Source organism: Tachyglossus aculeatus, unplaced genomic scaffold (genome assembly GCF_015852505.1).
Source record: "Tachyglossus aculeatus isolate mTacAcu1 unplaced genomic scaffold, mTacAcu1.pri scaffold_208_arrow_ctg1, whole genome shotgun sequence".
In the NCBI taxonomy this organism is placed as follows: Eukaryota; Metazoa; Chordata; class Mammalia; order Monotremata; family Tachyglossidae; genus Tachyglossus; species Tachyglossus aculeatus.
The window spans coordinates 47,752-108,699 of NW_024044924.1; the positions used below are offsets into that span (position 1 = coordinate 47,752).

At 46.6% G+C, this 60,948-nt stretch overlaps 3 protein-coding genes and 1 pseudogene across 3 annotated transcripts; 3 read left to right on the forward strand and 1 right to left on the reverse strand.

Annotated features, from left to right (window-relative positions):
- Nucleotides 1–12,690: 12,690 nt before the first annotated feature.
- LOC119923636 lies at nucleotides 12,691–20,696 on the reverse strand (annotated as a pseudogene).
- A 12,215-nt stretch (nucleotides 20,697–32,911) lies between these two features.
- LOC119923629 (olfactory receptor 7A10-like) lies at nucleotides 32,912–33,850 on the forward strand. The gene has a single exon (XM_038742967.1). The coding sequence runs from the start codon at nucleotides 32,912–32,914 to the stop codon at nucleotides 33,848–33,850; it is 939 nt and encodes a 312-aa protein (XP_038598895.1).
- A 6,717-nt stretch (nucleotides 33,851–40,567) lies between these two features.
- Nucleotides 40,568–41,506, forward strand: LOC119923642 (olfactory receptor-like protein OLF4). The gene has a single exon (XM_038742973.1). It carries the CDS (start codon nucleotides 40,568–40,570, stop codon nucleotides 41,504–41,506), a length of 939 nt encoding a protein of 312 aa, XP_038598901.1.
- An 11,037-nt stretch (nucleotides 41,507–52,543) lies between these two features.
- On the forward strand, nucleotides 52,544–53,491 carry LOC119923637 (olfactory receptor 7A10-like). Its single transcript, XM_038742971.1, has one exon. The coding sequence runs from the start codon at nucleotides 52,544–52,546 to the stop codon at nucleotides 53,489–53,491; it is 948 nt and encodes a 315-aa protein (XP_038598899.1).
- Nucleotides 53,492–60,948: the final 7,457 nt, after the last annotated feature.

Sequence of the window (60,948 nt, forward strand, 5' to 3'; positions counted from 1 at the left end):
CCTCCAGGAGGCCTTCCCAGACCAAACCCCCTTTTTCCTCTCCCCCTCCCCATCCCCCCCACCTCCATCCCCTCCCCACAGCACCTGTATATGTTTCTACAGATTTATTACTCTATTTAGTTTACTTGTACATATTTACTATTCTATTTATTTTGTTAATGATGTGCATCTTGCTTTATTTCTACATATTCTGATGACTTGACACCTGTCCACATGTTTTGTTTTGTTGTCTGTCTCCCCCTTCTAGACTGTGAGCCCGTTGTTGTTAGGGATCATCTCTATATGTTGCCAACTTGTACTTCCCAAGCGCTTAGTACAGTGCTCTGCACACTGTAAGCACTCAATAAATACGATTGAATGAATGAATGAAAAGATTGAATGAATGAATGAATGCTCTCAAAGTCAGGGAAGGGCTGCTTCCTTGGCTGCCCAGAGCACTCTGACACCTTTTCCCCCCTCTTCCCACAAACCATATGCAGTGAACAGGCTTAATAGTAGCATTGATCTCACCAGGCAAGGAAAGTTAAGTGGTCCAGGTTGCTCCCTCTGCCGCCTAGAGCACTCCAAAGCCCCTGTCTTCTTATCTCATCAAGGTACAGTGCAGGTGGAACACTTTCGTATCCAGATGAATATAAGGGGAATCTTACCTCATCTCTGGGCATGAGATTTGGAACCTAGAAATGTCGCGAGTGGGAACTCAATGTCCACCTCTATGGAGCATCTGTAAAGCCGACTGCACATTCATCTCATTGCAATGATAAAACTTCATTGGGTACCTGGGGTGGGGTTTGCTTTGGGAACCTTGCCCTGGGACCATCAGACCCATTTGTGCAGTCGGTCCCCTCTGCAGATGGTTCTAACCTGGAAGGTTGGTGTTGGTCTGGGGCTCTGTCCCTGCAGGGTCGGGCTCCTTGACCTTCTCTGCGTTTCCTCTGGGTGGAAGCCTGAGCATGAAGGAGGAAGAGGGATGCAGGATGCAGGGTCCCGAGCAAGAAAACTGTGTCCTCAATCCACGTGAGCAGTGTGGGTGGTAGCGGGGTTCATAGCGGGACTCTTTGCAAGAGTCTCCGGGCCCCTGGGACTCCTGGCTCACAGCTCTCCAAGCTCCTCATTAGAGGCAAATAAACTCTCAGCATCTGATCTCTGCCCTGGCCCCTCTGAGCTCTGCTGAGAGGCCCGCCCACCCACCCGCCATCTCAGCGCCCCCAAGGACGCCCCTCCCTGCTTCCACCCCCCCACTTAGGAGGCCTTCCATAAAGTGCCCCTCATCCCCCCTTCCCGGTCCGGTCCTGACGGACTCTCCCCCCGCCCCCAGGTAAAAAGCCCTCGTTAGCACCATGTTACATTAACGACAACCTCTTTCACACCTCCTCAGCCCTCCCATGCTAGTTGACTGTTCGCTCCCCTCCCCAGGTATCTCTGCTCCCTGACCCCCCTTAACTGGCCCACCCTACTCCAGCTCTTAATAGTTTGTATCTGCTCTCTGTGACATCATTATCTGCCAATTCTATTATTGCCATAGCATATTGATTGCTTAACTACACCCTGTGATGCCATCGCCTACTTTTATCATTGCTACTGTTTTATTGCTTCTGCATCTCAATTGTTAACCTCCCGTTGTACTGTCACTCGCCCTGCTGACCTCACCATGAACTTTCAGTTCCCTTGCTCCCAACTGGCATTCCCATTCCTCACCTTCCCCTTCCCCTCTCCCACCCAGTTGTTTCCCTCCCTCTCACCCACCAAGACCACTCCCCCTCACCCCCTACCAAGGATTCCTCTGTACCAGCGCAGGTCCTCCGCTCCTCCCTCCCGACCCCCTCCCTCCCCTTCTCCCCACCCCCACCCCATGCCAGTTCTCCTTTCCCAACGCCACCCGCCTTCCCACTCTCCCCGTCCAGGCCCCCGCCAACTCATCCCAATCCAAACCCTCCCCACCCCTCGCACCCTTCCCCCTCCCTCCCCACCCTCGACAGCTGCTGCCAAGTGTGGCCTCTGGAACCCCCGCTCCGTTTTAAGTAAGATCCCTTTCATCCTGGACCTTTTCCTTTCCAGTTCTCTACTCCTCCTCGCCCTAACTGAAACATGGCTGTCTCCGGACGACACGGTCTCTTCTGCTGCTCTCTGCAGTGCAAGCCTCTTCTTCTCCCACTCCCCCAGACTCACCGGAAAAGGAGGAGGAGTCGGTTTCCTTCTCGCCCCCCAATGTCGCTTTCGCACTATTCCTCCTCCCCCTTCCCTTTCCTTCCCTTCCTTTGAAGCCCACGTTATTCGCCTCTACAACCCCCTCCAGATTCTTGTAGCCATCATCTACCGCCCTCCCGGCCCCACTTCCAACTTCTTTAACGACTTTGACCCCTTCCTCACCTTCCTTCTCTCCTTCTCCATGCCCACTCTGATCCTCGGAGACTTCAATATCCACATGGATATCCCTAACGACTCCTCTGCCGCCCGCCTTCTATCTCTCCTTGACGCTGCCAACCTCTTCCTCCACCCCACCTCACCCACTCACCAACTTGGTCATACCCTCGACCTCATCATCTCCTACCGCTGCATTGTGTCCACCCTCACCAACTCTGAAATCCCTCTCTCTGATCATAATCTTCTCACCTGCCTCCTCACTCACACTCCTTTCCCCTGTAAATCCGTATTACTCCCTCACAGAGATCTCCGCTCTCTGGACCCCACCCATCTTTCGGAGCGCCTCACACCCCACCTCGCCGCCCTCTCCTCTCTACCCAGTCTTGATGACAGATTACTGCTCTCAACTCTACCCTTTCTACTCAGCTAGACTCACTCGCTCCCCTTTCCCTTCGCCGCTCTCGCACCACTAACCCACAGCCCTGGATCACTTCCACTGTCCGCCTCCTTCACTCTTATGCTCGAGCTGCCGAACGCTGGTGGCGAAAGTCTAAACACCATGCCAACCTCGTTCACTTCAAGTTTATCCTTTCCTGCCTTAACTCAGCCCTCTCTTCTGCCAGACAAAACTATTTCTCCTCCCTTATTGACACCCATGCCCATCACCCCCGCCAGCTCTTCCGTACATTCAACTCCCTTCTCAGGCCCCCGGTTCCTCCCCCTCCTCCTTCCCTCACCCCCGACGATCTGGCCTCCTACTTCATTAACAAAATTGAATCCATCAGGTCCGACCTCCCCAAAGTCACTTCCCCCCCTTCTCCAACCCCCCGGCTCTCAACACTCTTTGCTACTCTCCCATCCTTCCCAGCGGTATCCTCAGAGGAACTCTCCTCCCTCCTCTCAAGTGCTACTCCGGCCACTTGTGCTTCTGACCCCATTCCCTCGCATCTCATGAAATCTCTCGCTCCATCCCTTCTCCCCTCCTTAACTTCCATCTTCAACCACTCACTCTCCACTAGTTCCTTCCCCTCTGCCTTCAAACATGCCCGTGTCTCTCCCATCCTTAAAAAAACCCTCTCTTGACCCCACGTCACCTTCTTGTTATCGCCCCATATCCCTCCTACCAGTCCTTTCCAAACTCCTTGAACGAGTTGTCTACACGCGCTGCCTCTAATTCCTCAACAACAACACTCTCCTCGACCCCCTCCAGTCTGGCTTCCGTCCCCTACATTCCACGGAAACTGTCCTCTCAAAGGTCACCAATGACCTCCTGCTTGCCAAATCCAACGGCCCATACTCTGTCCTAATCCTCCTCGACCTCTCAGCTGTCTTCGACACTGTGGACCACCCCCTTCTCCTCAACACGCTATCTGACCTTGGCTTCACAGACTCCGTCCTCTCCTGGTTCTCCCTTTATCTCTCCGGTCGTTCATTCTCAGTCTCTTTTGCAGGCTCCTCCTCCCCGTCCCATCCTCTTACTGTGGGGGTTCCCCAAGGTTCAGTGCTTGGTCCCCTTCTGTTCTCGATCTACACGCACTCCCTTGGTGACCTCATTCGCTCCCACGGCTCCAACTATCATCTCTACGCTGATGACACCCAGATCTACATCTCTGCCCCTGCTCTCTCCCCCTCTCTCCAGGCTCGCATCTCCTCCTGCCTTCAGGACATCTCCATCTGGATGTCTGCCCGCCACCTAAAAGTCAACATGTCGAAGACTGAACTCCTTGTCTTCCCTCCCAAACCCTGCCCTCTACCTGACTTTCCCATCTCTGTTGACAGCACTACCATCCTTCCCATCTCACAAGCCCGCAACCTTGGTGTCATCCTCGACTCCGCTCTCTCATTCACCCCTCACATCCAAGCCGTCACCAAAACCTGCCGGTCTCAGCTCCGCAACATTGCCAAGATCCGCCCTTTCCTCTCCATCCAAACCGCTACCCTGCTAATTCAAGCTCTCATCCTATCCCGTCTGGACTACTGCATCAGCCTTCTCTCTGATCTCCCATCCTCGTGTTTCTCTCCACTTCAATCCATACTTCATGCTGCTGCCCAGATTATCTTTGTCCAGAAACGCTCTGGGAATATTACTCCCCTCCTCAAAAACCTCCAATGGCTACCAATCAATCTGCGCATCAGGCAGAAACTCCTCACCCTGGGCTTCAAGGCTCTCCATCACCTCGCCCCCTCCTACCTCACCTCCCTTCTCTCCTTCTACAGCCCAGCCCGCACCCTCCGCTCCTCCACCACTAATCTCCTCACTGTACCTCGCTCTCGCCTGTCCCGCCATCGACCCCCGGCCCACGTCATCCCCCGGGCCTGGAATGCCCTCCCTCTGCCCATCCGCCAAGCTAGCTCTCTTCCTCCCTTCAAGGCCCTACTGAGAGCTCACCTCCTCCAGGAGGCCTTCCCAGACTGAGCCCCTTCTTTCCTCTCCCCCTCGTCCCCCTCTCCATCCCCCCGTCTTACCTCCTTCCCTTCCCCACAGCACCTGTATATATGTATATATGGTTGCACATATTTATTACTCTATTTATTTATTTATTTATTTATTTATTTTACTTGTACATTTCTATCCTATTTATCTTATTTTGTTGGTATGTTTGGTTTTGTTCTCTGTCTCCCCCTTTTGGACTGTGAGCCCACTGTTGGGTAGGGACTGTCTCTATGTGATGCCAATTTGTACTTCCCAAGCGCCTAGTACAGTGCTCTGCACATAGTAAGCGCTCAATAAATACGATTGATTGATTGATTGATTGTCTCCCCCTTTTGGACTGTGAGCCCACTGTTGGGTAGGGACTGTCTCTATGTGTTGCCAATTTGTACTTCCCAAGCGCTTAGTACAGTGCTCTGCACATAATAAGTGCTCAATAAATACGATTGATTGATTGATTGCTGACGGAGATGCCCCAGATAACCGCTGACTGGTGGAGGGTGATGGAATTTCCTGGGAGGCTGAGTCCTCCTCCTCCTTTACAGGAGCAGAAGTCCCTCAAATCAATCAGTGGTATTTATTGAGTGCTTATTGTAAGCTGAGCTACAATAACTAACCACTTGGAAGAGTATGATGCATCAGAGTTGGTAAAAATGACCCCTGATTAGAAAAAGCTCACAGTCTAGAGGGAGAGACTAATATTAAAATTACTTCAGATTGGTGATATCGTAGAGTATGAGGATAGGTACATAAATTCTGTGGAGCTGGAGGTGGGGTTGAATATCAAGAGTTTGAAGGGTACAGATCTAAAGACATGGTCAATGCAGAAGGGAGAGCAAAGCGGGGAAATGAGGGCCCAGTCAAGGAAGGTCTCTTGGAGTAGGTGTGATTTTAGGAGGGCTTTGAAGGTGGGAAGAGAGGTGGACTGTTGGATATGAGAGGGAAGGGAGTTCCAGACCAGAGGGAGGATGGGTGCAAGGGCTTGGTGGTGGGATTGGTGAGATTGAGGTACAGTGAGTAAAATGGTGCTATAAGAGCAAGGTTTGTGGGCTGGGTTGGAGTAGGAGATCAGAGAAGTAAGGTAGGAGGAGGAGAGCTGACTGATTGACTACTCTTTGCTCTCCATAGGCCAGGTTCTCCTTGGATCCCCTGGAGCCTCTTTTTCTGCTATCTTTTAAGCACTTACTATGTTCCTGACACTGTACTGAGCACGGGGGTAGATACAAGATAATTGGGTTGGGCACAGTCCCTAGCCCACATAGGGCTCACAATCTTAACCCCCTTTTTACAGAGTAGGTAACTGAGGCCTACTCAGTAGCGTTTGTCCAGAAACGCTCTGGACATATTACTCCCCTCCTCAAAAACCTCCAATGGCTACCGATCAATCTGCGCATCAAGCAGAAACTCCTCACCCTGGGCTTCAAGGCTCTCCATCACCTCGCCCCCTCCTACCTCACCTCCCTTCTCTCCTTCTACTGCCCAGCCCGCCCCCTCCGCTCCTCCACCACTAATCTCCTCACTGTACCTCGCTCTCGCCTGTCCCGCCATCGACCCCCGGCCCACGTCATCCCCCGGGCCTGGAATGCCCTCCCTCTGCCCATCCGCCAAGCTAGCTCTCTTCCTCCCTTCAAGGCCCTGCTGAGAGCTCACCTCCTCCAGGAGGCCTTCCCAGACTGAGCCCCTTCTTTCCTCTCCCCCTCGTCCCCCTCTCCATCCCCCCGTCTTACCTCCTTCCCTTCCCCACAGCACCTGTATATATGGATATATGGTTGTACATATTTATTACTCTATTTATTTATTTATTTATTTATTTTACTTGTACATTTCTATCCTACTTATTTTATTTTGTTGGTATGTTTGGTTCTGTTCTCTGTCTCCCCCTTTTGGACTGTGAGCCCACTGTTGGGTAGGGACTGTCTCTATGTGATGCCAATTTGTACTTCCCAAGCGCTTAGTACAGTGCTCTGCACATAGTAAGCGCTCAATAAATACGATTGATTGATTGATTGATTGATTGAGGCACAGAAAAGTTAAGTGACTTGCCCAAGGTCGCACAGCAAACAAGTAGCAGAGCTCTGATTAGAACCCAGGTTCTCTGACACCCAGACCCAGGTTCTTTCCAATAGGCTATTCTGCTTCCCTAGTTGCAGCAGGTGCCATATTGTGAAAGGTTTTCTATGTTTTCAAGGGCTCCTCCTCAGTAGTGGAAAGTGTGTTGAGGGAAATGTTCAAATGTTGTGGCCCCTCTTTAGGATTCATTACTTGTTTGTGATGAAGTTTGTGCCCATCATCATACTTCAGAGCTGGGAGAGCATGTACTGGACCATATGACTTCTTTAGTAATGGAGATAGTGCCATCCACATGCCCAAGGAGAGTGTGAGCCCACTGTTGGGTAGGGACTGTCTCTATATGTTGCCAACTTTACTTCCCAAGCGCTTAGTGTAGTTCTCTGCACACAGTGAGTGCTCAATAAATACGATTGATTGATTGATTGATTGATTGTCAGTCTCAAGATACCCCTGACCAAATGTCATCTTAGGGTTGCTCATTCAGGAATGCATCCACTTCCAGAGCTAGGAATGTCTCGGCTCAGTCCCCACTGCCCAATTCCCACCAAAGAACAATCTCATTGTGGGAGGGAGAATGTGCCTTTAAAATAATGTAATCATTTCACCATCCACTCACTCTACCATGTCTCCCCCAGCAGATCCTCCATCCCCATGGGGAGGGGAAACCAAACCAGCATCTTGGAATTCCTCCTCCTGGGACTGTGCAACTTGGTGGACTAGTGGCAGCTCCTCTTCGTGCTGGTCCTCAGGATGTACCTGCTCTGGTCCGTGGGGAGCCTGCTCATCATCCTGGCCATCAGCTCTGACACGCACCTGCATACCCCCTTTTACCACTTCCTCACAACCTCTCCTTGGCCGACACCTGCTTCTTGTCCACCACGGTCCCTAAGATGCTGGTCAACATCCAGACCCAGGGTACAGTCATATCCTATGTTGTCTGCCTATCACAAAAATACATTTCTTCATTCTGTTCATAATCCAGACCATTTTCTCCTCACCGGGATGGCTTATGACTGCCACATGGCCATATGCCCATGTGCCCACAGCTCCTGGCTATATAGGTTAGGATGTTAGAGAAGCAGCATGGCTCAGTGGAAAGAGCACGGGCTTTGGAGTCTGAGGTCATGGGTTCAAATCCGGCTCCACCAATTGTCAGCTGCGTGACTTTGGGCAAGTCACTTAAACTTCTCTGTCTCTCAGTTACCTCATCTGTAAAATGGGGATTAAGACTGTGAGCCCCCTGTGGGACAACCTGATCACCTTATAACCTCCCCAGAGCTTAGAACAGTGCTTTGCACATTGTAAGTGCTTAATAAATGCCATTATTATTATTATGTTTTGGATAATTAGTGGCCTTTATGCCCTGGTACACCAGTGGATTCCTTATATTTGGGATGGACAGTGAAATCCTTCACTTCTTCTGTGAACTTACCAGATCCTAAAGCTTTCCTGTACTGAGACCGTTGTCAGTGATGTACTGATAATGGTGCTTAATGTAGGTCCCCTTGCAGGCCTCATTTTTTCTAACATTCACATTGTTTGTCCACCTGTGGCTCTCACGGGGCTGTGGTCTCTCTATTTTATGGTAGTGCCCTCAGGGTCTACCTCAGCCTCTTGTCTCCCCAAGCATTCCGGCAGAACTCCATAGCATCTGCGGTTACATTGTGGTCACCTCCATGCTAAACTCCTTCATCTACTGCCTGAGGAACAACGTCATGAAACAGGCCCTGAGAAATGTGCTTTGCAGGAAACGTCTTTTCTTGCAGATGTTGTGATCCCTTACTGCCAGAACCTTGAAGGAGATGGTAAGGGTTGGTAGACCAACCTGAGAATGAATCTTCCTGGTCCTTTCTGGGGATCTGAGCTAAGAGACTATCATTTTTGCCTCAAGTTAGTCACCCACACTTGGTTCGTTGTGGATTGGGCGAACATCCCACATGTTAAGGTGCCAACTTTCATAAAAAGCAGAAGCCCTCGCTGTGACCCATATCGCCAACCCCGGCCCTCCCCTCCCCTCTCTTCGACCTGTAGCATAATGGAGGGATGCCAGGGGCCAAACGGGCAGAGGTGGAGAGAGGTTGAGGGGTGCATGAACATATCTTAAATTATTCATTATAAATTACTTATTCATATTAATGTCCATCTTCCCACCCTAGACTGTAAACTCATTATAGGCGGGGAATGTGTCTGACAATTCTGTTGTATTTTACTCTCCCAAGTGCTTAGTACAGTGTTCTGCACATAGTAAGCACTCAATAAATTCCTTTGGCTGATTGATTGATTGGTGCCACGGTCCACGTAGCCTGTGGCTGCTGACTGGTTGTGTCAGGGCTCTATGGGGTGCTGCCAGCCCAGATTTGAACCTCAAGTAACCCTGTGAGCTCTCCTCAGACACATAGCACTAGTCCAGTCCCCTCCCGGCCCACTCTCCTCCCCTGCTTTGGGCCCCTCTAAGACAGGGCCCTCGATGAGGATACCAGGAGAAGGACATGGGTCTTTGGAGACTCCCACTTTTCCCAGTGGCCCTTCCACCCATAGAGTTAGCACAGGGTGGGGAGAGAGACAGAGGGGCCATGGGGAAGTGGTGTGGTGTCTGAAGTTCCTGTGGTATTTTCCAGGTTGACCTCTGGTCTGAGAGGCCATTAGTCCTGTGGGAATGCATTGTCCCAGGGATGTGGTCTCTTTCTCCTCTATCCAGGCTGTGTCCAGGGACCACAGGGACACTCATGCAAGGGGTGGTGAGACTGCTGGATGTCACCACCCAAGTCTAGAGCTCAGGGCTCTCCCACCACTGGCCATCCACAGATATGGGATGGTCTCCGCTCTACTCAACTTCTAGTCTCTGATCCACTGCTCCTGCTTGACGTGTCCACACCTTCCCACTCCCCAATCCACAGCCTGCAGCACCTTCAAAATTCTCCCTAAAGGCTACCTTCTACAGGAAATGTCCTAGGACTGATCTGACCCTGTTCTGGACACTCACATCATTCCAGCATCTTCATACCACCTGTACACATTTCTACTGCATTTAAACTCCTTTTTCTAGTCATTCTTTCCCCTAAGTGCCTACTGTGGGACTTCACTGTTACAATCTATATGTTCAACTGTCACCGTAAAATCTGTGAGGTTTAACCCAATAAAACTGTATGGTCTATCTTTTTGTATTGATTTTAACACTGTGACATTTAGCTATAGAATTCCTTTATTTTCATCAGTAAGATCGTACTTCCACTTCAAATCATTCTTCGGTCACAAACATGTGACCTTTTATTTACTTATTAGGCCATTGAGTCCATTGCTGTTATATCGTTTGTCATTTAATCATTAAAGGTGACAAGACGTGACACTACAGAATATAGCTAACGATGGATTGCCCTATCATTCATGGGACTGTTTTGCGGCAGCTGAAAGGAGCCAGGAGGGACTCATAAATGGTAAAAACTGCCAGAGAGCAGAGTACTTGGCTGTAGCTGTGTTGAGCTGAAGACAAACCTGAGGGTTTTCTGATCTATGATTTCTCATCCCTCCTATTCCCTCTCTGAATCATCCACAGGAAAATGTAAGATAAAGGTTATGTCCCCCCTCCCCGCCACCAAAGAAAGCCAAGGAGGCAGCTGAGAGTTTAAATTTCTGGAGGTATGATCCCCAGGTCATGGGAGTCCAACAACCACTTCAGCACTTATCACAACCCATAACACTTTATGTAGTCACCTTGTTCTTATTTATTCACATCCATTTCCCAGTAGTCATCTTATAGCCAGTTATATCTCTGTCCTCCAAATTGTAAATCGTTTTATGTCTGCCTGTCTCCCCTGTGAGATTGTAAACTTCTTGAGGGCAGGGTTTGTGTGTGCCTGTCTCTTCCATGAGATTGTAAACTCCTTGAGGGCAGGGATCATATCGGCTAATTCTATTGTAATCTTCCAAATGCTTAATAGTGTACTCAGTAATGATACTAATGATAATAATAATGATGGCATTTATTAAGTGCTTACTATGTGCAAAGCACTGTAGGCACTCACTAAATGAGAGTGACTGATTAGAGAGGACAGAGATGCTGTAGTCTTGCAGAGGATGAATCTATTTACACCACTTGGTGAGGCACAGTCAATGAGAGTGTATCTTTGACTTGGGAAACCAGGAAATTGGAGATTATGTCATCCAGTTCAGTGGTCACTGGAGTGTGACATTCTCTCCCAGGCCTCCTCTATGGTCTTGGATACCTTTCTCTGAGGGCCCCTTTGGATACTAGATAAACACCCAGAGGAAGGTGTCTCATTCTTCATGGTCAATTTTGGCCATAATGGTGAATTCTGTGGCAACCCCAGCTTGGGCCTCACATAGTTTTTCCTCACCACTCCCAGAAGAGGTATGGTAACTGCTCACTCCTGCCTCACTCTGGGATGGCCACCTCCATCCCAGTGTGAATATCATCAGTGCCACCTACTTGCAAGGGACCACTAAATCACATCCCAGAACTTAAAGAAGGGCTTGGGCTCCCAAGACCGAAGCCCAGGACCAAGGAAGGGTCGGGAGATCCTTAGCAAGGTGGGACTGTATACAGGATCATTACCTGGAAATCCATAAAGTAGCATGGCCTAGTGGATCGAGCACGTGCCTAGGAGTCTGAAGGACCTGGGTTCCAATCCCAGCTCTGTCAATTGTCTGCTGTGTTACAGTCCTCTAGACTGTAAACTCATTGTGGGCAGGGGCTGTGTCTGTTTATTGTTATATTGTACTCTCCCAAGCGCTGAGTACAGTGCTCTGCACAGAGTAAGTGCTCAAAAAATACTAGTGACTGACTCACTTTGAGGATTGAGACTGTAAGGCCCATGTGGAACATGGACCATGTCCAACCTGATTAGCTTGTTTCCACTCCAGTGCTTAGTACAGTCCCTGGCCCAAAGTAAGCGCTTAACAAATACCATAAAATAATTGCTAGAGGAGTTAAGGTGAATAAGCTCCTCTGCTTCCAGCCCCTGCTCTAGGGCTGGCTCTATGGCTCAGTGGAAAGAGCACGGGCCTGGGATTCAGAGGTCATGGGTTCTAATCCTGGCTCTGCCACTTGTCAGCTGTGTGACTTTGGGCAAGTCACTTAACTTCTCTGTGCCTCTGTTACCTCATCTGTAAAATGGGGATTAAGACTGTGAGCCCCACGTGGGACAACCTGATCACCTAGTATCGCCCCCAGCACTTAGAACAGTGCTTTGCATATAGTAAGCACTTAACAAATACCATCATTATTATTATTTATTATTTTGTGGTTCCTGCTTGCTCCCTGTCTCTCTGGATTAATGTAACAGCCCCCTGTCCCTGTTCCACCCTCTCCCTTACTCCCCTCCCCTACCCCATTCAAATAGGAAATGCTCTATTCAACTCAGTTACCTTTGCCCTACTGGGTCTTGCAAGGAAAATACATAATCAAAAGATAATATATCATATTTGAAATCATAGTGTAATAATAACAATAATAATAATTGTAGTGTTTGTCAAGTGCTTATTATGAGCCAAGCATAGGGCTATGGTAAAGACAAGATAATCAGATCGGACACAGACCCCATCCCACATGGGCTCACAGTTTAAGAGGGAGAGGGAGCCGGTATGTTATCTCCATTATACAGGTGAGGGAACTGAGGCACGGAAAAGTTAAGTGACTTGTCCAGGATCACAAAGTTGGTAAGTGATGGAGCTGGGATTAGAACCCAGATCTCCTGACTCCTAGTCATGTACTCTTTCCATTAGGCCATATTGCTTTCCATGTTTTCATAGTGACACTAGTTCTGACCACATTTACTTCACCCCAGGTCCCTAGAGTAATAGCACGGTCTCTATGAGAAGAGAGTTTTCTTTCTGAACATGTTTATCAGCACCCTTTTCATGTCCTGGTTCCTCAGGCTGTAGATGAAGGGGTTCAGCATGGGGGTGACCACTGTGTACATCACAGATGCTATCGAGCCCTTCCAGGATGCATGGATAGATGTGGAACTGAAATAGACTCCAAGGCCAGTGCCGTAGAATAGAGAAACTACGGACAGGTGAGAACCACAGGTGGAGAAAGCTTTCCTTTTTCCACTGGCAGACGGGATTCTCAATATGGTGGAGACAATGCGGGTGTAAGAGAACAGGAGGCCTGTAAATGGAAAGACACCAAATACCACTGTCAGTAGATACATAAATAACTCATTGATGAGGGTGTCAGTGCAGGATAGCTGTAAGACCTGGTAAAGGTCACAGAAGAAGTGAAGGATTTCATGATTGGAACAGAAGGATAAGCGAAGCACCAGTAGGGTGTGTGTCAGGGCATGGAGAGAACTGATGATCCAGGACCCAGTAATGACCAGGGCACAGAGCCGTGGGTTCATGATGGTGGTATAGTGGAGGGGGTGGCATATAGCCACGTAGCAGGTCATAAGCCATTCCGTTGAGGAAGAAATGGTCTAGACCTACAAAGAGGAGGAAAAAAAACATTTGGGCCAGGCAGCCAGCGTAGGATATGGATTTATCTTGGGTCTGGAGGTTGGCCAGCAGCTTGGGGACCGTGGTGGATAATAGACAGGTGTCGACCAGGGAGAGGTTGATGAGGAAGAAGTACATGGGGGTGTGCAGGTGCGGGTCAGAGCTGACAGCCAGGATGATGAGCAGGCTCCCCAAGATCCCGAGCAGGTACATCCAGAGAAACAGCATGAAGAGGAGCTGTCGCTGTTCTGCCTGGTCGGACAGTCCCAGGAGGAGGAATTCTGAGACACTGGTTTGGTTGCCCCTCTCCATGGGGTCAGAGGATCTACTGTGGAAGATATGGCAGGAAAATAGGATGATAATAGAGATTATATTGAATTTGTCCTGTATCTTGAATGGGTAACGTACATTGAGCCGGGACACACTGAAAATAGACATATCCTCAAATGAGCAGCCACAAAATGGGATGTAGGTAGGGCAAGGGTCCCTAGATTTCCTGGAAAACTCCCAATAAGGATTCCTGACTTTCATGTGGTCTAAGATGGACAGAAGAATGTTTCTTCTTAAAATCTCTGCTATTTATATGCATTTTTCCATCATTTATCTTTTGTGCCTATGTTCCTCTGAGACTCTAGGCCCTGTAGTATTTCAGTTTCCACTTCAAAAATTATCTTTAAAGATTTCCCCACCTCTAGTACTACTGACTACTGCATCAGCCTCCTCACTGACCCCCTGTGCCTCTTGTCTCTCCCTCTCCTTTTTTTTAATGGTATTTGTTAAGCACTTACTGTGTGCCAGGTACTGTACTATGTGTTGGGCTAGATACATGATAATTGGGTTGGACACAGTTCCTGCCCTACATATGGCTCACGGTCTCAATCCCAATTTTACAGATGAGGTAACTGAGCCCCAGAGAAGTTAAGCGATGTGCCCAAGTCACACAGCAAGCGATTGACAAAGCCGGGATTGGAACACAGGTCCTCTGACTCCGAGGCCCATGTTCTTTCAACTAGGCCATTCTACTTCTCACATCCACATTGTTTTTCTGGAAAACAATGCAGTCCATATCTCCTCACTCCTCAAAAAAACCTCCAGTGCTTAACCAACCACCTCCACATCGAATAGTAACTCCTTACTATTGGCTTTAAATCACTCAGTACAATCTCTCCCTCCTACCTCACCGTGCTGATCTGCTACAACCGAGCCCATACGCTTTGCTCCTCTAACGCCAACCTACTCTCTGTACCTCCATCTCATCTCACCTCCCGCCCCTTGCCCACATCTACTCTTGGGCATAAAACGTCCTCCCCCTTCATATCCCACAGTCCACCACCCTTTCTACTTTTAAAACCCTCGGGAAGTCACATTTCCTTCAAGAGCCCGCTCTGATCAAGGCCTTTTTCCCCCATCTGCATTCCCCTCACCATTGTCTATGCACTTGGCTGTGTATCCCTTAAGCACTCTGATACTCTCCCCAGCCCCACAGTACCTCTCCTTATATCTATTGTTCCCCCTACCTGTAATTCACGTCAATGTAAAAGCAGCATGAAGCAGCGAGAAGCAGCCTGGCCTAGTGGGTAGAACACGGGCCTGGGAGTTAGAAGGACCTGGGTTCTAATCCCAAATTCGCCACTTGTCTGCTGTGTGACCTTGGACAAGTCACTTCACTTCTCTGTGTCTCAGTTACTTCAGCTGTAAAATGGAGATTAAGATTGTGAGTCCCACGTGGAACATGGACTATCCAACCTGATTAGATCGTATCTAACCCAGCTCAACATGTCGAAGACTGAGCTCCTTGTCTTCCCTCCCAAACCTTGTCCTCTCCCTGACTTTCCCATCTCTGTTGACGGCACTACCATCCTTCCCGTCTCACAAGCCCGCAACCTTGGTGTCATCCTCGACTCCGCTCTCTCATTCACCCCTCACATCCAAGCCGTCACCAAAACCTGCCGGTCTCAGCTCCGCAACATTGCCAAGATCCGCCCTTTCCTCTCCATCCAAACCGCTACCCTGCTAATTCAAGCTCTCATCCTATCCCGTCTGGACTACTGCACTAGCCTTCTCTCTGATCTCCCATCCTCCTGTCTCTCTCCACTTCAGTCCATACTTCATGCTGCTGCCCGGATTATCTTTGTCCAGAAACGCTCTGCACAAATTACTCCCCTCCTCAAAAACCTCCAATGGCTACCGATCAATCTGTGCATCAAGCAGAAACTCCTCATCCTGGGCTTCAAGGCTCTCCATCACCTCGCCCCCTCCTACCTCACCTCATTTAGTACAATTCCTGGCACATAGTAAGCACTTAACAAATACCATTTTAAAAAAAGTCCATCTCCTACTGTAGACTGTAAGCTGCTTGTGGGCAGGGATCTTGTCTACTTGTCTGTTTTCCTTTCCCAAGCACTTAGTAAAGTGTTCTGCATACAGTAGGCACTAGTGGGCAGGGAATGTGTCTGTTATATTGTTATATTGTACTCTCCAAAGAGCTTAGTACAGTGCTCTGCACACAGTAAATACTCAATAAATACAAATGATTGATTGAAAATAAAAACCACTGATTGATCGGTAGCATTTAATGAATCTCCACTTGGTGCAGTGCATTGTACTGGGCACTTAGGAAGTACAGAATAAAGAAGTGACATGTTCTGTGCCCACAATCAATCAATCAATCATATTTATTGAGTGCTTACTATGTGCAGAACACTGTACTAAGCTCTTGGGAGAGTGCAATACAACAGAATTTGCAGAAACAGTCCCTGTGCTAAAGGCTCCCCCTTTAGACTGTAAGCTCATTGTGGGCAGGGAATGTGTCTGTTTATTGTTGTATTGTTTATTGTTGTACTCTCCTAAGTGCTTAATGTAGTGCTCTGCACACAGAAAATGCTCAATAAATATGATTGATTGAATGAATGAATGAATAAATAAATAATTTATAATATACAATTTAAAGATATGTACATAAGTGCCGTGGGGTTATGGGTTGAGCAAATATCAAATGTCCAAAGGTCACAGATCAAAGTGCATAGACACAGAAGGGGGAGCAAGCAGAGAAAAAGAGGGCTTAATTGGAAAAGGCCTGTTGTAGAAGATGTGACCTTAAAAAGCTTTGAAGGTAGAGAGAGTGGTGGTCTGGCATACATGGAGGAGAGGGAGTTCCAAGCTATGGGGAGGACATGGGAAAGGGGGTCGGCAGTGAGATAGATGAGACTGGGGCACAGTGAGTAAGCTGATGCTAGAGGAACTGAGTGTGTGGGCTGGGCTATAGTAGGAGATTAATGAGGTGAGGTAGCATGGGGAAAGCTGAATGAGTGCTTTGAAGCCAATGGTAAAGGATTTCTGTTTGATGTGGTGGTGGATGGGCAGCCATCGGAGGTTCTTGAGGAGACATGGACTGAAAGTTTTTGTTGGGAAATGATATGTGCAGCAGAGTGAAATATAGATTGGAGTGGGGTGAGACAGGAGGCCGGAAGGTCAGCGAGGAGGCAGATGCAGTAGTCTAGGTGGGATTGGTATTATTATTAAAAAAATCAAAGCATGTAACAAGGGTTCCTTACTCTTAGGGTTGCCTCTATAAAGCATCAGAAGCTGGCAAAAAAATAAGCTCATCTGCTAGACTGTAAGTTTGCTGGGGGCAGGGAATGTCTGTTATACTATTGTTTGTACTTTCCCAAGCACTTAGTACAGTGCCCTGCACACAGCAAGTGCTCAATAAATATGATTGATTGATTGATAAGTGCTTGGATCAGCATGGTAACAGTTTGGATGGAGAGGAAAGGGAGGATTTTAGCAATGTTGTGAACGTAGAACCGACAGGATTTGGTGACAAATTGAATATGTGGGTGGAATGAGAGTGCTGACTCAAGGCTAATGCCAAGATTACGGGCTTGTGAGATAAGGAGGATAATGGTGTTGTCTATAGTGATGGTGAAGATCGGGGAGGGTAGGGTTTGGGTGGGAAGATGAAGAGTTTAGTTTTGGACATGTTTCATTTGAGGTGTCAGCAGGACATATGTTTGAAGGCAGGAGGAACTGCAAGAATGCAGAGAAGGAGAGAAGTCGGGGTTGGAGATGTAGATTTAGGCATCACCAGCATAGAGGCGGTAATTGGGAGCTCATGCACTCTCCAAAGAGTGGGTGTAGAGGGAGAATAGAATTGGACGAAGAACTGAGCCTTGAAGGACCACTACTGTCAGAGGATGGGAGGAAACAGAGAAAGAGATTGAGAAGGAGCAGTCAGATAGACAGGAGGAAAACAAAGAGAGGACAGTGTCAGTGAATCCAAAGTTGGATAAAAGTTTCAAGGAGAAGGGAGTGATCTACAGTGTCAAAGGCAGTTGAGCGATCAAGGAGGATTAGGATGGAGTAGAGACCCTCAAATTTAGGCAGAAGAAGGTCATTGGTTACCTTAGAGAGGGCTGTTTCTCTGCAAAGAAGGGGGCAAAACCTAGATTGTAGGGGACCTAGGAGAGCTTTGGAGGATAGGAAGTGGAGACAGCGGGTGTAAACAACTCTTTCAAGAAGGTGGGAGAGAAATGGTAGGAGGGAGCATTCGGGTCAAGGGAGGGTTTACGCTCTAATGGGTGAGGCCAACATAAAAATACTTACAACTGGAGTGATTGAAATAAATAAATGGAGCAGGAGGCAAGGCCTGAGGCTTGTATCGGGCACCTTCTTCAGAGGCTAAATGCAGTTTAGGTACAAGGTTTGGAGTAGGGGTGAAGAAAGGGGTTCAGTGCAAGGCTGGCAGCCTGGGATCACTGGACTGGAGTGGGAGAGAAATGAGGCAGCAGGAGTCCCAGGAAAGGAGGTGCCTAGACGAGCCACATGGAGAGAGCAGCATTAGGGTCTAGGTCCAAACCTGGCTAGGATGGGATGAGAGACCCTAGTAGAAATGCAAGGCTGTTGCCCAGTAGTTGGAGGAAGGAAAAGGTTGTGTCTTAACAGGATAGTAATTTCGTGCCTCTACGATAATGGAGATCGAGATGATGTCTACAGTACCTGATGTTCAAACTTATGCATAGTAAGTAAAACATTTTTCCTTATAAACATACATACACATACATATAATAATAATAATAATAATGATGGCATTTGTTAAGCGCTTACTATGTGCAAAGCACTGTTCTAAGCGCTGGGGGGATACAAGGTGATCAAGTTGTCCCACGTGGGGCTCACAGTCTTAATCCCCATTTTACAGATGAGGTAACTGAGGCTCAGAGAAGTTAAGTGACTTGCACAAGGTCACACAGCAGATATGTGGCGGAGCTGGGATTCGAACCCATGACCTCTGACTCCAAAACCCGTGCTCTTTCCACTGAGCCATATAAGCACTGGGGTAGACATAAGTTAATCAGGTTGGACACGGTAACTTTCTCACATGGGCCTCACAGTGTAAGAAGGAGGGAGAACAGGTATTCTGTCTCCATATTGCAACTAAGGAAACAAAAGTCACATAGAAGTGAAGTGACTTGCCCAAGGTCACACAGCAGGCAAGTGGTGGAGCTGGGATTAGAACCCAGATCCTCTGGCTCCCAGGCCGTTGCTTTATCCACTACGCCACACTGCTTTCCAGTAATACCAGAGGGATTCATGTTCTGGATACCCATATCCTCGTTTGGAAGCCTGCTACCACGGGAAGGCCCAGAAAGCAAAATCGTAAAACCACTCAGCTGTTATCCAGTTGTCGGATAACTAATTCCTTTTCTGGCTGGGGGGATAGATGTCAAGTCACTGGATGGGTGGCAGGGAACACTGGGTAATCATGGAGGGCTTCAAGAGGGAAGCATGGCCTAAGTGGAGTATAAGGTTGAAGCCCCAGGCTCATCAAACCCTGATGTGCTTGGGCTGCAGAGAGTTCTGGTGTGTGCAGGAAGATGTAAAGCTTGCTTGGGCTCAGGTGAACAGTCAGATGTCAGTCTAGAAATCCCAGGATCCTGAGCCCATGATATCACACACACCAGTGTGGCTGCACAGCAGTGCGTGCCTGGGCCACACAGGTTACTCCATCCCAGGCTGCTGATGCCCAGGTTCCCCAGAGTAATCTCCTAAATCCCTCACCATTCTCTGGGGAATCCACCAGAGCACTCTGCTTTCCAGACAGATCTTATTTCACGGGTCATCTCTCCTTCTACGCTCCAGCCATGCTAACCTGCTCTCAAAGATCATAGAAAGGTCACTCCCTTGGCCTCCAAGAGGACTCTGACACCATTTCCCCCTCCTCCCGCAAACCATATGCCATGAAACAGACTTAACAGTAGCACTGATCTCACCAGGCAAGGAAAGGTAAGTGGTCCAGGCTGCTCCCTCAGCCACCTGGAGCACTCCAAACCCCCTGTCTTCCTGTCCTATCAAGGTACAAAGCGGGAGGAGCAATTCGGGATTCAGATAGAGATGGGGGGAATCTTACCTCATCTCTGGACGATGAGACATGGAACCTATTAATGTCAGGAATGGGAACTCAATGTCCACTTTTGTGAAACATCTGTAAAGCCGACTGCCGGTAGGTCACAATCACAATGACAGAACTTCACTGGGTACCTGGGGTGGGGTTCGCTGTGGGGACCTTGTCCTGGGACCATCAGACTCAGTTGGGCGGTCGGTCCCTTCTGCAGATGGTTCTAACCTGGAAGGTCAGTGCCGGTCCAGGGCTCTGTCCCCATGGGGTTGGGCTCCTCTGCCTCCCCTTGTCTCCTCTGAGTGGCGGCCTGAGTGCAAAGGGGGAAGAGGGACACAGGGCTGCCAGGACCCCAGACAGGAGCACTGTGTCCTCACCCACGGGGACGGTGTGGATGGGAGCGGGGCTTGCGGCAGGACTATTTGCAAGAGTCTCCGTGCCCCTGGGACTCCCTGCACATGACTCCCTGAGCTCCTTGTTAGAAGCAAATAAACACTCAGCATCTGATCTCTGCCCTGGCCCCTCTAGACTCTGCTGAGGGAGCTATCCCAGACCATTTCTGACTGGTGGAGGTTGATGAAATTTCACTGGAGACAGAATCCTCCTCCTCCCCTATAGGAGCCAAAGCCCCTCCAATCGACGGTGCTTACCGTATGCAGAATACCGTACTAACCGCTTGGGAAAGTATAATACATCAGAGTTGGTAAAGATGATCCCGGTTCACAAGAAGCTTACAGTCTAGAGGGGGAGACAGATATTAAAATAACTTCAGATTGGTGAAATGGTAGAGTATAAGGATATTCATTCATTCATTCATCAATCGTATTTATTGAGCGCTTACTGTGTGCCGAGCACTGTACTAAGTGCTTGGGAAGTATAAGTTGGTAACATATAGAGACGGTCCCTACCCAACAGTGGGCTCACAGTCTAGAAGGGGGAGACAGACAACAAAACAAAACATATTAACAAAATAAAATAAATAGAATAAATATGTAGAAGTAAAATAAATAGAGTAATAAATACGTACAAACATATATACATATATACAGGTGCTGCAGGGAGGGGAAGGAGGTAAGGTGGGGAGATGGGGAGGGGGAGTTCTCCCAGTAGCTTTGAAGTCAGATTATGAATTTATCATTTGCAAACATTCTTCATGTGTTAAGATGAGAGACTGCTGAATTATAAGGCAGAAGCCAGAGCCGGATCGTTTATTATTGTTATAATTTTTTTTTTCTTCAGGATATGCACATAATTGCTTGTGGAGCTGCGGGTGGGGTGAATATCAAGGGGTACAGATGTAAGGGTTTAGGTAATGCAGGAGAGAGAGCAAAGAGGGGAAATGAGGGCCCAGTCAAGGAAGGCCTCATGGAGGAGATGTGATTTTTAGGAGGGGTTTGAAGGTGGGGAAAGTGGTGGACTGTTGGATATGAGAGAGAAGGGAGTTCCAGACTAGAGGAAGGACAGGGCCATGGGGTCAGCGGCGGGATAGGTGAGATTGAAGTACAGTGAGTACGTTGGCACTAGAGGAGCCCAGTGTGTGGGCTGGATAGTAGGAGGAGATCAGAGAAGTAAGGTAGGAGGAGAACTGACTGATTGAGTGCTCTTGGCCCTCCGAAGGCCAGGGACCCCTTGGATCTCCTGGGCAGCCTTCACTGTCTCAATGAGATGCCGTCTCTCACGTCACCCCCACTAGACTCTGCCTGGACTGCCACACAACCAGCATCTCATTTCTCTAATGTGCTTGCAAGGAATTAGCAGGAGTCCTTCTGGTTCTACTCCTGAAGAGGATTGGTGACCAATCCTGTAATCCCATTGCAGTCCCAACATCACAGTGTTTCACAATGGACATGATCTTTGTACAGTGGCAGATTCAGGAAAACTGCTTACTAATTTGGCTAGTTTGGCATAATTATTGCTAAAATTATCAGTAGATAATAATACTCAGGAAATTGCTTAATAAATTTGGCTGCACTGAAAAGTACATTAGAATTCTGGCCATGTCATAGCTGGTGGTGCCATGTCTTATCCATTCTGCATTGCCAGTTGGGCAAAGCAGGTGTGCATAGTGGGCCAGGTCCTATTGATTTATTCTATGTTGCCTTGCTGGAGAATGCAACCACAGATCTGGGAAACTCTTCCACATCGATAAATTTTGAGGATCAACCAAAGTCTTAGAGACAGTCATTAAAAATTGCTATATATGGATGACTACTCCCTGGAGGCACACACCCAAGAACACGCACAAATGTCTGTAAATGTATCTGCTGAAACGGCCAGGTGATATGGGCTCACAATAAGTCTAAAAAAACCTAGCCTGCACCAGAGAAGCTATACATACAACCAAAGCATCTACATTGGTAATAAAGGCTAACCACTGTCACAGAATTCTGTTACCTAGGTAGAATATTGACTAACGATGCAGTGATAGACAAGGAAATAGAAAACGTGTCCTATCCTGCCTTGATTACCACCTTCAAAGCCTTATTGAAGGCATATCTCCTCCAAGAGGCCTTCCCTGACTAAGCTCTCATTTCCTTTTCACCCGGTCCCTTCTGCGTCACACTGACTTGTTCCCTTTATTCACCACCCCTGGCCTCCAGCTCCACAGCACTTATGCACATGTCTGTAATTTATTTATATTAACGTCCATCTCCCACACTAGAATGTCAGCTCATTGTGGGCAGGGAATGCATCTGTTATATTGTTGGGTTGTTTTCTCCCAAGTTCTTAGTACAGTGCTCTGCACACAGTAAGCACTCAATAAGTACCATTGATTGATAGATTGAAAACTGAAACAAGGAGGCCAGTTCATCCTTTGGGAGACTGTCAAACCTAATGCGGCTGCAGCGTACCGAACTAAAAGTGGACAGAGCTGAAGTGCGGTGCAACCCCCTCTATGGATTCGAGATCTGGACCACATGTAGGCCCCACATCTGGCTCCTTGAGTAGCTTCATCCACCACTTGTGCGCAGTACTCGACATCAACTGGCAAGACAGCATCACAAACAATGAAGTCCTGGAACAAAGTCAGGGTTGAAGCTATGCTCACCTCAATAGAGTGGTGGTAGGTGGGTCATAGGTGAAAGGACAACTGTAGGATAATCAAACAGGTGCTGTGTGGTGAGCTGAAATTCAGAAACCTAAAGCAAGGGGAACAGAGGAAATGTTTTGAAGTTCGGTAAAACCAAGACCTCAGATGATATTGCACCTCAAATGAAAACTGGAAGCCACTTTTTCACAGATAGATCAGCATGGCACTGTGAGCCCACTGTTGGGTAGGGACCGTCTCTATATGTTGCCAACTTGTACTTCCCAAGCGCTTAGTACAGTGCTCTGCACACAGTAAGCGCTCAATAAATATGATTGAATGAATGAATGAATGAATGAATGGCACACTGAAATCGAGTACAGGTCTCTTTTCAACGGGAAGCTTCCTAAGGCTCGGCCAGCTGTGGGCAGGGAATATGTCTGTTTATTGTTGTATCGCACTCTCCCAAGTGCTTAGTGCAGTGCTCTGCACATAGTAAGAGCACAATAAATACGATTGAATGAATGAATTTCCAAGAGGCACAAGGAAAAACAGGGCCACAAACAACCGGCGAGACAGCCTAATGAAAGTCAGTCTTTGCATGAGCAGTCTAGTCAGGCCTTTGGATCCCACAGTGGCCTTTTTTGTCACCCGTGCATACTGAGGTGAATTTTACCATTAGTAGCATCTTAATTGAGAATGAAGGACAAAAGATTGGTATTAATGTTTTGTGGAAAAGCTGGAATGGGGAGCTATTTTCGAGAAAAGCTGAAGATGGATCAGGGATAAGGAGAAATGGCAAACACATGGCAAAATGGCCAAGAAGTCTATCATTCATCATTCAGTCATATTTATTGAAGTCTTTCTGTGTGCAGAGCACTATACTAAGCGCTAGGGAGAATACAATATAACAATAAACAGAAACATTCCCTGCCCACTATCAGAATAAATAATAATAATAATGGTATTTGTTAAGCACTTACTATGTGCAAAGCACTGTTCTAAACACTGGGGAGGTTACAAGGTGATCAGGTTGTCCCATGGGGGGCTCACAGCTTTAATCCCCATTTTCCAGATGAGGTAACTGAGGCACAGAGAAGTTAAGTGACTTGCCTGAAGTCACACAGCTGACAGTTGGCCGAGCCAATCAATCTGCGCATCAGGCAGAAACTCCTCACCCTGGGCTTCAAGGCTCTCCATCACCTTGCCCCCTCCTACCTCACCTCCCTTCTCTCCTTCTACAGCCCACCCCGCACCCTCCGCTCCTCTGCTGCTAATCTCCTCACCGTACCTCGTTCTCGCCTGTCCCGCCATCGACCCCCGGCCCACGTCATCCCCCGGGCCTGGAATGCCCTCCCTCTGCCCATCCGCCAAGCTAGCTCTCTTCCTCCCTTCAAGGCCCTACTGAGAGCTCACCTCCTCCAGGAGGCCTTCCCAGACTGAGCCCCTTCCTTCCTCTCCCCCTCGTCCCCCTCTCCATCCCCCCCATCTTACCTCCTTCCCTTCCCCACAGCACCTGTATATATGTATATATGTTTGTACATATTTATTACTCTATTTATTTATTTATTTATTTTACTTGTACATATCTATTCTATTTTATTTTGTAGTATGTTTGGTTTTGTCTCCCCCTTTTAGACTGTGAGCCCACTGTTGGGTAGGGACTGTCTCTATATGTTGCCAATTTGTACTTCCCAAGCGCTTAGTACAGTGCTCTGCACACAGTAAGCGCTCAATAAATATGATTGATGATGATGATGACATCCGACTCCAAAGCCCGTGCTCTTTCCACTGAGCCACGCTGCTTTCAAATCTGGAAAAATACTAATGACTTTCACCTTTAGTTATTTCCAAATAATGAAAATCCTTTTAGTTCTCCAAATTGTATTGCTTCACTGTTTCTTTGGTGGCTGGAATACATGGATCGTTGTCAGAATCAAAAGTATTTATTGAACACTGACTGTATACTAGGCACTTGGGAAACATACAAATATGTAAAAGGCCCAATCCTTGCTCTAGAGGGGTTTGCAGTTTAAAGGGGAATCAATCAATCGTATTTATTGAGCGCTTACCGTGTGCAGAGCACTGTACTAAGCGCTTGGGAAGTACAAGTTGGCAACATGTAGAGACGGTCCCTACCCAACAGTGGGCTCACAGTCTAGAAGGGGGAGACAGAGAACAAAACAAAGTATATTAACAAAATAAAATAAATAGAATAGATATGTACAAGTAAAATAAATACTTGTTTACAGTAGACATACAGTAGACAGTAGACATAAATTGATGAATAAACCAGTGAGAAATAGATCTTCTAGGCTGTGAGCCCACTGTTGGGTAGGGACCGTCTCTATATGTTGCCAACTTGTACTTCCCAAGCGCTTAGTACAGTGCTCTGCACACAGTAAGCGCTCAATAAATACGATTGATTGAATGAATGAATGAATGAATATAAATTATAGTCCTGAAACTCTTTTGCCACTAGGTGGCAGCAAAGGCCCTCGTAATCCCACCTGTTACAAACTAACAAATTGATCAATCATGAATAATAATAATAATTTTGGTATTTGTTACGCGCTGACTATGTGCAAAGCACTGTTCTAAGCGCTGAAGGAGATACAAGGTAATCAGGTTGTCCCACGTGGGGCTCCCAGTCTTCATCCCCATTTTCCAGATGAGGGAACTGAGGTACAGAGAAGTTAAGTGACTTGCCCAAAGTCACACAGCTGATAAGTCGCGGAGCTGGGATTAGCACCCATGACCTCTAGCTTATATAGCATAGGTGCTGTATGGGTTGATGGAATGGCAGGGAGGTGGTGGGGGACTAATCAGGGAAGGCTCTGGAAGACGTGAAGGTCTTAGTTCGGTAAAACTGAAAAGAGAAGGCATTCCAGGCAGAGGGAGAAAGGCTAAAGAAATGGGCTGAAAGTGAATGATTATATTTGAGTATCTTATGATTGAGTTTGGGGATCTCTGATTCTCTTTAATTAATTCTAGAGCTGGGTTTTGCCAGAGCCACGTTTACCCACAATTATCATTATTATTAGTATTATTATACCTTGCCATCAATGAAGTGCAAATAATCAATCAATCATTGGCATTGATTTATCACCTGCTGAGTGGTAGGCTCTGTACTAAGCCCTTGGGAGAGTACTACATGACCTAGTGGATAGAGAACGGGCCTAGGAGTCAGAAGGACCTGGGTTCTAATCCCCGTTCTGCCACTTGTTTGCTGTGTGACCTTGGGCAAGTTACTTAACTTCTCTGTGCCTGAGTTTCCTCAGGTGTAAAATGAGGATTAAGTCTGTGAGTCCCGTGTGTCCAACCTGATTAGTTTGTAGTTTGCCTGGCACAGAGTAAGCACTTAACAAATACCATTTTAAAACAAAACAGTAAACAGAATCCGTAGCAAGACATACGGTTTCTGCCCTTGAGAAGCTTACCAATCAAAAGTAGTCAATCAATCGGTGTTATTTATTGAACACATACTATAAGCAGAGCTATGTATTAAGCACTTGAAAGAGTACAGTGCAACAGAATTGGTAGACATGTTCACTGCCCACAAGGAGTTTACAGTCTAGAGGGGGAGATGGACACTGGAATAAATTATGGTTATGGACATAAGTGCTATGGGGCTGACAGTGAAATGAATATCAAGTACTTGAAGGGTACAGACCCAGTTGCATAGGTGAAGCAGAAGGGAGAGGGAGTAGGGGAAATGAGGGCTTAGTTAGGGAAGGCCTCTTGGGAAGAGATGTGACTTTAATAGGGCTTTGAAGGTGGGGGGATTGATGGTCTGTCGGATATCAATGGGGAGGGAGTTTCAGGCCAGAGAGAGGGTGTGAGCAAGGTGTCGGTGATGAGATAAATGAAATCAAGGTAAAGTGAATAGTTTGGCATTAGAGGAATGAAGGGTGTGGATTGTGCTGTAGTAGGAAATCAGTGAGGTAAGGCAGAAGGGGGGAGAGCTGATTGGTTTAAAGCCAATGGTAAGGAGTTTCTCTCTGATGTGGAGGTGGATGAGCAACCACTGGCAGTTCTTGAGGAGTGAGGTGGCCTGGACTGAACTTTTTTTGGAACACTGACCAGAGCAGCAGGCTGGAGATGGACTGGAGATGGGAGAAACAGGAGGCAGGGAGGTCAATGAGGAGGCTGATGCAGTAGGATGCATGATAGGATAAATGCTGGATCAATGTGGTAGCAGTTTGGATGGAGAGGAAAGGGTGGATTTTAGCTATGTTATGAAGGTAGAACTGGCAGGATTTAATGACAAATTGACTGTGTGGGTTGAATAAACGAGATGAGTTGAGGATAATGCCAAGGTTTTGGGCTTGAGCGACAGGGAGGATAGTGGCATTGTCTACAATGATGGGAAAGAGGCGGAGGCAGAGTTTGGGTGGAAAGATGAGGCACTCTGTTTTGGACATGTTCAATTAACTCAATAGATTAGGTAGCCTCAGGGATTAAGGTAATATTTTAGGTCCCCACAATGAGTGCAACTCAACAGAAAAAGAGTGGCCAAGGCAAGGGGCTCTGTGGCAATAATAATAATGATGGTATTTGTTAAGCACTTACTTATGTGCCAAGCACTGTTCTAAGCCTTAGGGGAGATTCAAGGTAATCAGGTTGTCCCACGTGGAGCTCACAGTCCTCATCCCCATTTTACGGATGAGGGAACTGAGGCACAGATAAGTGAAGTGACTTGCCCAAAGTCACACAGCTGACAAGTGGCGGAGCTGGGATTAGAACCCATGACCTCTGACTCCCAAGCCCGGGCTCTTTCCATTGAGCCACACTGCTTCTCTAAGCAGCGGTACAAATGAAGCCATTAAGGGGGTGTGGAGGAGAACAATATTCTTCAGCAAAGCTTGAGGGTGGCAGCATGGTGTGGTGGATAGAGCACAGGCCTGGGAGTCAAAGGTCATGGGTTCTAATCCTGGCTCCTCCACTTGTTTGCTGTATGACCTTGGGCAAGTCACTTCACTTCACTGTGCCTCAGTTACCTCATCTGTAAAATGGGGATTTGGACTATGAGCCCCATGTAGGACAGGGACTGTGTCCAACCTGATTTGCTTGTATCTACCTCAGCATTTAGTACAGTGTCTGGCACATAAGTGATTAACAAATACCGTAATTACTATTGTAATAACCTTCCTGTCAGAGACTGGGCTCTTTTCAGGTTGAAAAGGGTACAGTGAACTAAATGAAGTGTGCATTCTCTCCAGTGCTTTCACTGCACATGCCATTTTCTTACAGGAGATTAAATAAAGGTTACCTTAGTTCAATAAAAAAAGAAAACTCAGTTTTCCACATGAACCACTTACTCCCACTCATTCCAGACATTGATGGTTTGGTATCTCCTGAACCTGTTTACTAGCTGGGGTCCCCAGAGTGGGATGTGGGTTTGGGAACCAACCCTCAGCTGGGCTTAAGAAGGGTTTGAAACATTATGGTCCTCAGGTGACTGGCGATTTTGCTCTGTCTACTAGGTCAGACGTCTATCTGACAGCACTTGTGTACATATTCATAATTTATTTATATATATTATTATCTGTCTCCCCCTCTAAACTGTAAGCTCCTTTTGGGAAGGGATCCTGTCTACCAACTCTGTTGTATTGCACTCTCCCAAGCGCTTAGTAGAGTGCTCTGCACACAGTAAATGCTCAGTAAGTGCCACTGATTGATTGATTCTAACCTAGATCCACCTGATCCAGGCTAGTAGCTGCAGTGACATGATCTGGGCACCAGAAGGAATGGGATAATCATCCTGCCGACTGGCCTTCCCTTCCACAGAGGGTCAGAGACCCAGGCTGTCCCTAGAATCATGCAGTAAGGAGTGCTTGTCTGAGAGATGCTAGTCCTGGAGACCCAATGTCGGATGGCCAGGCTATCCCAGGTGACCATGGCCTGTGGAGAAACTATCCCTTCTCTAAGGGGAGCAGCCAGGCCCTGTCCCCAGGAATAATAATTTAAAAATAGACTGTGAGCCCGCTGTTGGGTAGGGACCGTCTCTATATGTTGCCAACTTGTACTTCCCAAGTGCTTAGTGCAGTGCTCTGCACACAGTAAGCGCTCAATAAATACGATTGAATGAATGAATGAATGAAAAATAATGATAGCAGTTGTAATAGTATTTATTAAGTGCTTACTCTGTGCCAAGCATTGTAATAAGACCAGTGAGCTTTCACCCTCCCTAAACTTGATCAACAATCTCTGGAGCATCTTCTTCAGCAGAGCCCAGGGGGGCTGGGCTCTAACAAGGAGATCAGGGAGCCGCAGGCTGGGGGCTCCAGGGGCCCAGAGAATTCTGCAAATAGTCCCACCATGAGTCCTGCCCCCACCTGCACTTCCTCCACCCGTGGGTGAAGACATAGTGCTCCTGCCTGAAGCCCCAGCATCTCCGGCAGCCCCGTGTCCCTCTTCCCCCTTCACACTTAGGCTGCTGCCCAGACTAGACAAGGGACGACAGAGGAGCCCGACCCCGTGGGGACAGAGCCCTAGACCGGCACCGACCTTCCAACTGACTGCCAAGCTGGGTCTGATGGTCTCAGAATCTCTCTTATCCACCCTGGTGCCTGATAGTCCTCCCGGCAGTAACAGGTCTAGATGTGGCCACCCTGTAGAACAGCAGGGCCAGGTATCTGATTCACATCCCTGACACAGACAGGGACCAGGACTAGCCAGCGGGCGGTAAGGAAAATCCCTCTAAAGCCCCCTCCTCTCCTCGCTACATGCTCTGTCCCCCTTTCCCTAGCCACAAATATGGTGAGTGGATGGGCATTGTGGAGTGTGTATGTGTGTGTGTTGTGTATTTGGGGGTGGGGGAAAAATATCCCAGGTGGTAGGTGAAGGAGAGGGCAAGATACTTGTTTATGTATTTACAGACAGGTAACTCCCCCTACCTGCCTCCCAGGAATCACTTCCCATCCCAAGGTAGCTGCTCTGCTGGAAAAATTGGGAGACTTGGGGCTAATCATGCAAAGCAGGGGGAGTGTGTGTTTGTGTGTGTGTCTGTCACATAGAGGGATTGAGTCTAACATAAGCAATGTCCTACTGAGTGAGACTCAAGGCCCATCCACCCAGAAATCTGTGCCCACCAGAAGCACCAAAGATGCTCGGATGAACCGGCTGTTGACAATCCCCACCCCGCTGGTTCTGTCATCCAACTCTTCACCCTTAGCACTTATGTATTTATCTGTTTATTCCAATTATTCATTCATCCTTGCCTTTTGTATCTATGTTTTTATTTCTGCTCCCAAAGAGTGTACATACAATGGGAGCCTGTTCCACTGCGGGTTTCAGAAATGTAGGGGTTTTCACTCTTACCCCCCACACGAAAGGTCCCCAGTTCAATACTGAACGGAAGCATATCTTTAGAGGAAGCAGCGTGGCCTAGTGGAAAGAGCATGGCTCTGGGAGTCAGAGGACCTGGGTTTTAATCCCAGCTCTGCCGCTTGCCTGCTGTGTGGCCTTGGACAAGTCAATTAAGTACTCTGTGCCTCAGTTTCCTCATCTGTAAAAGGATTCAATACCTGCTCTCCAACCTACATTGATTGTGAGCCTTGTTTGGCCCAGGGACTGTGTCCAGTGTAATATATTGTATCTACCACAGATAAAATACTGGTACACAGGTACTAACAAATATCATTCTAATTACTATTATTGTTATCATTATTATTGTTATCATTTCCATTACTTTATAAGGTATTTGACCTCAGGTCTCCTACTTCTATTGTGGATTTTCAAGCCCTCGTACAGTGCCCTGTACACAGTAGATGTTCAATAAATACTGTGTGCTGTCGTGGTAAAAGAATTATATCAAACCTTTCAGCTCAGTTGCCAGTATGCATTTAGAGAAGCAGTGAGGCCTCGTGGAAAGAACATAGACCTTGGAGTCTTGGAGTCAGAAGATTCAGGTTCTAATCTCAGCTCTGCCACTTGCCTGCAGTGTGACCTTGGGCAAGTCACCTAACTTCTCTGTGCCTCAGTTTCCTCATCTGTGAAATGGGGATTAAATTCCTCTTCTCCCTTCCCCTTAGACTATGAACCCCATGTGGGACAGGATCTGTGTCCGTCCAGATTATCTTGTAGCCAACCCAGTACTTAATACATTGCTTGGCACATAGTAAGCATTTAACAAATGCCACAGGTATTATTATTACTGCTATTATGGTGATGTGTATGGCTTCTCTGGTGCAGGTTGATAATCATCTCAGTTTTCTTCAGATTTCTTATTGCTCATAGTGCCTGGTTGATTCTGTGGCGCCATTTGCAGTCTCCATGAGTGGGCTTCTAGAATGCAGTTGTCCTTTGTACAGTAATTCTTGAATGACTTTGGATGATGCTCAAACTCTGTTGAGGTGGAAGAGTTTCTGAGAGGTGCAAAAGTGTATTCCAAACTCTGCATCCAGTGGTTTTGTTGCAAAGATGTGTAATAAATGTGATTGATTGATTAAAACTCAATGGGTTTAATCTGGGAAAGCTCCCTGGAGGTGTTAATTATTTTGTATTTTACCTTGGGAGAATAGTAGGGATGGAGTTTTCAAAGCAGGAGGAGTTGTGGGACTGCTCCACTCCATTGAAAGAGGAATAGGGTCCTGCCAGAAGGGAGACAAAGCAGCTGGGGCAAAGAAAAATTACCAAAAAAAATAATGTGGTGGGACATGGTGAAGGAGGAACTGGAACCAAAAAAATAAAAATTAGATAAAATTATTTTTAAAAGCCCCAAAGCAGTTAAGTGGAGTGATTTGCCCAGGGTCACAGCAGACAAGTCGAGGAGCAGGGATTAGAACCCAGGTCCTTCTAATTCCAAAGTTCTGATTGGAATGGTCTTGGTCAGAGTCCACACAACTGGAGGCCACCCACTGGGGATATCAGCAGGAAAGGCTTCCCAGGAAGTCCTGGGTCTGGGCTTCCACTCTGAGGATGTGGACCCTCTTCAGAACTGTGACCCGACCCTTGGGGTCCCTTGCAGGAGCCTCAAGTGCTGATCTTCTGTTCCCCTACCTCAAAAAAGCCTGGTGATTTCCACATCCCTGCAGACACCCATTCAACCCCACAGTGACTCCCCTGACTCCATGGTGGCTTCTCTTTATGGCCCATTGAGTTCTTAGCATCATGAAACTCCCCAGAACTCTTTCATTCAAAGGTATTTTGTGAGGACCTACTGTATACCAAGCACTGCCCTAAGCACTAGAGAAAGGAACAAAGATGGTATTTCAGACACTGTACCTGACCCACTAGGGGTTCACAGTCTAAAAATAAAGGCGGGGTAGAGGTGGGGGAAGTGAAGTTGGCAAGGGACACATTCCTTCCTGACCATAGATCCATGACCCCTCAGCCTTCTTCTGCTGTAACCTTGCTTATCTTATTTCATTAGTAGTTGCTGCTTCTCCCATTCTGGCCAATTCTGTCTCTCCCAAGGAAGCTAGAGAATGCGAGCCAAAAAGGAGGTGTCCTCCAGGCCCTATTCGAATTTGATTCAATTCAGTTCAGTTCAATTCAGTTCAATTCAGTCATATTTATTGAGCGCTTACTGTATGCAGAACACTGGACTAAGAGCTTGGGAAAGTACAATACAACCATAAACAGTGACATTCCCTGCCCTCAACAAGCTTACAGTCTAGAGTTGCGGGGGACAGACATAAATGAAAATAAATAAAATTACAGATAGGTACATAAGCGTTGTGGGGCTGGGAGCGGGGAAGAACAAAGGGAGCAAGTCAGGGCAACTCAGAAGGGAGGGGGAGATGAAAACAAGTGGGGCTTAGTCTGGGAAGGCCTCTTGGAGGAGATGTGCCTTCAATAAGGGTATGAAGGAGGGAGGAGAGTAATGATCTGTAGGATTTGAGGAGGGAGGTTGTTCCAGGCCAGAGGCAGGACGTGGGCTAGGGTTCAGCAGCGAGACAGGCAAGATTAAGACACAGTGAGGGGGATAGCACTAGAGGAGCAAAGTATGCTCGCTGGGTTGTACAAGGAGAGAATCGAGGTGAGGTAAGAGGGGGCAAGGTGATGGTTCCACAACAACCACATCCTCTTTGGGGCTCCAGAGTTCAGCTTTACCTCCCTCTCCGTTTACACTACTCATTCGTTCTCCTCACCATTTCAATCGAGGGAAGATTTGGGCTAAATAATAATACAATTTGAACATCTCCCCAGCAGATCCACAGGCCCCATGGAGAGGGGAAACCATACCGGCATCTCAGAATTCCTCCTCCTGGGACTGTCTGACTGGGCGGAGCAGTGGCAGCTCCTCTTCTTGCTGTTTCTCTGGATATACCTGCTCGGGGTCCTGGGGAACCTGCTCATCGTCCTGGCCATAGTCTTCAACCCACACCTGCACACCCCCATGTACTTCTTCCTCAGCAACCTCTCCCTGGCCGACATCTGTCTACTATCCACCACGGTCCCCAAGATGCTGGTCAACATCCAGACCCACAGCAAATCAATTTCCTACACTTGTTGCCTGGCACAAATGTATTTCTTTACCGTCTTTGGAAGTCTGGATATGTTCCTCCTCAACAGGATGGCTTATGATCGCTATGTGGCCATATGCCACCCTCTCCATTACACCACCATCATGAGCCCATGGCTCTGTGCGCTGATGGTTGCTGGGTCCTGGAGTGTCAGTATTCTCCTGGCCCTGATATTCACCCTATTGGTGGTTCCATTATCCTTCTGTGCTGACAATGAAATCCATCACTTCTTCTGTGAACTTAACCAGGTCCTGAAGCTATCCTGCACTGACACCCTCATCAATGACACAGTGATGTTAATTTTGTTAGTAGTTCTGGGTGTGGTTCCCTTCACTGGACTCCTATTCTCTTACAGTCGCATCGTCTCCACCATACTGAGAATCCCCTCTGCCAGTGGAAGTGGCAAAGCTTTCTCCACCTGTGGCTCTCACCTGTCTGTGGTCTCCTTGTTCTACGGCACTGGTTTTGGGGTCTATTTTAGCCCCCCGTCTACCCACTCATCCCAGAAGGTCTCTATAGCATCCGTGATGTACACAGTGGTCACCCCTATGCTGAACCCCTTTATCTACAGCTTGAGGAACAAAGACATAAAATGGGCCCTGAAAAAAGTGTTCAACAGGAAAACTCTCTTCTCCTAGGGACCATTATCCTTTCTCCTGGTAGCTGTTACCCTGATATTTTAACTTTCTTGGAAAGGAAAGGAAAGTACAGGTAGACCCCGTGATACACCAGGTTCCTTGGAAATGTGATAGTGTCATGAATGGGGTTATTATGGGGTACGATTTCCCCAAGATTTACATGTTACAAATTAGGAACTGTTCCAGAACCTCTGAAAAGTAGTATGAAATTCCTTTTCATGTTATATTTAGTAGCGATAAACATCACTAAGCTATTGCTTAATCTTTTTTTAAAAAAAATTCAAAGGCTAACTTCACAATATTAAGTAATGAGAAGCTTGTAAAGCTTTGCGGAAGTTTGCAGAAGCAGAAGCTTACTTTGCTTGGGTATTAGACTCTGAAGCTTTTGCTTCATGTGATTGCATTTAGAACTGCTCATTATTATTATTATTATTATTAATGAAATGATAATAAGGTAATTGTTAACCCTTACTTAGTATGTGTCAAACACTGCATTAAGTTCTGAAGTAGATATATGTTAATCAAGTCAGGCACAATCCCTGGCTCACATAGGGCTCAAGTTTAAGTATGGTCATATAAAACCCAAGTGCGATTAAAACCACTGACCACTTTATATTCAGTGTTCTCCAATGAAGATGTGTAATTATAAACTCCAGCTAGGACCCAGTGGAGAGCTCTCGGAAGGCCGAATCAAATTCCCAAACCAGATAATGTCCAATGTGGAGCTTTGATCGGGACTACAAATTGGAAAGCCTAGCAACTGAAAAAGACCAAAGCCAAGGTTTATAAGATAATTAAAGCCCCTGAGGTTTAGGGTTTAAGCAGGAGTCTGGGAGTCAGAGGCCCTGGATTCTAATCCCAGCTATGTTACTTGTCTGCTGGGTAACCTTGGGCAAGTCACTTAACTTCTCTGTGCCTCAGTTCCCTCATCTGTAAAATGGAGATTATATACTTGTTCTCTCTCTTACTTAAACTGTTAGCCCCACATGGGACAGGGACTGTGTCTGATCTAATTATCTTTACCTGCCCCCTTGCTTAGTACACTGCTCTGCACACAATATAAGCGCTCAATAAATTCTATTGACTGATAGAAAATGGGGAGAGAAGTGGCCTGCTGGATGTGTAGGGGGAAGGAGTTCCAGGAAGAAGGGAGGATGTGAGCAATAGGTCAGTGGCAAGAGAGGGGAGAACAAGGCACAGTGAATAGGTAGGGCTTGAGAGGAGTGAAGTGTGCAAGTTGGGGTATAGTGGGTGAAGAATGAGGATAGTGGGAGGGGAGATTATTTAATATTTTGAAGCCAATGGTTTGGAGTTTCTGTTTGTGTGGAAAGGAATACACAACTGTTGGAGGATTTTGAGGCATAGGGAGACATGTTTTTATGCATGTTTTAGAAACGGGAAATGAGCACAGTATGGTCTGGAGAAGGGAGAGATAAATTGCAAGAAGGTCAGTGAGGAGGCAGATGCAACAGTCGAATTGGGATATGACAAGTGATTGGATCAGCAAGGTGACAGTTTGGATGGCGAAGAAGTGGCGTATTCTGAAGATGCCATGAAGAAAGAATGAACAGGATTTGGTGGCTTATCGAATATGTGGGTGGAAAGAGAGAGAGAGAGTTATTGAGGATAATGTCTACGTTGCAGGTGATGGGAAATTTGGGGGAAGAGAGGACACATTGAGTTTGTGGTGTCGGCGCAACATCCAAGTAATGATGTCCTGAAGGAGGAGGTAATACGAGACTGCAAAAAAGGAGTGAGATCAGGGCTTATGATGTATGCTCGGAACTCATCTGTTTAGAGATTTTTGTTGAAGCCGTGGGAGTGAATATGTTCTTCAAGGAAGTGGATGTAGGTGGAGAATAGAAGGGGACCCAGAACTGAGCCTTGAGGGGCCCCTACAGGGGGTGGGAAGAAGAGGAAGAGCTGGTGAAAGAAACTAAGAAGGAGAGGCCAGTGAGGAGGAGAACCAGACGAGGATTGTGTCAGAGAAACCAAGGGTCAATAGTGTTTCCAAGGAAAAGGGATGCTCCACAATATCAAGGGCAGCTGAGAGATCTAGCTGGATTTTGATGTAGTAGAGGCTGTTCAATTTGACGATAAACACATTGCTATTAAGCACTGAAAAAGGACCAGTGCCAGCCCTCCTGTGCATATTCTGTGTACGGTCGCCTGGTGTCTCAGGCCTTGGCTCTAGGAGCAGCTCACGAAGCTCTGGAAGTGGCAGGACTGAGGCTCAACTGTCCTTTTGGATAAGAGATTTAAAACCCCATTTTCCCCTGAACCTTAATAGATGGTTGGATTTCTAACCCACAGGGCCAATCAGCACAGTAATATATGTGAGAAGCAGCATGGCTCTTTCACGGCAAAAAAGATCTCATCCCTCATCCCTTACTAAGCCAGTCTGGATGTCATACTCTGAGATGGCTTATGAAATGGGCAAGGACACAGAGGTGCCTGCAGCTGTTGAGGTCTCAGTGAGGTTCTGTTTTGTGAACTCAGACTGCACCCGTTCTCCCTAGAACCATCTTGTAGTGGACAAAGGAAGACAGGGCTAAAACATACGGGGTGGCTCAGGGCAAACCATCAGCACTGCTGCAAAAATAAAATTCAAGTTCATGTCCTGCCTCTTAACCATTGCTGCCTGAGCAATGCTCACCTAAATGGCATGGATCCAGAAAGGATGAGCAACAGTACACTACTGTATTTTCAGAGACACAACATGCAAGTGTGTAAGAGTCTCAGTGTGACCCAATCTGAACTGAAAGGGCACCTCTACTAGAGTTGATAGTTGTGGGGTTTGTGTACTCTGGCCTATCATCATCCATCTGTTGATGCAGCCTGGGACTAGAAATTGAGAATCATGATGGCTTGTCAGATGGACTCAGGAGATCCTGGTCCATGAAGGAGCAGCAGGGCCCTGCCCCCAGGGAGATCTCATTGCCCTCTCCACCATGGTCAGAATTATCTGGGATGTTTCCCTCAAAGCAGCCCAGAGAGGTCGAGGGGGAAACCAGATAGTAAGTGTTTGTTTGCCTCTAACAAGGAGCTCTGGGAGCCATGAGCTGGAGGTCCCAGGGGCCCAGAGGCTCCTGCAAGTAGTCTTGCCATGAGCCACTCTCCCATCCGCACTGCCCCTGAGGGTGAGGACACAGTGCTCCTGCCTGGGGCCCTGCAGCCCCACGTCCTTCATCCCCCTCCATGCTCAGGGTGCCGTCCAGAGGAGACAAAGGACGACCAAGGGGCCCAACCACTTGGGGACAGAGCCCCGGAGCAGCACCGACCTCCCAAGTAGGTTTGATGGTCCTTGGACAGGGTCCCCAGACATTTCCCTGCCACAGGTTCAAGACTGTGTCACGGCATGATATGGGCTGACCAGGAGTCAACATCAGAAGAGTACCCAAAAACCGGCCATCTGATTACAATTTTCAGTGCCTATTGGCACCCTGACCTACTGGCAAAAAGTAAGGAAAATGTTGCTACTCCCTTCTGCTCCTCCGCTCAGAGCTCTCTACTCCTAACAGCCAGGAAAGTGCTAGCCCTTTTACTTGTCAGACATTGCCACTGGCAAAGTCAGGACATTTGCAGGGGTAGGGTGGTACTTGCAGGAACTTCACCTTTCCTTACTCTTGGCCCTCTGTCCCAACATTGAACCATTTGGGTGTATATCTACTGTGCTCGGATGAGTTCAAGCAATTTGGATGTCCTGGGCCAGTCAGTTTTCAGTGGGCCCTGGGAGCTTCTACAAGCAGAATGTCCTCCCTGGGCCCTGAAATTTGGGCTTATTGGATCACTAAAAACCTGTCCTGTCCGGGCAGGAGAGAGACAAGATGATCCACTTGATGCCTTGGACCTTTCGGCTCTGCTGGCTTCAGTGAAAGGGCAAGCCCCAAATAACTTTGGCCCCTTCAAATTGGCCACCCCAGGTCAGTACCCATTTTACCTGGCTTTAAAATGGGCTTTGAGCAGTGGTACCTCTCAATCGATTGGAAATCCAGGGGGTCAAAATTGTTGGGGATCAGAGAAGCAGTAAGCTCAGGGTGCTTGCACCTGCTCACACAGCTCAACCAGGCCAGAGTCAACTACAAACATGACTACCTCCCCAACTCGCTGACCCGTTAACCCCTCCGATCCACCCTGGGGAACAAGTCCCTTACCCATACAGTCACACTGTCATCCTTGAATCAGCAAGGAAGGAGGAGGTTGTGACACGGACCTTGATGATCCCGGCAGCTGGCTGGAAGAGAAGAGACAGGGGTGGAGGAAATGAATGACTTGGAGGTGGTCTGAGCAATTAGTATAACTGGGCCATATCTCTAGACTCTAAGATTTTTGTGGACAGGGACCATATCTACCAACTCTGTTATATTGTATTCCCCCAGAAGCTTAATATGGTGCTCTGAACACAGTAAATGCTCAATAAATATAATTGGTTGATTATAACTACATGAGGCTGGTTTGGGTGGATGGTGAAAGAATGTATGTAAGAAAGGAAAGGAATGTATTCTAGAGTCAGAATGTAACTGCCCTGACGGATAAAGATTTCTTGTCTTGATTCCCCCTTCACATTCCTCTTGGAGATAATAATGATAATAATGTTGGTGTTTGTTAAGCGCTTACTATGTGCAAAGCACTGTTCTAAGCACTGGGGTAGATACAAGGTAATCAGGTTGTCCCACAAGGGGCTCACAGTCTTCATCCCCATTTTATAGATGAGGAAACTGAGGCCCAGAGAAGTGAAGTGACTTGCCCAAAGTCACACAGCTGACAAGTGGGGGAGCCGGGATTTGAACCCACGACCTCTGCCTCCAAAGCCCATGCTCTTTCCACTGAGCCACGCTGCTTCCTGTTGCTAACCTATGGATAAATTAGGACTAGAAATTGGTGATGCCAGCCTCTCCACCACCATTCCTAAAGGAAAACAAAGGGATAGTGAGGAAGGGGGAGAGAAGTTATTTCAGTGTCTGTCTCCTCTCACTAGACTGTAAGCTCTTGGAGGGCAGGGATCATATCTGCTAGTGGTACTGTACTCTCCCAAGTGCTTAATACCATACTCTGCCCAGAGTAAGTGCTCAATAAATACATTTGGATGATTGAGAAGCAGCTGTGAGCTGTGAGCCCCCCCCCCCCCCCCCCCCCCCGTGGGACAACATGATCTCCTTGCACTTAGAACAGTGTTTTGCACATAGTAAGTTCTAAATAAATGCCATTATTATTATTATTATTATTATTATTATTATTATTATTATTGAGAGGAGAAGACCAGGTCTTGGTTGTTTCAGAAGGATCTGATCAGCGAGTGGATGCTTTTAAAACTAATGTGGGAGAGGGAGAGTGCTGAGGGTGAATGGGAAGAGAAGAGTGACTAGGATCTTGCTGGTAATGATGAATAATGAGGCACCTCAATAATTGCGGCACTCTAATCTTTTACCTTTCTTCTTGATGATGATGATGATGATGGCGGTGGCATCATTGCAGACCTGTGGTATCACCTCAGCAATTAGTATGTTGAGAAAGAGCTTGTTCAAGTTTTAAGCAGGGTGTCCTCTCTCAGCTTGTAGATGTAGGTGGATAGGCCGTCATGTCTTTTGCTTGGCCATTTTTCATGACTCTGATTACTAATAATAATTGTGGTATTATTGAGAAGCAGCATGGCCTAGTGGATAGAGTATACATCTGGGAGTTAGAAGGACCTGGATTCTAATTCTGACTCTGCCACATGTCTGCTGTGTGACCTTGGGCAAATCACTTAACTTCTAGGTGCCTCAGTTACCTCATCTGTAAAATAGGGATTGAGACAGGGAGCCCTATGTGGGACAGGGACTTTCTCCAACCCCATTATCTTGTATCTACCCCAGTGCTTAGTACAATGTATGGCACATAGTAAGTGCTTAACAAATACCAGTAATTATTATTGGTATTTGTTAAATGGTGAACCATGGGCCAAGGAAGTCACCTTATCTGCACAACGAGTCTTTAGACTGTGAGCCCCAAGTGGGACATGGACTGGTCATTTTGCATATACCCCAGTGCTTAGTACAGTACCTGGCACATAATAAGTGCTTAACAAATACCATAAAACAGGAGTTTACAATCTAGCAGAGGGGACAGGCATTAAAACAAATTTCAGGTAGGGGGAAATAACTGAGTTCAAGGATCAGTACATAAGTGCTACTCTGGGTTGGTAAGGGGAAAGTGAATATCCAAATAGGAGATGCAGGAGTGACATGGCAGTTATGAGGTGGTGTGGGATTCTAGGGTGGGAAGATAAAAGATTAAATCAGGGAAGGCTTTCTAAAGGGATTAGAATCCAGGTTTCATAAATCCTCATCCTGTGCTCTTTTCACTAGAACATGATGGTTGTTTTCCATCTCCTCCAAGTAGAGGATGCGATCTATTCTGGGTCTGGTTAGGACAAGGGCACATTTATGACCTTTCTGGCACTGGAACTGAGGAAACCTGGGTCAGAGGTCTATGGAAAGATTAGCCTGGAGCTTGCAAGAGAACTTTTGATGGAGTTCTCCAACCACTTCCTAATCTGAGCCAAGAAAATACAATTCTTGGGTTAGATAGTCAGGTTTGGGAACCAAGGACTTCCCTTCACAACTTAAGCCAGCTGTCCCTGCATGCTCCTAGACCCCCTATGGTGAAGAATTGGACTGGAACTGCTCCATGGTCACATTCCCCTGTCTTGTCTCTCCCAGCAGGTCTTCCAGCCCCATGGAGAAGGGAAACGAAACCAGTGTCTCAGAATTCCTCCTCCTGGGATTCTCCGACCAGGCAGAGCAACGTCAGCTCCTTTTCATGCTGTTCCTAGGGATGTACCTGCTCGGCGTCCTGGGGAGCCTGCTCATCGTCCTGGCCATCGGCTCTGACCCACACCTGCACACCCCCATGTACTTCTTCCTCACCAACCTCTCCCTGGCCGACGTCTTCCTATTATCCACCACCATCCCCAAGATGTTGGTCAGCATTCAGACCCAGGATAAATCCATATCTTATGTTGGATGCTTAACACAAATATATTTTTTTGTCTTGTTAGTAGGTTTGGACCATTTTCTCCTCACTGGGATGGCTTATGACCGCTACTTGGCTATATGCCACCCTCTCCACTACACCACAATCATGAGCCCACGGCTCTATGCCCTGGTGGTTGCTGGGTCCTGGATTGTCAGTTCTCTCCATGCCCTGACACACACCCTGTTGGTGGGTCGCTTATCTTTCTGTTCTAATCATGAAATCCTTCACTTCTTCTGTGACCTTTACCAGGTCCTAAGGCTTTCCTGTTCCAACATCTTCATCAATGAAGTGGGGATGTTTGTCTCTGCAATAGGGCTGGGCATAATTCCCCTCACCGGGCTTCTGTTCTCTTACACATGTATTGTCTCCACCATACTGACAGTCCCGTCTGCTAAGGGAAGGTTTAAAGCTTTCAGTACCTGTGGCTCTCACCTGTCGGTGGTCTCCTTATTCTACAGCACCTCTCTTGGGACCTATCTCTGCCCCACATCTAATCAAACATCCCGGCTGGGCTCGATAGCATCTGTGATGTACACTGTGGTCACCCCCATGCTGAACCCCTTCATCTACAGCCTGAGGAACAAGGACATGAAAGGGGCCCTGAAAAAACTTGTCTGTTGGAAACTTATATTCACATAAATTCTGATCCTCACTTCTTGAAATCTTCAAGGCCTTAAGCTGTGATGAATTCACCTGGGAGTTAAATTCCTGGGCCTTTCCTATGCCAGTCAGCCAACATCAACCAATTACATACCATTTGTATTATCAATCAATTGATGGCATTTACTGAGCGTTGATTTTGTGCAGGGCACTGTAATAAGTGCTTAGGAGGTGTGATACAAACCTGGTAGACACATTATCTGCCCACAAGGAGCTTACAGTCTAGAAAGGGAGTTAGTTTTATGTTGAGTTAGTTTTCCTATGGACCAGGTGGTCCACTATGAATGAACATCATTGTCATATCATGTTTATTTATTGAGTGGCTCTGAGTACAAGATACTGTACTTTAGACTGTAACAATTTGGTGACCCCCAAGTTATAGCAACCCACCTGGCCTGAGCCATAGGATTGGTGTACAGCTGGCTAGCTAGTGATAGCCTGGTCGATTTGTCTGCTATCTCTTTCTGGGGCCTTTTAAGGTAGAATTTGTTCCCTTAACTTGCAATTGTAGATGTTTTTGAAAAGAAAAAAGCATGTACAATTAGAATCTAAATGGCTAATTAGATTGTAAGACACTTGAGGGCAGGGGTTATTTTTTTTTACTGTTGCATCATTCTGAAGGGCCTATTACTATCCTTGGTCCAGGTTAAAGGGGCAAAATTCAGCCCTGCAATGGGCCCACTCTTGTCTGGGGAAGCAGAAGGACTGATCCTCAAGGACTGGCTTCCGTACTTGGAACCCACACAATCTGGTGGAGAGTTCAGGCTGCACTGCTCTAGGACCACATACAGAGGACTGTTCCTGTGTCAGTGATTCCTGAGTCATCACCACCTAGTGAAAAGTCTCTGAACCTGTAGCCCTGACCCAGGGATGCCTGCAGGAAAGTTCCTACTTCAGCAACCACTCAACCAGTGGCACGGAAGGTGTTTGGGATTGTGTTATCTTATTGGGATGTATTGCTTAGGACACCTGAGTGGGAACCCAAATGGTTCTACTAAGACTCAGTAAAATATACTTAGCTCGTGTTGGTGAGTGGATGTGCCTACTGTGGACTCCCAGCCTCCATCAGTGCCCTGGGGTTCTGGTTGGGGCCCAGGAGGATCCCTCACTGGAGTGGGCCCAGCCCTCTCTGCATAAAGGTTTATTCTGATGCTGATTCTGATGCTTTCACTGTGAATGTGTGATGGCCTACCCCACAAATCTAACATCTAGGTCTATTGACAAGCTTGTGCTCCAGGGGATTTCTAGTTTGGACTCCCTGGAGGAAAATCTCCTGAGCCTCTGCCAGGCCTAATGTTAGCCTGAGCACATCACAGATTTGTCCCCAGCCTTTCATTCCTCTTTAGAGCTAATGACCCAGCTTATGTTCCCTGAGCCTTCATGGTAGCCTCTGCCACTATTCAACATCTTAATAAAGAACCTCCAGTCCAGCACTGGAAACAGTCAGGGGTCAAGGATGTAGCCAATCACAATGGCTGAAAAACGGGTGCCTCCCTGAAGGGCTTCTAGCCTCTCTTCCAGTAATGTAGCTATTAATGAAGTCTCCTCCTCCCCCTCTTCCTCTTCCTCCTTCTTTCCCTTCTCTTCCTCCTCCTCATTCCCATCCTCCTCCTCCTCCCCCTCTCCTTCCTCCTCCCAAATTATACTCTTTAATCTACATCAGTAAAAACAAAGAGGTTATAGAGACAGCAAAATCGCTATCCCCTGAGGAGCATGCTGTTGAAGGGATCCATATAAAACACTACTGAGATAACTTGGGCTTTACTTTTTCCATTTCCATGAGAAATCATTTCATTTGATGTATCCCCTCTAAATAAAATTCCTGTAAATTACAGTGTCATTTGTCGTGTCACTTGTAGATAAGAAATTAGCATATCCAATCAATTATTCCATTAGTGTTTTTTATTGAGTGTTTACTGTGTGCCAAGAACTGCTAAGCACTTGGGAGAGTACAATCCAACAGATGTGGGTGACTTGTTCCCGGCCAACCAGGTCCTTGCAGCCTAGAGGGGGAGACAGACATTAAATAAAAGTACAGATATGCTCATAAGTGCTGAGTGTCTGAGAGTGGGGTGAATATCAAATGCTGATAAGGTACAGATCCAAGTGCTTAGGTAATGCAGAGGGAAGAAGGAGTAGGGGAAATGAGGGCTTAGTCGGAAAAGACCTTTTGGAGGAGATGTGATTCCAATAAGGTGTTGAAGGGAAGGAGAGTGGTGGTCTCTCAGATACAAAGGGGGAGGGAGTTTCAGGCCAGATGCAGAGTGTGGGTGAGGTGTTGGCCACAAGATAGATGAAATTGAGGTATAGTGACTGAGTAGGTTTGCACTGGAGGAGCAAAGTGAGAAAGCTGTGTTGTAGTAGGAAACAAATGAGGTAAGATAGGAAGCAATGAGCTGATTGAGTGCATTAAAGTCAATCAATCAATCAATCAATCGTATTTATTGAGCGCTTACTGTGTGCAGAGCACTGGATTAAGCGCTTGGGAAGTACAAGTTGGCAACATATAGAGACAGTACCTACCCAACTGTGGGCTCACAGTCTAGAAGGGGGAGACAGAGAACAAAACCAAACATATTAACAAAATAAAATAAATAGAATAGATAGGTACAAGTAAAATAAATAAATAAATAAATAGAGTAATAAATATGTACAAACATATATACATATATACAGGTGCTGTGGGGAAGGGAAGGAGGTAAAACGGGGGGGATGGAGGGGGGGACAAGGGGGAGAGGAAGGAGGGGGTTCAGTCTGGGAAGGCCTCAATGGTAAGGAATGGTAAAGTCAATGGTAAGGAATTTCTGTTTGATATGGAGGTGGATGGAAAACCACTGGAGGTTCTCGAGGAGTTGGGAAACATGGACTGAACTGTTTTTAGAAAATTGATCTGTGCAACAGAGTGAAGTGTGGCTTGCAGTTGGAAGAGAGAGGAAGCTGGGAGGTCAGCAAGGAGGCTGATATAATAATAATAATAATAACAACAGTAATAATAATAATAATAATAATAATAGAATTTGTTAAGCACTTACTATGTGCCAAGCACTGCTCTAAGCACTGGGAGGATACAAGGTAATCAGGATGTCCCACATGGAGCTCACAGTCTTAATCCTCATTTTACAGATGAGGTAACTGAGGCACAGAGAAGTGAAGTTACTTGCCCAAAATCACACAGCTGACAAGTGGTGGATCTGGGATTAGAACCCATGACCTCTGACTCACAAGCCTGTGCTCTTTCCACTGAGGCATGCTGCTTCTATGGAGGTTCTTGAGGATTGGGGAACATGGACTGAACTGTTTTTAGAAAAATGATCTGCGCAAGAGTGAAGTGTGGTTTGGAGTTGGAAGAGAGAGGATGCTGGGAAGTCAGCAAGGAAGCTGATGCAGTATCCTAGGTGGAGTAGGATAAGTGCTTGAAGCAGTATAACAGCCTCAGCTGGATGGAGAAGAAAGGGTGGAGTTTAGCAATGTTGTGAAGGTAGAACCAATAGGATTTTATGACAGATTGCGTATGTGAGTTGTGTGAGAAAGATGAGTCAAGGATAATGCCAAGATTGTGGGCTTGGGAAACAAGGAAAAGGGTGGTGCTACCTACAGTGATTGGGGTTTCAGTGGAAAGATTAGGAGTTCAGTTTTGGACATGTTAAGTTTGAGGTGTGGGCAAGAGTGGAGGTGTTGTGAAGACAGGAGAAATGGAAGGCTGCAGAGAAGGAGAGATATCAGGGTTGGGGAGGTAGATTTGGGAGTCATCCAAATAGAGACGGTAGTTGAAACCATGGGAGTGAATAAGACTCAAAGGAAGGTCTGGAAATTCCTCTAGATAACATCCAATATTAATCCCTTAGGCACTGACTTTATTTGGAGGTGAAGGGCATAATTTACCATAATAATATTTCATATCATCATTGAGCATTGATAAATGTGAAGGACCATGAAAGAATTCCTTGAAGTGGCCAAAGCTGGGTGATGTTCAGCTTGGAATGCTTTTAAGGAGAAAGTGATTTATGCAGAAGATGGAATTTGATTAGAACAAAGAAACTCAGTCCCTTTCCATAGATGTCTTTGGACAAATGGTTAACTGGATATTTCTAAAACAAACTCCCACCATCAATCTGAACTATGAAAGATGATGATGATGATGATGGTATTTGTTAAGCGCTTGCTATGTGCCAAGCACTGGTCTAAGCACTGGGGTAGATACAGCGTAATCAGGTTGTCCTATGTGGAGCTCACAGTTTTAATTCCCATTTTACAGAAGAGGGAACTGAGGCCCAGAGAAGTGATGTGACTTGCCCAAGGTCACACAGCAGACATGTGACAGAGGTGGGATTAGAATCCATGTCCTCTGACTTGAAAGCCCATGCTCTTTCCACTAATCCATGCTGCTTCTCCATGCAGCTACCTCTCACCTGAGCTACCTCTCACCTGATCCCAGAGATCTCTCAAGAGGACCTCTCATCTCTCTTTCCCCAGCCCTCTTCCCCTCACACCCCATGCTTCTTACTCCAACTTCCAACTGAATATACCAAGAGTCAATAGGATATCAGAGACCTTGGTAGTAACAGAATTGGGTAAAGAATACTGCTGAGCAACTGAAAGTGACAGGAGGTTGAAACAACTTCTGAACAAGGATTGGATGGATGGTTGAGAACTTTTAAGGCTGGAAAGATGATTATTTAGTGGGATCATGATTGAAGCTGACATGATCTGAAGAGCAGAGACAGGGCCAATAAGCACTGGGTGTTTACCAAATTCCACACCACCGGGATGAGGGGATACACAATGACAATTGCTGGTAGCAGAATCAAGACAAATGAAAGGAAACCCTCTTCCCTCAAGTGCTGGGGAACATTTAGGAGTGGTTAGCATAGGAGGTTGTGACCTTTGCTGGACAAGTACTCTCCCCAGTTTCAAAGCCTTATTGAAAATGCATCTCCTCCAAGAGACATTCCCTGACTAAGCCCCCATCTCCTCATCTTCCACTCCTTTTTGGGTCACTCTGACTTGTTACTTTTATTCATACTCCCTCCCAGTCCCACAGCACTTCATCATCATCATCATCAATCGTATTTATTGAGCGCTTACTATGTGCAGAGCACTGTACTAAGCGCTTGGGAAGTACAAATTGGCAACATATAGAGACAGTCCCTACCCAACATTGGGCTCACAGTCTAAAAGGGGGAGACAGAGAACAAAACCAAACATACTAACAAAATAAAATAAATAGAATAGATATGTACAAGTAAAATAAATAAATAAATGGAGTAATAAATATGTACAAACATATATACATATATACAGGTGCTGTGGGGAAGGGAAGGAGGTAAGATGGGGGGGATGGAGAGGGGGACGAGGGGGAGAGGAAGGAAGGGGCTCAGTCTGGGAAGGCCTCCTGGAGGAGGTGAGCTCTCAGTAGGGCCTTGAAGGGAGGAAGAGAGCTAGCTTGGCAGATATATATATCTATGACGAAATAAATTGCATCATTATATATATATATATATATATATATATATATAATGGCCCAACGTAAACGCTTAAATATTGCACACAAATAATGAAACTTTTCTGTTTTTTAAAAAATGAAGGTAGTCTTACCCCACTTAAAAGAATCGAAACTATCCAGATCCTGTTTACTGACGCCCAAGTAAAGTCCTAAGTATCCAAAATGGTCCTTCCTTCCTTCCTTCCTTCCTTCCTTCCTTCCTTCCTTCCTTCCTTCCTTCCTTCCTTCCTTCCTTCCTTCCTTCCTTCCTTCCTTCCCCTTTTTTCTTGATTTTGGGGATTCTCTCATCTATCCAGCACTTCCGTACAGAACTTTAATTTAGTTAATTATATTTATGCCTGTGTCCCCCTCTAGACTGTAAACCCATTGTGGGCAGGGAATGTTTCTGTTTATTATTATATTGTACTCTCCCAAACAGTACTGTGCTCTGCACACAGTAAGTGCTCAATAAATACAATTAAATGAATGAATGAATGAATAGTTTGGATACATTTAAAGATGCAAATCTCAAGGTGAGTAATTAGAAGGAAAGGTGGGGGATAGTGGAAGGCCCAGGATGGGATTAGGAAGGCCTCCATTCATGGATGGTTTGTGTTGGGTCACTGGATGAAACGCTAGTGATGTTAGAAGGTACATCCCTGATCATGAGGGGCGATTTCAGTGAGAAAAGCCATCAGTGCTCTTCTAGTAGGGCCACTGTCAGAGACAGAATTCTGGGGTCTGGGCACCATTGGCCTGAAGCGGCAATGGCGTTTCTCAGGTTGTTAGATCAGGATGCTGCCTGAGGCTCACTCTCTCTTGGGAAGAGGTTACGGTGACAGTGCAGTGGAGGATTTTGGGTAGACTCCTGGTTTATTCTCTATCTCCTCTGAAGGCTGAATGGCCATGGTTGTCCCTCGGTCCATGCAGAATGAGTCCGAGGAGCCGTCTTGGGAGTCACCCTCACTCAGAGGCAAGGAGGACTGTCCAACAGATTAATCAATCAGTCAAGCAATAGCATTTATTGAGTGCTTACTGTGTGCAGAGCCCTGTACTGAATGCTTGGGAGAATACAGCAAAGTTGGTAGACACATTCTCTGCCCACAAGGAGCTTACAGTCTAGAGATGCAGGCACACAGAGGTGCTTTCACTCCAGAAGGAAAGTAGTAGGACCCTGACCCCAGTGAAATTTCATTATCCTCCACCAAGGTTAGCAATCATTCGGGATAACTCAGCAAAGCCTGGGGACAGGGAAGAGATCAGACACTAAGTGTTTGTTGCTCTTTAACAAGGAGCTCAGGGAGCTGTAGGCTGGTTGTCCCAGGGGCCCAGAGACTTCTGCAAATAGCCCTGCTGTGAGCCCTTTTCCTGCTCGCACTGCTCCTGTGGGTGAGGACACTGCCCCTGCCCAGAGCCCCGGGGGCCCAGTGTCCCTCTTCCCTCTTCACACTCAGGCCGCTACCCAGCGTGAGCGAAGGAACGGCTGAGCAGCCCGACCCCGTGGGGACAGAGCCCTGGACCGGCCCCGACTTTCCAGGTTAGAACTGTCCATGGAGGGACGGACCTCATTTTGTGCATGTTTAGCACAGGGCAAGTTCGGCGGAGTTGTCCTTGTCATAGGTATCATACAGCATCTCAGTTCTATGTTTTTGACTGATGTAGGGACACCAGCACAGGCATCTGGTAGAGATGGGCATTTCATTCAGGTTTTTAGTACTGAATAGCACCTGGATTGAATCTGTTTACCTCAAGGCAGGTTTACCATAGCAAATCCTGACCCAAGTGCATAGACAATGTCTTGTCTTTACGGTACCATACTGAGATGACAAAGTGGACATGCAATTTGGATACCCAATTCATATCGGTGCCCAGAATGATCCATGACAGCTAAGGTAAGTTGCCCCCAACAAAACCCTGAGTGCCCTAATCCCCCCATACCTAAAAAAGTGATAATTTTAGACTAGTAATTGGAGCAGTACTCAACTGCAGGTTATTTAGGTCCACCAGTCCAGATGCCCTGGGAGGTTCCAGGTGGGTGAACAAGTCTCAAACATAGGTCACGGGAATCCTTCAAAGAGAATTCCGTTGAGCCTGAGAGATCTCCCATCACTCATCTTACCCAGGACTGGCAAGTGAATGAGATGAAATTAGTCCATTTGCTCTATAAATCCCCAAAGCTCCTGACCATCAGCTTAAAGGTTCACCACCAGTTGGATCCTACTTACCTGTCTACTCTCTTGCTCCCACTCCACCCCAGCTCACGCTCTTCATGGTTCCCAAGCAAACGTACTGACCACCTTTCGCTTTTGACACTCCTGCCCCTACCCCTTGATCAGGCCTATATTTCCCTCCCCCACACCCCAGGTTTTGCAAAGTTCTTCTCAAAAATTACTTCCTTCAGGAGTCATTCTCTGATTGGTCATCCCACTCTTCCTGGTCATGCCATCCTCTATGCAACCTCAACACTCATGTTGATTTATTTTATTCATTTGTGTCTATATATATATATATATATATATGTATATGTGTGTGTGTGTATATGGTGTACTTTATGGTTTCAATTGTATTCTCTCAGGTGACTAATACTGTGATTTGCACTCAGTAGGCACTCATTAAATGCCATTAATTGATTTATTGATTATGTATATCTATTCTCTCACTCTTAGCTATATTTAAGTTATGCTTAAGTCTTTGATCGGCCCACAAAATCCATTCAATCACAATAATAATAATTGGGGTATTTGTTAATCACTTACTATGTATTTACTACACTGTATTTAGCTCTATGGAAACCTATACTATTTGTGATTTTCTCTGAGACTAGGTCCAGTCCTCCACTATATGTTTATCAGCTGACAGGTGGTCACCCAATGAAAGGTGGAGCCACGAGGCCATGATATTGTATCAGTATCACCAGCACTGACCGAGTATCTACTATGGGCAAAGCCTTTGTACTGGGCCCTTGGGAGCCATACAAATGAAGGCAGCAATTCAGCCCCAACTCTCAAAGAGCTGGCACTTTAATAGGGGCCCAAGTAGATATAAATTGACAATTATACCATGGTTAAGAGAGAGAACAGATATGAATGAGATGCAAATGGGTAAATAAATCTACGAGGAAATTAATGTGGAATACCTCCTGGAGGAGATCACTTTATAGGAGGACTGTGAGGGATCTGAGACAGAATCTAACTCTCTATGGAATCTAACGAGAGGAACTGAATAGTGGTCAGAGAGAGGAGAAAAGCTGAAAGAGAGGATCCAGGGAGAGAGGGTCAGACAGGGTCAGACAGGAGGAAGATTAGGGGAAAATAAATAAAGAGGAGAATCAATTAAGGGGGAGCAGGTTCTGCTGATAATGACACCCCAGGGCTGGCCCTTCCTCTTTTGTATGAGGGTCCAATCTTCCCTGATGGATTACCACCTCCTTCCTCTCAAGACCTCAAGGAAGCAGAATGCCTAGGATGGGAATCTCATGAGCAGAATTGCCTGGATCAGATCCAAAACTGTCCTCAAAAAATTACCAATGGTAATCCATTTCTCTCCATATCGATTAGAAACTCCTGAACATTTATTTTAAGGCTCCCTATTCAATCACTTGATCAATCAAAGGTATTGATTGAGCACTTGCTGTGTCCAGAGCACCGTTACTAAGTGCTTAGGCGAGTGCAATACAATAATGCTGGTAGAGTCATTCCCTGCCCACAAGGAGCTTGCAGTGACAGATATAATTCTAAATAAATAATGGCTTGGTACCTAAATGCTGTGGGGTTGATGGGGTGACTATCAAGTGCTCAAAGGGTACACATCCAAGTGCATAGGTGATGCAGAAGGGAGAGGGAGTAGCGGAAATGAGGTCTTAAAAGGGGAAGGCCTCTTGGTAGAGATGTGACCTTAACAAGGAGATGTGGCCTTTGAAGGTGGGGAGACTGTTGTTCTGGCATGTATGGAGGGGGAGGGCGTTCCAGGCCAGAGGGAGGATGTGGAAAGAGGTGGACAATGAAAAAGACAAGATCGAGGTACCTTGAGTAGGTTGGCACTAGAGGAGCAAAGTGTGTGGGCTGGGTTGTAGTAGGAAATAAGTGAGGCAAGGTAGGAGGAGATTAACTGATCAAATGCTTAAAAGCCCATGGGAAGAGTATCTGTTTGATGTGGAGGTGGATGAGCAACCATTGGATGTTCTTGAGGTGTGAGCAAAGGTGGACTGGATGTTTTTGAAGGAAAATGATCTTGTCAGCAGAGTGAAGTATGGACTGTAGTGGAGAGAGATAGGAGGCAGGGAGGTCAGAGGGGAGGCAGATGCAGTCATCAAGGCACCCAATCTAGCTTCTGGGGGGCAGCATCAGAGAAGAGGGAGTTGAGGCTTTGCATAAAGCTCCTGGGGAAGCAACAAGCGTACGGATCAGGGGCAGCCCCACAGTCAATCGAAGGTGAGATGGGTGGAGGAAGGGTGGGTGGGAGATAGAATTTAAGAATACCTAAATTATGCTCTTCTCCCTTTTTCAATTATTTAGGAATTAATTTTTAAAGGCATTTATTAAGCACTTACAATATACCAGTCACTGTACTAGGTGCTGGGACACAGTCCTTGACTCACATGGGGCATACAGTCTTAATCCCCATTTTACAGATGAGGGAACTTTGGCACAGAGAAGTGAAGTGACTTGTCCAAGGTTACACGGCAGATAAGTGGTGGAGCCAGGATTACAACCCAAGTCCTTCTGATTCTCAGGCCTGTGCTTTATACAGTAGGCCATGCTGCTTCCCCAGTAGAAAACCACCATCCTTTTGATTATATCCTTCATATCTCTCTTGGGTACCTTTCTCTGGAGCTGACCCTTATGGCAGGAACATGGAGGAACTGAATCTCTGGCACGTGGTTCCCTCCACTGGGGATGTTTGGGGTCACCAGGCCGGCATCACATTGTGTCACATCACTGGCAGATGTCAATCATAGGGGATGCTGTGCCATGTTGGGTGGTAGTTCAACCCCTTCTACTAGGGATTGGTAGATTTAATAGGATGCCCAGGCAAACTTGTAATCCAACCAAATGGTTTAAGCAATTTGCACATCGGTTGTAGACCTGTGGATGGTCATGACCTCTTCCAGAAGTTTGAATAATAATGGGAGGAAGGAAATGGAACAATTTATGGAATCAAGGGGAGGTTTTTTTTAACCTGAGCACGTTTGAAGTCCACCTCAATCACACACAAATGTGCAGCAGCCAAGTAAGGGATTTGTACAAGTTCAAGGCCCTGAGGATAGCCCATTGAATAAAAACATAAGACTAGAAGAAACATCATTACTGGATTATTCCAGTGATCCACTCATGCCAGAAATCTACCTTCAGTAGAGTTACCAGTATGCTTGGAGGAGCTGGGTAATAGATGCCTTCCTTGGCATCCCAAGGTTCACATAGTTCATCCTTATCCCGTCAAAATCCCACTAGGGGAATGACTGACCTACACAAAGATGTAATTGTTCCACCATCTCCCTCCCCTGCCTTGTCTCTCCCAGCAGATCCTCCGGCCCCATGGAGAGGGGAAACGAATCCAGCATCTCGGAATTCCTCCTCTTGGGACTATCCGACCGGGAGGAACAGCGGCAGCTCCTCTTTGTGCTGTTTCTCTGGATGTACCTGCTCGGGGTCCTCGGGAGTGTGCTAATTGTCCTGGCCATTGGCTCCAACCCGCACCTGCAGACCCCAATGTACTTCTTCCTCACTAACCTCTCCCTGGCTGATGCCTGTTTCCTGTCTACCACAGTCCCCAAGATGCTGGCCAACATCCAGACCCACAACAGATCCATAACTTACGCTGGCTGCCTGGCACAGGTATATTTTTTTATCCTCTTTGGAAGTCTGGATATGTTCCTCCTAACCGGGATGGCTTATGATCGCTACGTGGCCATATGCCACCCTCTCCACTACACCACAATCATGAGTCCACGACTCTGTGCCCTGATGGTTTCTGGGTTCTGGAGTGTCAGTAGCCTTGATGCCTTACTCAACACACTATTGGTGTTTCACCTATCCTTTTGTGCAGACAACAAAATCTTTCACTACTTCTGTGAACTTAACCAGATCCTAAAGCTATCCTGCACTGACACCATCATTAATGATGTGTTACTGTACGTACTGATCGTGGTGCTTGGTGTAGGATCCCTTGCAGGCCTCCTTTTCTCTTACATTCATATTTCTTCAACTATTTTAAAAATATCCTCTGCTGAGGGAAGATGGAAAGCTTTCTCCACTTGTGGCTCTCACCTGACTGTGGTCTCTTTGTTCTATGGCAGTGCCCTCGGGGTCTACCTCACCCCCATGTCTACCCAAGTATCCCAGAAGGGCTCGATAGCCTCTGTAGTGTACACGGTGGTCACCCCTATGCTGAACCCTTTCATCTACAGCCTGAGGAACAAAGACATGAAACGGGCCCTGAGAAATGTGTTCTGCAGGAAAAATCTTTTTTTGCAGATGTTGTGATTCCTTCCTGCCGGATCCTTGGAGGAGACAGCAGGGGTTGGTGGACCAGCCTGAGAATGAACCTTTCTGGCCCTTTCTGGGGAGTCTGAACTGAGAGAATATCATTTTTGTCCCAAGTTAGTCCTGAGCACTTGGTACAGTGTGGATTAAGAGGACACCCCACATGTTAAGGCTCCAACCTCTGTGTAAAACAAAAGCCCCCACTGTGACCCACATTGCCAACCCTGGCCCTGGACTCTCCTCAGCCTGTGGCAGCTCTGAGAGTGCCATGGGCCACAGGGGCAGGGGCACCGGTGCATATCAGCTGGTGTTATGGTCTCTATAACCTGTGGCCTCTGACTGATGGTGCCAGGGCTCCATGTGCTGCCTTTAGCCCAGAAGTGGACAGAGAGCAGCTCCTTGGGATCTCCTAAGGCACGGGCTACTGTTCTGGGACCATCCTGGCCCTCTCCCCTCTCCTCCTAATCCTCTTCTGGGACATGGCCCCTACTGAAGGTATCAGAAGAAAACCATGGGTAACTGGTGCCTCTGGTTTTTCCCAGTGACCCTGCAATCCTTGGAGTTGGTACATGGTGAGGAGAGAGCTAGTTCGTCCCAAGGGAGTGGAATGGTACTGGAGATCCCATGGAATCCTTCAAGACTGTTTTCTGGTCTGCGGGGCCATCAGTCTCATGGGAATGCAGATTTTCTCTTTTCTGTCCAGACCATGTCCAGAGACACGTGTGCAAGGAGTGGGGAGACTGCTGGGTGTCACCACCAGAGTCCGGAGCTTTGAGCTCTCCAAACCACCAGCCACCTGCAGATATGGGAATTTCTTCACTCTGCATACAACTTCCGGTCCCTGTTGATTGCTCCTGCCTGACATGTCCGCCCCTTCCCCCTCACCAGTCCATGCCCCGAAGCTCCTTCAAAACTCTCCTTAAAAGCCACCTTCTCTGGTAAATGTCCTAGGACTGACCCAACCCTGCTCTGGAGAATCACATCACTCCAGCACCTTCCTGACACATATACACATCTCTGCAGCATTTACACATTTTATTCTAGCTAGTGTTTCCCAAGTGCCTATTATCAGACTTTACTCTTAGAATCTATAAATTCTGTTGTCATTGTAAAAGCTCTGCAGTTTGACCCATTAAGATGTTATGGTATATTATTTTTCTATTGATTTTCAACAATCTGTTATATCTAGTTACTGGATTGTATGAAGCATATTCCTATGGACCAGCATGATGGCAGTTTAGATGGAGACGAAGTGTTGTATTCTGGAGATGCTAAGAAAAAAACTGATACGATTCTTTAGACTGTAAGCCTTTGTGGGCAGGGAATGTTTCTACCAACTCTGTTGTATTGTACTCTCCCAAGTGCTTAGTACAGTGATCTGCACCCAGTATGTGTTCAATAAATACCACTGGTTGATTTGTTAATAGACAATATATGGGTTGAAAGAGAGAGAGGAGTTAGGATAATGCTCGGGTTGGGGGCTTGAGAGATGGGCAGGTGATAGGAAGAAGAGTATATGATCCCCTACCCTATAATGGGGGAGTAAGAACTGGCCTAGTCAATCAGAGCTACAAGTGACCGTGTTATTGTGCGTATTGCTGGTGACAGAGTCTCCCTTGAGGAACGATAGATGAGTCTCGATCCTGAGACTTTAGGTTGGAGAACCTGTGAAGGGGAATAGGTCCTAGTGCTATATGGACTTGTGTAGCACTGATCCCACCTTTTTGTCCCTACTGATAGTGTCCCCGCTGGGGCACTACGTGCAACAGGTGAAGAGGCATGCAGGAGCCCAGCACATTGCCAAGACATGCGTGATCTTTGCCCATGTTAGGCAGCCACAGGCAGAACCAGAACTAGAAACCAGAGCACTGGGCTATTGTACATTATATAGCCCACTCATTATATACATTCTATATGTTATGTACAAGGGATAGGCAGATGGATAGATCCTCAGCTAGGGCAAAGTATAGAGCTTTCTTCATCTGTGGGTCTCACTGAGCTGTGGTCTCTTTTTTCTTTGGTTGTGTGCATATATTTACATAGAGAGAGAGAGAGAGAGAGAGAGAGAGAGAGAGAGAGAGAGAGAGAGAGAGAGAACGAGACAGATGGACAGAAAGACACACAGAGAGAGTTGTCCTTTGTATTAGAAGACACCTCCAAGTGAAATTCACCTATGTGTGCATGTGTGACTCTAAATGCAAATGCAGGACCCACAGTCCTGTTCACATTTTCTGCACAAAAAGGCTGTCCCTTCTTGTGTTGTCATTTTGATTTTTGCAGCACTTGATGCAGTGCTTGATGAACCTCCAGTGGTTTGCTCAGCCACCTCCACATCAAACAGAAACTCCTTACCGTTGGCTTTAAGCCCTCAATCACCTTGCCCCCTCCTACCTCGCTTCGTTACTCTCCTACTACAACCCAGCCCGCACACTTTATTCCTCTAGTGCCAACCTATTCATCTATCTATCTATTCTCATTCTATCCTATTCTATCTCATCTATCTCACCGCCAACCCCTTGCTCATATCCTGTCTCTGGCCTGGAACTCCCTCCCCCTTCATATCTGAGAGACCATCACTCTCCCTACCTTCAAAGCCTAATTAAAAGCACATCAAAATCACAAAAACAACGTGGCCTAGTAGAAAATGTATGGGCCTGGAAATCAGATGACCTCGGTTCTAATCTTGGTTCCACAGCTTTTCTGCTGTGAGACTTTGGGAGAGTCACTTAACTTCTCTGTGCCTTGCTACCTCATCTGTAAAATGAGGATTAAGACTAAGAACTACAAATGGGACCCAGACTGTGCCCAAACTGATTATCTTGTATCTATCCCAGAGTTTAGTACAATGCCCGGCACACAATAAGTGCTTAACAAATGCCATTAAAAAAAACGAGCAAACAAATAAAAAGACCTACTCCAAGAGGCCTTCCCCAACTTAGTCCTCATTTTCCCTACTCCTCCATTCTGCATCACCCTGGCACTTGGATTTGTACCGTTTAGTCACTCCATCCTCAGCCCTATAACACTTACATACATATCCATAATTTATATTAATGTCTGTCCCTGTGAGTTCCTTGTGGGCAGGGAATGTATTTACCAACTCAATTATATCGTAGTCTCCCAGGCACTTAGTTGAGTGCTCTGCACACAGTAAGTGCTCAATAAATATGATTGACTGATTTTTTACCATTTCTCTTTTGTTTCCTTGTCTCATGTTCCTTATGAAGCTTTTACTCAAAATTGTAAAACAACACTCCTTTCTCGAAAGTAGTATCTCATGCTGGTCTGTCCTTGGCAAATAACTTCCAGTTTTCTGCTGTGAAGCAGCATTGTCTTAGGCTTTGTTTACCCAGGTCTTCTGCTCTCTTTGCTTTCATTTTCCTAATTTCAGCTCTCCATGCAGTAGTTGTTTGGGAATTCTGCTGTCGTTCATTCTCCACACATATCCCACTCACCATAGATGAATTGAGGTAAACATAACTTAAGTTCTAGGAGAGTGGCTATGTTGTAGATATTCAGCAACTTTCTGAGTGTCAAGCACTGCACTGAGTGTTCGGGTAGCCACGAAATAAGCAGGTGAGACACAGTCTCTGTCCCACATGGGACTCACAGTCTAAGGAAGGAGGAAGAATGTTCCAGAATTTCATTTTCTGTGCCCCTGTCTAGCCAGTTGATGTTGATTGTACCGATTAGCACCCAAAGAACATGCTTTGCACATCATCAAAAATCTTGAATTAGTTGTAGAGTGCCATGGAGAATGCCATGCCTTATCATTTTCCAGAGTATTTACTGAGCAACTACGGTGGGAAGTGAACAATTCCAGTCACATGAGGCATATACAAAAGAAGAGTAAGATGTGATCTCTGCCCTCAAAGTGTTTGCAATCTAATGGAGGAGATAAGTAAACATCAACTGACATATATCCAAGAGTTAAAACCAGACAAGTATAGATTAAAAAACAAACACAGTAGATAAATCAATGAATTGTAAAGTCCTCTAGACTGTAAGATCACTGTGGGCAGGGATTGTGTGTATCAACTCTGTTATATTGTACTCTCCCAAGCACTTTGTACACTGCTCTGCAAACAGTAAGTACTCAATAAATAGGATTGATTGGAATAAAGAAATACTTCCCCAAGAGTGTTGAAATGGATGAGGGAATGGCATGACTGGATGACAGTGGCTGGGGGTGGAGGGGGATAAATCAGGAATTGATCAGGCATGGTATTATTATTATTATCATAGTATTGGCATTTGAGGCACAGAGAAGTTAAGTGAGTTGCCCAAGGTCACACAGCAGAGAAGTGGCAGAGCCAGGATTCGAACCCATGTCCTGCAAATTCCCAGGCCCATGCTCTTTCCACCAGGAAATGCCATTTCTCTACTAATAATGATATGTGTTAAGTGCTTACTATGTGCCAAGCACTGCACTAATCCCTGGGGTAGATACAAGATAATCAGGTCCCAAATAAGGCTCACAATGTAAGTAGGAGGGAGAATAAGTATTGAATCTGCATTTTGCAGGTGAGGGAACTGAGTCACAGATCAGTTAAGTGACTTGCCAAGGTCACACAGCAGGCATGTTGTAGAGCTGGGATTAGAACCCAGGTCCTCTGACTCCCAGGGCTGTGCTGTTTTCATTAAGTAGGCCACACCGTTTCCTTATGAACTACTTTGCAAAATCAGCAAAGCACTTTTAGACCACAAATTAGCTAAAAAAATTCCAAGATTCATAACAGCAGTCAGTCACCAACAAACCCAATACACAAGCAAAGACTTTTATCTGCAGTAGAGTTGAGCATTGTCATGGATTTTCCTATCTTTTCAGCAAATTGTCCATGATTCACAGTTGAATACAGTAGTGATTGTAGGTCAGGCATGAGTCTTTCAATCAGTTCTGCACTCTTGTGCATGCTCCCAAGTTCAATAATGTCATTTTTGAATCAGACCAACGGATATGTGTGTGCATGTATGAGAGTGTGAATATGATGAGAGAGCGAAAGATAGTAAAAAAGAGAGGGAGTGCACCTGATCCTAATGATAATGAATTTATCCATACACGATCACCTTTCTTAAGTCTTAATTAATTTTGTCAGAATAATCATAATGGTAACAGTTGTTTTGGTATTAGTTCAGTGCTTACTCTGCGCCAAAATCATCAGGTTGGATACAGTCCAAGTAGGAGGGAGAATAGTATCAAATTCCCATTTTACAAATGAGAAAACTGAGGACCAGAGAGTTGCAGTGACTTGCCCAAGATTACACCTGGCAGGCAAGTGGCAGAGCCAGGATTAGACCTCAAATCCCCAGGCTGGTGTTCTTGCCACTACACCATGCTGCTGAAAAGCTTAGGCTAACTCCCAGGTTATTCCAGCACATCCTACACCCTTCCAGGGCCCAAACTTTTCAGGAGGCGAGCTTGCCTGGTGAACACATTTCTCCAAACTCCTTTCATGTCTTTGTTCCTCAGGCTGTAGATGAAGGGGTTCAGCACAGGAGTGACTACTGTGTACAGCAAGGATGCTATCGAGCCCTTCCGGGATGTGTGGGTAGACGTAGAACTGAAATAGATCCCAAGACGAGTGCTGTAGAACAAAGAGACCACACACAGGTGAGAGCCACAGGTGAGGAAAGCTTTATACCTTCCCCTGGCAGATGGGATTCTCAGTATGGTGAAGACAATACGAGTGTAAGAGAACAGGAGGCCTATGAGGGGACCTATTCCAAGTGCCATTATCAGTGCAGGTAACAAAAAAACATTGATGTGGGTGTCCGTACAGGAAAGCTGGTTAATTTCACAGAAGAAGTGAAGGATCATTATTTGTGCAGAAGGATAAGCAAAGCATCAGTAAGGTATGTATTAAGGCATCAAGGGCACTGACCATCCAGGACCCGGTAACCATCGGGGCACAGAGCCGTGGGTTCATGATTGTGGTATAATGGAGGGGGTGACATATGGCCACGCAGTGGTCATAAGCCATCCCTGTAAGGAGGAAATTGTCCATTAGTCCAAACAGATGAAAAAGTACCCTTGCGTCAGGCAGCCCATGTAGGATATGTATTTATCCTGGGTCTGAACATTGGCCAACATCTTGGGGACCGTGGAGGACAAGAAACAGACGTCAGCAAGAGTGAGGTTGATGAGGAAGAAGTAAATGGGGGTGTGCAGGTGTGGGTCAGAGCCGATGGCCAGGATGATGAGCAGGCTCCCCAGGAACCTGAGCAGGTACATCCAGAGGAACAACACGAAGAGGAGCTGCTGCTGCTCCACTCGGTCTGACAGTCGCAGGAGGAGGAATTCTGAGAAGCTGGTTTGGTTTCCCTTCACCATGAGGCCGGAGGATCTGCTGGGGGAGACGTGGCAGGGGAACAGAATGGTGGAGCAGTCACATCATGAGAAGAATCAGTCTAGGCTTTGTGCAATGGTTCCCAATAAATCTTCAAATCCGGCAGAAACTTCTGTCTATTGACATTCTGTTTCTATTATCACAAGAACTTACTTCAGTGCTCTTCACACAGTAAGTGCTCAAAAAATGGATTGATCAACTACTTAGCACTCTATCATTCTTCTCCTCATTACCTATCCACTCTCTTCTCCCACTAAACACCCGCTCGCACTCTCCATTCCTTCAAAGTTCACTTTCTCACTGTGCTTAGTGCTTGCTTCTCCCACCTCATATCCCTGGCTCACGCCCTTCTTCCTGCTTGGACCTCTTTGTCCTTCAAATTCTCCAGACCGCAGCTCTCTCCATCTTCCAATTCTTTCTGAAATCCCAACTTCTCCAGGAGGTCTTCCTCAGTGAACTTTCCTTCTCCCCAGGTCCTATCCTCCTTGCTACCATCTTAGCACTTTTTCATTCACAACCTCTCTTCATACTTTTGTGAGAGGAGACAGATGATAGAGTGCTACTCAGTTGATCAATCCATTTTGTTGAGCACTTACTGTGTGCAGAGCACTGATGTAACTTCTTGTGATGATAGAGTGCCAATAGACAGAAGTTTCTGCTGGTTGTAAAGATGAATGGGTATCCATTACACAGAGCCTATACTGACTCTTACCATGATGTGATTGCCTTTTGTACCTAGAGATGTACGTGCTTGACTATTCTTCCTCTTCTTTATCATTTCTTTTATTTTTGTCATCCTCATTATCATGTAAGGTACTTGAGGGCAAGGTTCATGCCATCTACAGTATGGTCCTCAGGTGACTGGTGATTCTGCTCTGTCTAGCAGGTCAGACTTCTATCTGACAGCACTTGTGTACATATCCATAATTTAATGATATATTAATACCTGTCTCCCCCTCTAGATTGTAAGCTCCTTTTGGGCAGGGATCCTGTCTACCAACTCTGTTGTATTGCACTCTCCCTAGCGCTTAGTAGAGTTCTCTGCACACAGTAAATGCTCAACAAATACCGTTGATTGATTGATTCTATCCTAGATCCACCTGATCCAGG

Coding starts and splice junctions, on each gene's coding strand:
- LOC119923637 (XM_038742971.1), top strand. CDS start 52,544: ATGGAGAGGGGAAACGAATCCAGCATCTCGGAATTCCTCCTCTTGGGA.
- LOC119923629 (XM_038742967.1), top strand. CDS start 32,912: ATGGAGAGGGGAAACCATACCGGCATCTCAGAATTCCTCCTCCTGGGA.
- LOC119923642 (XM_038742973.1), top strand. CDS start 40,568: ATGGAGAAGGGAAACGAAACCAGTGTCTCAGAATTCCTCCTCCTGGGA.